Source organism: Mustela putorius, unplaced genomic scaffold (genome assembly GCF_011764305.1).
Source record: "Mustela putorius furo isolate JIRA1106 unplaced genomic scaffold, ASM1176430v1.1 tig00003901_pilon_pilon_pilon, whole genome shotgun sequence".
NCBI classification, from domain to species: Eukaryota; Metazoa; Chordata; class Mammalia; order Carnivora; family Mustelidae; genus Mustela; species Mustela putorius.
Window position 1 is genome coordinate 22,090,437 of NW_025422049.1, and position 60,948 is coordinate 22,151,384.

At 40.8% G+C, this 60,948-nt stretch overlaps 3 protein-coding genes across 6 annotated transcripts; all 3 read right to left on the reverse strand.

Annotated features, from left to right (window-relative positions):
- Positions 1–8,447: 8,447 nt before the first annotated feature.
- On the reverse strand, positions 8,448–10,571 carry TCEAL1 (transcription elongation factor A like 1). The gene is made up of 3 exons (XM_004778675.3): positions 10,389–10,571; positions 9,872–9,958; positions 8,448–9,523 (listed from the first exon to the last, which is right to left on the reverse strand). The coding sequence occupies exon 3, from the start codon at positions 9,509–9,511 to the stop codon at positions 8,972–8,974; it is 540 nt and encodes a 179-aa protein (XP_004778732.1). The 5' UTR covers positions 9,512–9,523; positions 9,872–9,958; positions 10,389–10,571; the 3' UTR covers positions 8,448–8,971.
- A 35,635-nt stretch (positions 10,572–46,206) lies between these two features.
- TCEAL3 (transcription elongation factor A like 3) lies at positions 46,207–48,279 on the reverse strand. Its single transcript, XM_004778674.3, has 3 exons — positions 48,091–48,279; positions 47,469–47,542; positions 46,207–47,094 (listed from the first exon to the last, which is right to left on the reverse strand). The coding sequence occupies exon 3, from the start codon at positions 47,065–47,067 to the stop codon at positions 46,465–46,467; it is 603 nt and encodes a 200-aa protein (XP_004778731.1). The 5' UTR covers positions 47,068–47,094; positions 47,469–47,542; positions 48,091–48,279; the 3' UTR covers positions 46,207–46,464.
- A 9,484-nt stretch (positions 48,280–57,763) lies between these two features.
- LOC101673484 (retinitis pigmentosa 1-like 1 protein) lies at positions 57,764–60,723 on the reverse strand. Of its 4 annotated transcripts, none has more exons than XM_045068276.1 (3): positions 60,602–60,723; positions 59,953–60,022; positions 57,764–59,608 (listed from the first exon to the last, which is right to left on the reverse strand). In XM_045068276.1, the coding sequence occupies exon 3, from the start codon at positions 59,583–59,585 to the stop codon at positions 57,945–57,947; it is 1,641 nt and encodes a 546-aa protein (XP_044924211.1). In that variant the 5' UTR covers positions 59,586–59,608; positions 59,953–60,022; positions 60,602–60,723; the 3' UTR covers positions 57,764–57,944. The 4 variants fall into 4 exon arrangements, with proteins under 4 accessions (XP_044924211.1, XP_044924210.1, XP_044924212.1 ...); XM_045068275.1 differs by having other exon boundaries at positions 57,764–59,613; XM_045068277.1 differs by lacking the exon at positions 60,602–60,723 and adding an exon at positions 60,525–60,587 and having other exon boundaries at positions 57,764–59,613.
- Positions 60,724–60,948: the final 225 nt, after the last annotated feature.

Below are 60,948 nucleotides of genomic sequence, written 5' to 3' on the forward strand. Positions count from 1 at the left end.
ATCCAAAGGCAGGCAGGGCAGTGCTGCAGGCAAGGGGGAGGGCAGTCAGCCCCTGGCAGCTGCTGCCATGGCAACAGTCTCCAGGGCCCTGGTCTTTCTCTGTGGGATCTGAGGAAGCCAAGGGTGAGCTCCTGGTTTAGGGATTCCTGATCTCTGGTGAGGCTGCACCTCGTGGCAGAAACAGAGCCCACTCCATCTGAGCCTCTCTAGAGCACAGATTCCATGGAGGTCTGGTTTCACTTTGCAGGGCCTGTCTGCCTGGAGTCCAGGAGGAATGCCCTCTCCAGCTCAGAGGTTCCCCCTGCTGCTGCAGCCTCTGCATTCTTTCCTAATGACACCCATGGCAGCATTTTGGTCTCAAGACTAGCTGCTGTGGATTGCAGCAGGCCCTGTCCAGCCTGTAGCTCTCAGGCTCTCTCCCACTTTCGCCCCAGGGGAAAAAAACCAAGTGGGAAATGCAGTGACAAGAGCCTTCTCTTTTCTGCTTCTGGCCTCATCCTCACTAGGGCTACACACACACACACACACACACACACACACACACACACACACACGCAGTGTCTCTCTCTCACACACACACACACACACTCTCTCTCTCTCTCTCTCACACACACACTTTCTCTCTCCCTCCCCCTTCCTTATTCCCAGAGAAACAAGGAAGGGGCTCTGAGGAAAGGTGGGGTAGCAACTCAGGCTGCTGGGGAACATTCAGGGACTGGGAAGGCAGGTCCAACCTGGGCCAGAAGAAGGCAGTACCAGGCTCTGGGCTGGGCAGGACCCAGGCTGTCACTTACTTGCTGGAGGGCTCTGGAGGCCCAGGAGGCTTCGATCCCTTTTCAGGCCTCTGTTCCTGTCCTCCTTCTTCTCCCTAAAAGGCAGGGCAGGGGGTTGTGGTAGAACAATGAACAAGGTCCCTTCCAGCTCCAGGCTGCCTACCATGGTGAGGAGGGCTTCTCTTAGGAACACCGTTTGGTCTGAGGGGGACCTCTCTAGACTGTGGCTGCTGCAGCTGCTTTTCCCAGAATCTAGACAAGGTCAGAGCATAGAACTTGTGCTATGCTGGCCTTCCCTGCTGGACTCCAACATACACACTCACAGCCTAACTCTTGGCCTCAGACACCCCCAGAAGGGTCCAGGGCAACCCCAGTCTGAGGTCTGGATGACAGAGGTTGGAATAGAGCAGACAAATTCACAATCTTGGACTATGCAGCCATCAAAAGAAATGAAATCTTGACATTTGCAAGGATGTGGATGGAACTAGAGGGTATTATGCTTAGGGAAATAAGTCAATCAGAGAAAGACAACTATCATATGATCTCCCTGATATGAGAAAGTGGAAATGCAATGTGGGGGGCTTGGGGGTAGGAAGGGAGGGAGACAAAAGAAACTGAGAGTTGCCCGGGGGAGGGGGGTAGGGAGAGGGTGGTGGGGTTATGGACATTGGGAAGGACACCTGTATCCCTGGGGCTTCTAATACATTATATGTTTATAGAAAAAATAAAAATAATAAAATATATATATATAAAATTTCACAATCTTGGATAATTGGTTTAAAAATCTTATATTTAAAGAGTGTTTTTCTGTCTTCTGTCCTGTATATGCTGATTAATGAGACACAAATATCTCTGAGGAGTTCATTGACTTATGAGAGAGATAGATGTCTAGATGTATTTTTTTTAAAGATTTTATTTACTTATTTGACAGATAGAGATCACAGGTAGGCAGAGAGGCAGGCAGAGAGAGGGGGGGAGGCAGGCTCCCTGCTGAGCAGAGATTCCCGATGCCTGGCTTGATCCCAGGGTACTGGGATCATGACTTGAGCTGAAGGCAGAGGCTTTAACCCACTGAGCCACCCAGGCGCCCCTAGACGGAGTTTTTTTTTGTTTTTTTTTTTTTAAGATTTTATTTACTTGTTAGACAAAGAGAGAGAACAAGCAGGGCGAGTGGCAGGCAGAGGGAGAAGCAGGCTCCACCCACACCCTCCACCCCCTAAACATAGTTTTAACACATGATAATAACAAAGTCCGAGTCACCTGGTGATTTAGGAGCACCAGGAAAGAACATCTAATTCAGCTTGTTCTGGTGACTGTCAGGGAAGTCCTCTGGGATGAAATGATATTTTAGTTGAGTTTTAATGACTGAATAGGATTTTGCTTAACAGAGAAAGGGAGGCCAGTCTAAACATAAGTGGCAGGAAAAAAGCTTGAGGCAACGGCGCAGAGGCTTGGCCCTCAAGGGTCTGACTGCACCAGACCAGTCAAAGTCCGACAAGAATTCAGATGATAAATGTCCATTACAGAGGACAGTTTGGCAGTGTACCCTAAATGTACCAAATAACCCCACAGTCCCCCTTCTAGTCACTAATTCCTGAGAAATACTTACACATATGCACAGTAAGGCATGCCAAAAACATGCCATTGCCCCATGTTTGTTATAGTAAGGCATTGGAAACCATCTTAGTGTCTATCATTAAGGAATAAACTTAACGATTTGTTCATTCACACTATGCAATGTATGCAGCTGTTACATATGACCTAAATCTATGGGTCTAATGTGGGATTTTTGGAGCACAGCAAGCAATCAACTCAATTCTGACACCGAGGGAGTGTCTGATCCCACAAATTAAGGGCTCAGTCCCACAAGACTGCACCCCAACCCCTTCAGATGCCAACCTTAAGTCCAGGTTGTCATTTATGCTTCTCACCTACTAGATCAGAGGTTCCCACAACTCCATCCAGGGATTCAATTAACTTGCTAGCTTGGTTCACATTTAGTTATGCTTTCTAGTTTATTACAATGAATGTTATAAAGGAGACAGATGAATAACTGGATCAAGAGGTACAAGGGATGAGGTCCAAAAGGGTCCCAAATGCAGGACCTTCTGTCCTCATAGAACTGGGGTGGGCCACCCTCCCATGATGTGGATGCATTCACCAACCTGGAAGCTCATCAAATCTTGCTGCTCAGGTGCCTGGATGGCTCAGTCGGTTAAGCGTCGGCTCAGGTCATGATCCCAGGGTCCTGAGATCGAATCCCTCATCGGGCTCACTGCTTAGCAAGGAGTCTGCTTCTCCCTCTGCCTGCCACTCCCCCTGCTTGGGCTCACGCACATGTTCTCATTCTGACAAATAAGTAAAATCTTTAAAAGAATCTTGCCATCCAAAAGCTTTCATGTAGCTTTGTCTGCAGCCTTCCCACCTTTCCCTTCCTAGAAGCTGGTGAGGAGGTCTGAAAGTTCAACTTGGTCTTTCTGGTAACCAGTGCCATCTTGAGGCTATCCAAGGGCCCAACCCTAAATCATCTTATTAGTATAAACTCAAAAGGGGCTCTTCATGAATGACAAAAGACATTCCTACCACTCAGGAAATTCTAAGGGATTGAGGAGCTTTATGCTAGGAACTGGGGGCAAAAACCAAATATATTTCTTGTTATAAATTACAACAGGTACCAACATGGACAGATAGATAGATTTCCAAAACACACAGTTGAGTAAAACAAAAAACCCCAAAACATTTGTCAAATGAAATGTAAGTTAAAAATGCCATTTATATAATGTCATTTAGATTCTATGAATATGTATGTATGTGTGTGCACATGTGTGCAAGCATGTGTGCATGTGATTTGTGTCTTTTCATGTGAATTACTTCTCCATGTACTTTGCTCATTTTCTATTATGTGAGTAGAGATTTATATTTTTCCAAGATATCTCTAAATCTGTGGTATGTTTTAAATATTTCATCCCTGGGGCACCTGGGTGGCTCAGAAGTTCAAATCTGAATTAGAACATAGATGTTAACTTTGGCTCAGGTCATGATCCCAGGGTCCTGGGATCAAGCCCCATGTCAGGCTCCCAGCTCAGTGGGGAGTCTGCCTCTCCCTCTCCCTCTGCCTCTCCCCCTGCTTGTGTTCTCTCTCTGTCTCTGTCTCTGTATCTCTCTCAAATGAATACGTTAAAAAATAAAATAAAGTAAAATAAAATTAAAATAAAAAATAAATACTTCACCCCAATTTCTGTGACATTTAATATTCTTTGAGATTTTTTTAATCTTCACTATAGACATCACCATCAAGGGGTGTGGTTGATGGAATATCCATATAGATGAATGTCGTGGCACATGTGCAAAGAAAAATAAAGGAATTAATAAAATATATGCTATAAGATATAACTACAAATATGTAAATAACACATAAAAGTATCAGAATAATATATTTTATTAACATAAAGGGAATATACACACAACGTAAGCACGTATCTGTCAATATTAACAATTTCTCTAGGTAGAGGAACTATAGGTAATTTATATTTTGTTTTATACTTTCCTACATAAAGTATATTTTCCAGATTTTTCTGGAAGAAACATATAACTTCCACAATCAGAAAAAATTCAAAATAGTATAAGACCTTTCAGTTTAAACTTACACACACATGCACACAAGTATCTTGACTTGAGACAGAGAAAAACCGTCTAAGTATACGTTGCTTCTTGAGCTACTTCACCCCCCAAGAAAAGGTTGATACTGGATCAGTCCAGTGTGAGTCAGGGTTGAGGTATTCCCCTCCCCAATATCAAGTCTTCTCCCACCCCCCAGTAGTTTCTCTCCTTCCCTCTTTTCCTTTGTTAACTGTTCATTCAACTCGTAGTTCTGCCTCCAGACACCAGATGGCGTGCTTACTTCTAGTTTTTAAATATTTAAAACCAGTATTGTCTGGTTTTAGAGAGCGCAAAGAGGTTTAAAGAATAAATTCATTTTTTTACACATAGGGTATGCATCAGTACATTCAGTATGGTCCCACTTTCGTTTTAAAAATACATATTTATAGAAAAACGTAGAAGGATATACCACTGGATTCTTCATTCTTTTAATTCAATAAATATTCAAAAGGCCCTTACTACATGTCAGGTACCACCAGCCACAATCCATATTTCCATGCCAATCTCTTTCAAACTCTAGACACTTACATCTAACTGCTTACTGGACAGTTCCATCTGGAGAAAAATAGTAATGCAAAAACTCACCCAAATGCACAAACCAACAAGGACACAGTACTTGGTAAGTCTAATTCAATTATACCTTAAGTCCTGAAAAACTACAATCTAAATTGGAGGCAGTCTGGGAAACCTGGCTGGCTCAGCTGGTGGCACATGTGACTCTTGACCTCAGGATTGTGAGTTTGAGCCCCAAGTGGGGTACAGACCTTACTTTTAAGTAATTAATTAAATAAGTAAATTGGAGTGTGTAGAGTGGGGAGAACACAATTTGATTCAGACAAATGTGAATTAGAACATAGGATCTGTCTCTTCTCTATCTCTATAATTTTATTCTTTATTCATAAAAATAATTGAGTTTGGGTTAGTATTTCTGAATGGGAGAGGAAGGAATCTCGGATATTTTACAGGGAACCTGAACCTGATCTCTCAGGTATGCTATCTCACACTGAGGGGCTCCCACTCTCCAGCACTGTTTCATAAAAGCCAGATCATTCTGATTAAAAGAGGGCTTTCTCTAGGGTCTGGGACCCTAAATGCTTTTTGCTCTGGGGTTGACCAGACAAGCTGCTTCTTGGATATGTGATTGAGATGCCAGCCTTCTGTCTGGGCAGGGAAGTGGTTAAGAGGACCAGAGAGCCAGGACCTGGATTCTGCTGACTGTCTACCAACAATGCCCCTGGCACTCAAGTCATGGGCAGGGCCTGCAATGCATAGGCATTGCAATGTGATGCTCACACAGGAGGTGAAACCCCTTTTCTCCTAAGTTGTTGTTGGACCACATGCTTTTGCAAGTTCCCTCTACTTGGAGTCTCTGACCCTGGGCCTAGGCTGACACAGACCTCAGAGGCACTTCAGGCACAGAGCAATGTTCAGGGCAGAGTCACCAACACAGGCTGGGGCACATCTGAGGCCCTCTGGGGAGTCTGTGCAAGGTGGGTCGAAGAGGGATGGGTGAGGTCTTGTCTGAGGTCTAACCCCATTTGTGGAAAAGCTAGTTCAGTAAACTCAAAAGGAGAGCCACGTGGCCTGGTCAGACCCAGGTCAGACATCTGCCCACTCAAAGACCATCCCAACCAATGTTTCCAGTTAGGAATCCTTGGAACTTTATCCCCTCCCCTACAAAAAGTTCCCCAAAAGAGAAGGGAGAAAGGAGGGAAAGGCAAAGTGCTCTGACCTGCAATGGGGATCGTTGTTGCCCTCCAGGTAAGTGTGTCCAGGACAATTTGGCCACCAGCCTCAGAGGGTCTGGTGCCTGCTGCAGGCTGGAGCAGAGAATCCAACATCAGACCCACCCTGGAGAGAAGTGTGACTTGGGTGAGCCTTTCCACATCCTACCTGAGCACCGCCCCTCTGAGCACCATGGGGTGGGGGTGGGGGGTGGATTCATTCTGTCTTGTCAAACTGGTATAGTGAGCCTCTGGAAACTTATCTCACTCCAACTGGAATCCAGCCCAACCAGCATCCATCAGGCTGCCATGACCTTGAAGAATGGTCTGGAGACATGAAGATCCCCCCAAATGGCATCATACAGTGGAAAATAAAAAGCAAAAAGGTCAAGGGCACAGGACTGGCTCACCATTTTGTGAACTGAACACCAAAGAGCTTTAAATTTATTTCAGATCCATTTTACTTCTTATAAGGAAGGAATGCAAGACATTACTTAATGCCAGTTGTGAAAAATATATCTTGCTATTTTATTGTCCTCAGGTTTTTATTCTGTATATGGTCTTGCTTTGTGGCAAGCAATTTAAATTTTATGGAGTAAAACTGATGAGGTGGTTTTTAGTTTCTTAAAAATATGCTTGGACAAAACTTTCGCTCTTTTTTACGTAAACCCAATACCAGTGTAGAGCTTGAACTCACAACCCCCACGATCAGGAGGCAGCCAGGTGCCCCGAACCTTGCACCCTTTTAAATTCTGATAAAATCATCTGCATTTTATTCTAGTTTTGTCATAATTTATTTTTACTAAAACCAGGAGTATATTGCATATGGAAGTGGATTTCTAAATTGTGTGCTAATTGACAGAAAATGAAATTTAGTGGGTCTGGGATAGAGCCCGGGTCCCTGCATTTTTTTAATAAGAGAAATGCTGATATTTAAGATATGTAAATAATTTCAATGTTGAATTTGGGGTAACAATTCTTCCCCTAAGTGATCCTTCTAGAATTGCAAATCATACTTTCTAGAGAAGTAAACACAATGAAACTACACAGTCAATTAAACAGAAATTCAGGGTTCATGACTGGGTCACAATTTTAAAAAATTATTAACCACTATCCATGTTTCTAGAATTAATAGCATCAATAAAACAAAATCTTAGGTGTTATAAGGGTAGTTTGAGAAATCATAATATCTGGTATATGCATATAGAGCTGTATGTATATACATATATAGTACTTTAATGACTTACAAAGTACAAAGTACTTTTGAATGCTTCTTTCTTGGTGATGTGCGGTGGGGAAGAAGGGAAATGCCCTAGCTTTAACCTAAGTCTTACTTTCCTCTTCAACTTATACAAGCTGAGCAAGTCAGCTGAATTGGTTAAGGCAAGTCTGCCAGAAAACCCTTGGGAAAGAATTCACCCTAGGGCAAATGTTAGGCACCTAAAACTATAGTCATTCTTGGAGAATATTTTGGGAGGGAGGTTTCAATTCAGAATACCCAGCATTATGGCTGGCACAAATTTGTCTCCTAGCCCGTATCTCAGTGAATTCATGTTTGAATCCAGGGAGGAAAAGATGAGACTTTCGGCGGGGGTGGGGGTGGGGGTGGGGGGACTATTTTGTTAAGAATTCTTTAAGACTTTGAGGTTTAAGCAGGACTGGGATGATATGCATCTGGATAAGTATAATATAAAAGCTGAAGGAGAAACATTTTCCATTTATCTGTAGGTTTTTATTTGGCCTAGAAAGGACTTCAGAGCAATCAGCAACCCAGGCACCTTAGCTGCGGGTAGGGGGGACAGGGCATGGAAGGAGAAGGACCCAGGAGAAGAGGCAGCCCTGAGTAGCAGATATGACAGTATCCAAGGGAAGAGAATAGCAGGGCAGGAGAATGTGGCACTCAACTGGAATCTCACAGGAATTATTTGTGAGTGTAAGTGAAACCTCCTTTTGGGTTCTATCCCCTATATTTGAAGGGTATCTATAGGGGTTGGGGGTCCTGCATGCACAGGTGAGGGAAAATCAGGCAGCTCTAGGATCTTCATTTCATTTGGCTCCACAGCTGCCTTATAAGTCAAGCATTATTCCTCTTTAAATGGGAAAAGAATGACTGTGAAACAGAGGTACCTGGTTTGTTCTTCTGCCTGAGATTTAAAAAAAAGTGGGATTGGGGCAACTGGGTGTCTCAGTCTGTTAAGCCTCTGGCTCTTGATCACAGTGTTGTGAGTTCAAGCCCTCATTGGGCTCCATGCTGGGCACAGAGCCTACTTAAGAACAAACAAACATGGGATTTACTTTTCTTTAAAGTTCTGACAAGAATTTATTAAGTGCCACATTGCCTTTATAAGCTGAATGACAATTTTAAAAGTTTTTCCCATTATATTTTTTTAACAAAAAAATGTTTGTCTTGAAAGACATTCCGAAGCAAAAATGAAAAACAAACCAAAACCCCTATTACCGCACAGATAGCCACTGTTAAGCCATTTAAGATATACTGTTTTTCTTTGCATATTAATATATAAATATACATTCTTTTTACAAAATGGGATACAACATATACTTTTCAAAAATTTCACTTCACAATATATTTATATAATGTACATCTTTTCATGCAAATGGATGAGACTCATGATTGAAAAAGTGAAAGTTGCAGCTTGCGGGTGGGGAAAACCCAATTTAATGCCAGTTACAAGTAAAACACCTAGAATAAAGCCACGCGAAAAGTTATAATTGAGATGGGGAAAGGTATATAAGAAAATGCAACGTTCAGGTGGCAATACTTATATCAGGCAAAACAATTAAAGGCCGAACACATTAAATAGGGTAAGGGCGGTTCCGTCTCGCCTTCCAATGCATAACCATCAATTTGTTGCGCACTCTTTTCATTTCTTCCATCTCCTCTGCTACCTTTATCATCTCCTCATTGCTTAAATTTCTGCCGTGTATGTCCCCTCTAAATTGCGGGCGAGAGCGAGCCAGCCTCTCTTTAAAGCTTCCTTCTTCTAGCTTATGTTTTCCCACTCCACAAGGAGGCTGCTCCATGGGAGGGCGCTCCTCAAAAAGGTCCCTTCTAGAAAGGCGCTCCTGAGGAGGGCGCTCCTCTGACACGAGCATCTCGGGAAGGAGCTCGGGAAGGAGCTCCTCGGGAAAGAACTCCTCCTCCGAGGACTGCTCCTCGGAAGATGGTTCCTCTGGAGACTGCTTTTCGGGAGAGTGCTCTACTGAAGGCTGCTCCTCGGAAGATGGTTCCTCTGGAGACTGCTTTTCGGGAGAGTGCTCTACTGGAGGCTGCTCCTCAACTGTCTTGGGTGCGCTCTGTGGCTGTTCTTCATTTTCTTTGCAGGATTTTTCCATGTTCAGGATGGTCTTTATAAATACAGTTATTCACAGGAGATAACCAAGGCAGAGTCGAGTCAACACACTTGAGAGCTGAATCAAAACCCCAGCCCCGCGTTCCCAAACCTGCCTTCTCCCGAGTCGGGGCACAGGTTCCTCAACCTACGCTTGTCGAGAGGCTCTGCGGCGCTAGGGACCCCCGCCGTGTCCCACCCCTCGCAGCGTCCCTTGCCCCTCCTTCCCGAAAGCCCACCATTTTCCCAGCAGGCCTTGCCACAGGCCTCTCCCGCAGTGGCAGGGGCGGGGCCGGACGGTGGTGCTACGGACTCTGTTCCCATCAGCGTCCTCCCACGCACCCCATCCCGCGCCACTGCCCACCTTGGCGCCGACCGGGACCTCTCCTGGAGGTTTGCTCTAAGCGTCCTCTCCTCGAGGCGCTCCGCTGTGACCTGCAGAATTGCAGACCTGCAGACAGACGCAGGACAGGGTAGGGGGCGGGGAGTGGGGAGGAGGGAAGGTCTGACTGACACACACGTTCCTTTCCTAGGCACTAGCCGCCGCCCCCACGCCAGCCCCTTCTGCTTCCCCTCCCCCACGCCCCACCTCAAGCTTAGTCCTCTGCGCCCCACCACCCTGCACCCTGCAGTGCTCGTCATTTCTTTTCGGGCGGCAAGTGGAAGAGAAGGATTACTTAGAATCTGTGTCTGTGTTCCCTAGGGGCCCCCACTCATTTCCCCACCTCACCCCAAGACCACCATTTTCTGCACCAAAATGTGGGCGCAGGGGGGCGGGGCTGGGTCTAGGGAAAGGCCTGGTACTCTCTGCCATCCCGATCCCAGAGGTTACTGGGCAGCACCGACACTCATACCGATTTAAGAAGACCAGGGGGACTTACTTCCTTCTGCTCTTTCCCTCGACCGAAGGGCAGGAGGCAGACGGTGTCTGGACAGGCAAAAAGGACCAGGAGAGCGGGACTAGGGCAGACATAGGCTCCTGGTCACGTGAGGGCCGCGCGTCACCGCCGAGCTCAGATCCCCAGTTACCACTTTGACCACGGGCGGCCGTGCTGCAGCCGGACAGTATTTCCTAACGCGCAACACATCAGCCATCGTCAGTCAACCCCTTTGTTTATATTTACCTTTTCCTGGTTACCAGAGACGGTCAGCATCCAGTCTTTGTGTTACTGCCTCTTCTCCGTTGCTTACCCTGATACCACCTCTCTCCCCATTCTCCCGTTTTCAGCCAACAAGGCCCATTATTTCCGCTAAAGTCCAGATCCTCCACTGAAATTTGACTGTTTTTCCTTAATGAATGAATACCATATGTCAACTTTACCAGCTTTAATCCACATCCCTAACTCCATCATGGCCGTTTAGGCTCTATCAACATGGTTTAGATCTCTTGTCACTTTTATGGAAGATAAGCTTTCAATTTTCCATGACTGAAGGATTTTTTTGAGCCCCCAAACCTGTATTACAAATAGAGGCTCCAGTCTAAATTAGTAATCATTCAGTTCTAGAACTCTAGAAAGAGTTGTTTGTAAAGTATGTACATTAAAAACATGAATACTTTGATTTTCACAAATCAAAATACAGATTTGTCTAAGTGCAAATAGTCTAAAAATGTATTTATTACCTGTAATGGGAGAATTCTTGGTGGAGAGAGTGGCATTATTATATATGTACATATATGTATATGATTTTTAAAAATTTTTAAGTAAACACACCACACATGGGGCTTGAACTTAATGACCCCAAGATCAAGAGTCACATGCTCCACTGACTGAGCCAGCAAGGCAACCCTATATATACTATTATGTGTGTGCGTGTGCATGTGTGTGTAAAGAGATTTTTCTGGGATTCTAAATCCTTAACCAGCCACCTCTTGGTGTTGCTGGTCAAGAAAGTGTATATTAATTCATTAAATCAGCGAATATCTGGGTCCTGGGACTGCAGTACCCAAAAGATTCAGCACAGAAGATATTCATATCCAACTATCCAATAATTCTGTTGACCGCACACTTGAGTAGTAGGATTAAAATCATATTAACATACTTGTCATTACAAGTATGTGTATTTGGATCTAATGGTGTTTTATGATCTTCAACCTCATGCCTGCATTTTATCTACTCAGATCAGCCTGGATGTTACTTTCTCATGCAGGTGCCCTTTCTTCCAGAGAGCAAACTATACCTATCCTCTCTGTATTTTATACTTTCAGGATTGGTGTCTATCAAATCTGTGAGGATCCTGGGATCATTTTCTTTTGCAAACCCAGGCTGTCTAGTACGTTTCCAAACAAGTTCATATGGAAATTTTCCTATTTTTGGAGCTTTTTGTCACTTTTCTCCAACAACTAATTTACTTTGTGTTAGATAGGAATATGAATATTCATTTTTGTATCTTTTCCATGCCTGTTTTACTTTTAAATTTTTCTGTGATGTGTATCTTTTAAAATCCAAGTTTCACAATGCCTTCTTTACTCTTTTCATGGAAGGTTGGCTTCATCATTTGTATGGTTTCTTTCCAAGAGAACCCCCATTTTATTCATTTCTTCACTTCTACCTTTTTCCCCCCTTACATCCTGTGGTGTGAAATTTCATACAGTTTTAATCATTCAGAGTTTTTTCTTTTATTGAGCTGATACCTGCCTCCCAGTAGTTTACATACATTGGTGCTGGTTTGGCCCTCTGGAGTGATAAAAAACAAGAATAAAGTAACAAGAGTGCCTTTTACCCTTGAGAGCCTGACACTGCCAGAGTTAATGTTCTTTCTCCTTCCCATCTGTGAGGCACACTGGGCAATCTACTTGAACTTTCTGTGACTCAACTTTCTCATCTGCAAAACTGGAGACACAATAGTACCTACCTCATGGGTTTGGGAAAATGAGTAAATAAGTCTGTATATGTAAAGGACTTGGAAAGGTATGTAGCACATAGAGAGCACTCTGTAAGCATTAATTGTACTAACAGAAATAGTAATAACAATAACAACAATAATAATAGTATGACCTCACACTAATACTGCTATGAATTATTATTTTTATTTTAAAAAATTTTTAAATTATTGTTTTTAAATTAACATTAATTGAGCACTTATGCCAGGTATTGTGCAGTATGCTATCTCATTTAAAAGCAATCATATTCTTTTTTATAAACTTTATTTTTTTTCAGTGTTCCAAGATTGATTGTTTATGCTTCATATCCAGTGCTCCATGCAATATGTGCCCTCCTTAATATCCACCACCAGGCTCACCCAAACCCCCACCTCCTGCCCCTCCAAAAAACCCTCAGTTTAAAAACAATTATATTCTCACCAAGACTTATTTATTTAGCCTTAACCTCCCCAGTTATTTCAGTTCTTTCTGATATGACATACTTTTTCAAAGACTCTCACCATCCTACATGCTCCTGAATTTATAAATGCCTCTGAAAGTACTGCATGTTTTGCCTAGTGTAGAATGGAGTGATCTTATCACACCTTCATTCTAGAATAGCCACAATACATCTGTAGATGCATAGTAGATTTTGTGGGTGCCTGATCACACAGTTAAACCCACTTTAATTGCGATCACCTGACACCCCAAATCTGTTTTCACACATCCCTGTTAATACACTTACATAAATCGTTTTAATTTTTAAAATTTATTTCCAGTATAGTTAACATACAGTGTTAAATTACTTTCAGGTGTATTACAGAGTGATTCAACAATTCTATGTATTACTTGGTGCTCATCAAGATAAATGTACTCTTAATCTCCTTCATCTATTTCACCCATCCCCCCAAACCCTACCCTCTCGTAACCATTCATTTGTTCTCTATAGTTAAGTGTGTGTTTTTTGGTTTATCTCTTTTTTTTTAACCTTTGTTCATTTGTTTCTTAAATTCTGCATGTGAATGAAATCATATGGTATTTGTCTTTCTTTGACTGGCTTATTTCACTTAGCATAGTACTCTCTAGCTCCATCCATGTCATTGCAAGATTTGGCAAGATTTCATTCTTTTTCGTGGCTGAGTAATATTCTATTGTGTATATATACCACATCCTCTTTATCCATTCTTCTATTGATGGACACTTGGGCTGCTTCCATAATTTGGCCATTGTGAATAATGGTGCAAGAAAACATAAGGGTGCAGGATGCCTGGGTGGCTCAGTCAGTTAAGTATCTGCCTTCAGCTCAGGGCATGATCCCAGAGTCCTGGGATCAAGTCCAACATCAGGCTCCTTGTATCAGGCTCCTTGGAGTTTGATCTCTCTCTGCTTGCCACTCCACCTGCTTTGTGCTGTCTCTTTCTCTCTAACAAATAAATAAATAAAACATCAAAAAAAAATAAGGGTGCACATATATAAATCATTGTAATTTTATTTTTTAAAAGATTTTATTTAAAAGAGAAAAGATTTTATTTATTTATTTGACAGATAGAGACACAGCAAGAGAGGGAACACAATCAGGGGGAGTGGGAGAGGGAGAAACAAGCTTCCTGCCGAGCAGAGAGCCCAATGCGGGGCTCGATTCCGGAACCCTCAGATCATGACGTGAGCCAAAGGCAGACGTTTAATGACTGAGCCCCAATCATTTTAATTTTAACCCAAGTACAGAAACTTCTGTTTTTCTGGGCTAAATGTTATATTGTTAGGTTCACTCCCTTAGTCTTTGAATCCAAATTCTATTATTCAGTACATTAGCTACAAAATATTAGTTTAAGTCATGCCATTAGTACTAAATAGGATGATAAATTCAGCAAGCTCAGGAAAGATCTAGGGGAGATCTCAGCAAAGAGCTCTAAATAAAAATGAAAAAATTCCTTTCCCCTGTGGGGTTTGGCACCCAGGGGTGTGCCCTGCCAGGCCAGTTCCCCTCCTTTCATCTCTCAGTGTGACCTTGTAGGATGGGATTACTTTCTAGTGCTGCTGAGAGTAAGAGACACAGTTGCCCATGAAAGCACCCAGACTAGTATAAATTAACCATTGTTGAGAACTTGGTAAACATAGGGTCAGACAAGGGAGGTATAAAGAACCAGAACCAGGAATGAAAGGAAGAATGAAGACATTTGTGTTGGCTCTAAGTCTCTGCCTGACAGTAACTGATTTGGGGTTCCCTTGAGAGAAAGGGCTCTCAAGAGAAAATAAGATGAAGGTGGTTCTGCCATGGTGACAACCATCTGTTACAAAGGAATGTGGTCTGCTACTTGTTTGTGGTTGCAGTGGGTGCTATGAAATAACCCTTCTTATGGATTTGATTCAATACTTACTGCTGACATAGGATCTTGTGAGGATGTGTTGCTTAGCTCACAATTGCTAGGGAGGCTTTAAGTCTAAGAAATGCCATTTTAAAGGTGAGATAATGAAAAAAAAAAGGTGAGATAATAAAGGCTCTGGGAGGTCACAAACTGCTCCGATGGAAACACAGATGATAGTAGCCAAGATGGGATTGAAATCCTGGCAGTATGATGTAAGATTTGGACCTTGTAACCCGCCTTGTAAAACTGCTCCTGGGAAGTGGGCTCCAGGCCCGTTTACATGCATCCAGGGTGGACAGTACAGGCCTTTTCAGAGAGCAGGAACTGAGGGATCCAAAGGCAGGCAGGGCAGTGCTGCAGGCAAGGGGGAGGGCAGTCAGCCCCTGGCAGCTGCTGCCATGGCAACAGTCTCCAGGGCCCTGGTCTTTCTCTGTGGGATCTGAGGAAGCCAAGGGTGAGCTCCTGGTTTAGGGATTCCTGATCTCTGGTGAGGCTGCACCTCGTGGCAGAAACAGAGCCCACTCCATCTGAGCCTCTCTAGAGCACAGATTCCATGGAGGTCTGGTTTCACTTTGCAGGGCCTGTCTGCCTGGAGTCCAGGAGGAATGCCCTCTCCAGCTCAGAGGTTCCCCCTGCTGCTGCAGCCTCTGCATTCTTTCCTAATGACACCCATGGCAGCATTTTGGTCTCAAGACTAGCTGCTGTGGATTGCAGCAGGCCCTGTCCAGCCTGTAGCTCTCAGGCTCTCTCCCACTTTCGCCCCAGGGGAAAAAAACCAAGTGGGAAATGCAGTGACAAGAGCCTTCTCTTTTCTGCTTCTGGCCTCATCCTCACTAGGGCTACACACACACACACACACACACACACACACACACACACGCAGTGTCTCTCTCTCACACACACACACACACACTCTCTCTCTCTCTCTCACACACACACTTTCTCTCTCCCTCCCCCTTCCTTATTCCCAGAGAAACAAGGAAGGGGCTCTGAGGAAAGGTGGGGTAGCAACTCAGGCTGCTGGGGAACATTCAGGGACTGGGAAGGCAGGTCCAACTTGGGCCAGAAGAAGGCAGTACCAGGCTCTGGGCTGGGCAGGACCCAGGCTGTCACTTACTTGCTGGAGGGCTCTGGAGGCCCAGGAGGCTTCGATCCCTTTTCAGGCCTCTGTTCCTGTCCTCCTTCTTCTCCCTAAAAGGCAGGGCAGGGGGTTGTGGTAGAACAATGAACAAGGTCCCTTCCAGCTCCAGGCTGCCTACCATGGTGAGGAGGGCTTCTCTTAGGAACACCGTTTGGTCTGAGGGGGACCTCTCTAGACTGTGGCTGCTGCAGCTGCTTTTCCCAGAATCTAGACAAGGTCAGAGCACAGAACTTGTGCTATGCTGGCCTTCCCTGCTGGACTCCAACATACACACTCACAGCCTAACTCTTGGCCTCAGACACCCCCAGAAGGGTCCAGGGCAACCCCAGTCTGAGGTCTGGATGACAGAGGTTGGGGCAGAGGCAGAGTGGGCTACATAATTTGTGAGGCCCTTTGTAAAATGATAATGCAAGGCCCCTTGTTCAAAGAGCAAGGGAGGAAGTACCTTTAAAGGGACTAAAATATAAAGGTTGTCTTTCTTCTGTGGTCTCCTTTTTGACTTTTCTTTCTTTCTTTTTTGATAGACTTCATTTTTTAGAACGGTTATAGATTCACAGAGAAATTGAGAAGATCTAGAGAATTCAAATATATTCCACACCCAGGAGAAGCTTACATTAATATGGTACATTTGTTATAAATAATGAACCAATATTGACATTTTGTCATTAGTTGAAATTTATACTTTATTAAAATTTTCTCTTTTTTTAACCTAATGCCCCTTTTCTACTCTTGGACCCCATCCAGAATGCTGTGTTTCTTTTAGTTGTATCTCCTTAGGCTCCCCTTCGCTATGACAGTTTCTCCACTCTTTCTCTGATTTTGATGATGTTTACAATATCTAATGGGATTTGGCTGGTGTTTTTCTCTTGATTAGACTGGGAATATGGGTTTTGGGGAGGAACATCACAGAGATAAAGTACCATTTCATCACAGCATAGCTGCATGCTATCAGTAGGATTTACGACATGGATGTTGACCTTGATATGGTGCTTTTTATTTATTATGTAAAATTTTATATTATTAGCAGGAACTCTATAGTTCATTGTTGTATTCTTTGATGCTGGTTTTAAATGCAAACACAAGAGCATGTGACTCATATGCAGAATCACCAGAATTGCACAATTCGTCTTTTGTAGCTTGTACATGCACTCGTACTTACTTCTTACCAGAATAATGGAAATACTGCACAGGCATAAACTTTTTTCTTTTCTTGATATTTGTACATATGTACATTCTACAAAAGGAATGAAAGGTGAAAAACTGTGTGGTGGTCTCTCTTTCCTTCTTTTAAAGTTTCTTTTTAATTTAAGTAATCTCTACGCCCAACATGGGGCTTGAACTCATGACCCCAAGATCAAGAGTCACAGGCTCTTCCGACTTAGCCAACCAGGTGCCACTCCCTTTCCTTCTTTGTAGTCAGTATAAGTGGTTGGCAAATACAGGGAAGTTACACATGTCAGAAAGGATGTGATTGGGTTTCTTGGTCATTTGTGTTTCTTAGAATGCATTCTGTGTTGGAAGTAAGTTCTGAATGGAACCAAAAGGGTAGCCTCTCCTGCAAGTTAACAGTCATAGAAGTCACATGCTTACCATTTCCTTGCTCAGATACATCATGTAGAGTCTTTGTATGGTTTTGGCAACAGGATAATAGTGGCCTCATAGAATGAGTGGGGAAGTATTCTATTTTTTGGAAAAGTTTGTGAAACATTAGCCCTCATTCATCTTTATATGTTTAGTAGAATTCACCAGTGAAGCCATCTGGAACTAGATTTTTCCATTTCAGTAACTTTTTGTTTACTAATTCATTATCTTATTATAGTTGTATTCATATTTGCTATTTCATCTGGAGTCAGTCTTGATAATTTGTGTCTTTCTTAGAATTTGTCCATGTCATCTAAATTATCTAATGTACTGGCATACAGTTATTCATAGTATTCCTTCCTAATCCTTTTATTTCTGTAAAGTCAGTAGTTATGTCCTCTCTTTCATTTCTGACTCTAGTAATTTGAGTTTTCTTTCTTTTTCTTTTCTTGGGTCATCAATCTATCTTTTTAGAAGATTTTATTTATTTATTTATTTGACACACCGAGAGAGCACAAGCAGTGAGAGCAGCAGGAGAGGAAGAAGCAGGCTCCCCAGCCCGATGTGGATCCCAGGACCATGGGATCATGACCTGAGCCAAAGGCAGAGGCTTTAACCCACTGAACCACCCAGGCGCCCCCTTAGTATTATTTCTAATCTTTCAAGTTTATTGTGGTTTGTTTTATTGCCTAACATATGGTATCTTCTGGAGTATGTTGTTCCACATGCACTTAAGAAGAATATATATCCTCTTGCTGGTGGGTGAAGTATTCTATAGATGTCAGTTAGGTCTAGTTGGTTTATAATGTTCAAGTCTTCTGTTTTCTTTCTTTCTTTCTTTCTTTCTTTCTTTTTTTTAAGTAATCTCTACAACCAATGTGGCTTAAACTCATGACCCTGAGATCAAGAGTCTTATGTTCTACCAACTGAGCTAACTAGGTGCCCCAAACCTTTTTTCTTGTTGATCTTCTGCCTTAATGTTCTATCCATTATTAAAAGTTGAAAGTCTCCAACTGTTATCATTGAATTGTCTGTTCTTCCTTCATTTTTGTCAAATTTTCTTCATGTATTTTGATAGTCTCTGTTAGGTGCATATATATTTATGGCTGTTATATCTTCCCAGTGGATTGACCCTTTTATTATTAAATGTCTCTCTATAAAAATTTTTTTATCTCTATTAAAAAAAAGGTCTAAAGTCTATTTTGTCTGATTACTATAGCCACTCCATTTTCTTGTGGTTACTGTGTGTGTAGCATTTTTATCCTTTTACTCTCAATCTATTTGTATTTTTTAATATAAAATGTGTCTCCTATAAAGAGCACATTATTAGGTTTTGTTTCTTTATATCCAGTCTGACAACCCTGCCTTTTTTTGAATAGCTTAACCCAGTCATACTTTATTATCACTTAAAGAGTTGAATTTAGATCTGCCATTTTACTTTTCGTTATCTATATGTCACATATCTTTTTTGTCCCTTTATTCCTCTTTTGCATTAAGTGAGTGCTTTCTAATATTGCATTTTAGTTTTATTAATGGTTTTTTCCTATATATTTTAGTTATGTCCTTAGTGTTTGATCTAGTTGCTTACCATATATGTATTAGCTTATCAGTTTCAGCTTCAGATTCATACTAATTTAATTCTAGTGATATCCAGAAATATTACTCCTATGTAACTCTATTCCACTGATTTTATTATTATATATTGTTATATATAATATACCTATACCTCTTGCAAACTCAACAATACACTGTTATAATTATTGCTTTGTGTAATTTTACATATTTTAAAGGCTCAGAGGGAAGAAAAAGCAAGTATATGTTTCTAATTTTTGCTATGTTAATCTTTTTTTGGGCAAAGATTTTATTTATTTATTTGACAGAGAGAGAGCAGAAGCAGGGGAAGCAGCAGAGGCAGTGGGGGAAGCAGGCCTCCTGCAGAGCAGGGAACCCAACACTAGGCTCCATCCCAGGACCCTGGGATCATGACCTAAGATGAAGGCAGAGTCTTAACCAACTGAGCCACCCAAGCACGCCTGTTATGCTGATCTTCTTACATATAATTTCTGGATCTCTTCACTTCGTTCCTTGTGATTCAAGTTACTATTGGGAGTAATTTTCTTAGTTAATATAGCACTTTGTTGTATGTAACATTTCTCTGAGGCTTTGTACATTTTTCTTTGGCCTTTTCCTTTCTGTTGTTCAGATGGCTTAATCTCTATCACACTGTCCTTGAGTTCACTAATTAGTCTTCCAGTTCAAACATACTGTTGAATTTTTCATGCCAGTTATTGTACTTTTCAACTCCTGAATTTCCATTCGTTCTTTTAAAATTTGTTATAATTTTAAAATTATTTTTAAGATTTTATTTATTTATTTATTTGAGAGAAAGAATGTGCATGAACAGGGGGAGGGACAAAGGGAGAGGGAAAAGCAGGCTCCCTACTGAGCAGGGAGCCTGACACCAGGGCTTGATCCCAAGACCCCAAGACCATGACCCAAGCTGAAAGCAGTTGCCCAACTGACTGAGCCTCCGAGTGCCCCATTTGTTCTTTTTTAAAAAATAATTTCTCTCTCTCTTTTTAAGATTTTATTTGTTTATTTGATAGGGAGAGAGAGAGAGAGGGCACAAGCAAGGGGAGCAGCAGGCAGAGGGAGAGGGAGATGTAGGGCCCCACCCCAGGACCCTAATAAGATCAGGGCCTGAGCCGAAGGCAGACACCCAACCATATGAGCTACCCTAAAAATAATTTCTCTTTATTGATATTCTATATTTGATTTCACATTGTCATCATATTTTCCTTTCTTCTTCAATCATGGTTTCCTTTAATTGTGGAATCACATTTATAGTGGCTACTTTAAAGTCTTTTTTAATCTGGTGTCTGTTCACTCTTATAGGCAGTTTGTGTTGCCTGCTTTTTTTCCTGATACATGGGGCATACTTTCCTGTTTCTTTGCACATCTTATAGTATTTTGTTGGAGACGGGACATTTTAGATAATGTATTTTAGTAACTCTGGGTATTAGTTCCTCCCCAAAAAGGGCTTGTTTTTGTTATTTTTCTGTTTGTTTAGTGACTAGCTGGATTATTTTAGATAACTTAGATTATTTTAGATACTTCAGCTGGTCTCTAAACAAATAATGTCTGTTCCACACACAGTGTGAAACCCCTAGCTTGTTCCTCAGTGGGCTCAGCTTTAGGTATGCCCACAGTGACCCTGGGATGACACAGTTTTGGCAGGGCTCTCTATGTCTGTTTCCCTGACCACACGTGCCTGTTAAACACCACTAATTGTGTGCTGATTGCTCTATTGTTTTCAACAATGCCCTGAGGCATAAATTGTTCTACAGACAGAAATTAGTTCTGCACCCAGGTCTTCTCTTAGTGCTCTCTGTCAGATTTTCTCTGGTGAATGAGCTGACCTCAGTTTAGTCTCTATCTCCAATGAATCTACCAATGTCCTCTCAATTGCTTTTCACCATGTGTGGTGTTATCTGGCACTACTTCTGACACCAAAGGCATTATGTTTTTCCACACCAACCAGTTCTCTGATTCTCCAACACCAGCTGGCTTTCCTACAATTCAATCCAATTCTGTCACTAACTCACTAGTTAGTGCAGACCTTATACTTTAAGGGCTCAGTTTTGCAAGACTGCCCCCACTTCAGACACTTGCCACAAATGGGGTGCCTAGGCTACCCATGATTCTGCCCAGCCAACTACAAATTTGTAAGTTCCCATGACCCCCTCTTCAGTTTTAGTACTTTACTAGAACAACTCACAGAACTCAAAAAAGTGCTTTTCATTTTTTTTTCCAAAAATAAAGTGCTTTAGTTACCGGTACTGGTTTATTTTAAAGGATGCAACTCTGAAACAGCTAAGTGGAAAAGAAACATAGAGCAAGGTATTGGGGGGTAGGGAGTGGTGCAGGATTTCCATGCTCTCTCCAGGCACACCACTTTCCCAGCACATTAATGTGTTTACCAACCTGGAAGCTCCCTAATCCCTATCATTTAGGGAGGTTTATGGATATTTCATTACATAGGTACAAGTGATTAAATCATCAGTTATTGGTAATTGAATTCAATCTCCAGCTCAATCTCATTCCTGAGAGGTTGGGAGAAGGGAAATGTGACTGAAAGTCCCAACCTTTTAATAATTTGTTTGGTTTTTCTGGTGACCAGCCCCCATTCTGAAGCTATGGTGACCCTGTGAATCACCTCATTAGTATAAACTCAGATGTGGTCAAATGGGGCTCATTATGAATAACAAAAGACAGTCCTATACTTTAGGAAACCCCAAGAGCTTTAGGAGTTCTGTGCCAGGAACTGGAGACCAAGACCAAATATATATTTTTTTATTATACCACACAGTACAACCTCTACTGTTTTCAAGAGCTCCTTGAGGCTCAATCTTCTCCGCACACTGTTGCAAATGAAATCATTTCCTTTGAGAAGAAATTTAAAGCTCTCTGTTTGACAACGTGCTTCTCCCCCCAGATAAAAAAACAGCCATTGCTCTGGAGTTTGCAGTTATTTATTTTATATTATCACAAAATATACCTTCAAATAATATTATATGACTTCATGATTAATGGAAGAAGTTTACAACCATCTATTTCCCTCATCATCCTTTTTCTGTTAATTTTATTTCTACAGATGGTATAAACACACAGTACATTAGTGTTATTTTTATTGTATAATCATTTCTCATTAACAGTGTTATTGAGATATAGTTTATATGCTATATAATTCACTCATGTAAAGTGTACAAATCAATGGTTTTTAGTATATCCATAGGGTTGGGTATCCATCACCTAATCTAATTTTAGAACATTTTTATTATCCCGGGGCTACTGGGAGGCTCAGTCAGTTAAGCATCTGTCTTCAACACAGGTCATGATCCCAGGGTCCTGGGACTGAGCCCCACATTGTTGTCGTCCTCCTCGTCTGTTGTCTTTATCATCAGGCAGAGAGCCTATTTCTCTCTCTCCTTCTGTGGCTCACCCTGCTTGTGCTTTCTCACTCTCTCTTAGTCAAATAAATGAATAAAATTCTTTTAAAAAAGAACATTTCTATTATCCCAAAAAGAAACCTGGTATTCGCTACCAATTATTTTCTTTCCCTACCCTACTGCCAGCCCCAAGAAACCACTAATCTATTTTCCATCTCTACAGGTTTGCAATTTCTTAGAAATTGAATAATACAATATAGGTTCTTCTGTGGCTGACTTCTTTCACTTAGCATACTGTTTTCAAGATTTATCCATGTCATAGCATGTATCAATACTTCTTCCTTTTTTTTTAGATTTTATTTATTTATTTGTCAGAGAGAGAACATGCACAGGCAGGGGGAGTGGCAGAGGCAGAGGGAGAAGCAGATTCCCCACCGAGCAAGGGGCCTGATGCAGGACTCGGTCCCAGGACCCTAGGCTCACCACCCAAGCCAAAGGCAGACATTCAACTGACTGAGCCACCCAGGTATCCCTATACTTCTTCCTTTTATTATTAAATATATTTTATTATATGATATACCACATTTTTTTCCTTTTTAAATTAACATATAGTGTGTTATTAGCCCCAGGGGTACCACATATTGTTTAATCTACTCATCAATTGATAGACATTTGGGGTTTTTCCAATTTTTCTATTGGCTATTATAAACAATGCCTCTATGAACATGTGTTTAAGTTTTAGGTAGCCATATCTTTTTATTTCTCTTGGGTATATACCAAGGAATAGAATGGGTGAGTCATATGATAAATCCGTGATTAACATTTGAAAGTACTGCCAATCTATTTTCCAAATTGGGAGTAGCATTTTACATTCCCATCAGCAATGTTTAAGGGATCCAGTTTCTCATTATTTTTTCTAAAGCTTATTTCCCATCCTTTTCATTTTGCTATCATATTGTCTATGAATTGTTATCTCCTTTTGGTTCTGATTCACATTTCCCTAATGATTAATGATATTGAGCTTTTTTTTAATGTGCCTATTGGTTATCTGTTTATCTCTGGAGAAATGTCTATTCAAATAACTTGCCCATTTTTAAATCAGGTCCTTTGTCTTTTTATGGCTGAATTTCCAGAGTTCTTTATATATTCTGGAAGTTAGTTCTTTATCAAATTGATTTGCAAGTATTTTTTCTCATTCTTTGGGTTTTCTCTTCACTTTCTTAATGGTGTAATTGGAAGCTCAAAATTTTTTCATTTTGATAATGTCTAATATATCCTATCTTTTGTCACACATAGTTTTGTCATATCTAAGGAAGCATTATTAAACCCAAGGTCATAAAGATTTCCTCTTATGTTTTAATTTATAATTTAAATTATACTTTAATTTAAATTATAAATTAAATTTATATAATATATAAATATTATAAATATTATACTTTAATTTAAATTATAATATTTATAATATTTAAATTATAATTTATAATTTTGGCTCTTATATTAATACTTATGACCCAGATTGAGATAATTTTGGTATACTTATGATGTAGTGGTCTAAATTCAATCTGTGGCTTGTGGATATCCAATTGTTCCACCACTTTAGTTTCAAAACTATTCTTTCCCCTTCAGTTATCTTGACACATTTGTCAAAAATCAATTGAGCTTAAATATGAGGGTTTACTCTTAGGCTCTCAGTTCTTTTCCATTGATCTATAATATCTGTCCTCATACCCATATCACACTGTCTTGATTATTGTTATTTTGTAGTAAGTTTTGAAATTGGGAAGTATGAGATAGTTCATATTATTCTTTCTAAGATTATTTTTTCTGTTCTAGGTCCCATGAATTTTGAATTATCTTGTCATTTTCTACATAGAAACCAGATAGAATTTTGATAGGGATTGCGCTGAATCTGTAGATCAATTAGAGAATATTGCCATCTGAACAGTACTTTCTTTCAATCCATGAACATGGGATTTCCCTTATTTAGGTCTTCTTTATTTATTTTTTAATTTTTTAAAGGTTTATTTATTTATTTGAGAGAGAGAGAGAGAGTGCGTATGCCCAGGGGAGGGGCAGAGGGAGAAAGAGAGAGAATCCTGAGCAGACTACTTGCTGAGCATGGAACCAACCCTGAGATCATGACCTGAGCCAAAATCAAGATTTGGACATTAACTTACTGAGTCACCCAGGTGCCCCTTCTTTATATTTTTTAAATAATATTTTGCGTTTGGGCACCTGGGTGGCTCAGTGGGTTAAGCCGCTGCCTTCGGCTCAGGTCATGATCTCAGGGTCCTGGGATCGAGTCCCGCATCGGGCTCTCTGCTCAGCAGGGAGCCTGCTTCCTCCTCTCTCTCTCTCTGCCTGCCTCTCTGCCTACTTGTAATCTCTCTCTGTCAAATAAATAAATAAATAAATATTTAAAAAAATAATAATATTTTGCATTTTCAGTTTATAAGTCTGGCATTTCTTTTGTTCGATATATTACTAACAATGTTTTTGTTTTTGATGCCACTGTAAATGGAATTATTTTCTCAAGTTCACTTTCAGATTGTTAATTTCCAAAGTAAAGGAATACAGGGACAACTGGGTGGCTCAGTTTGTTAAGCAGCTGCCTTCAGCTCAGGTCATGATCCCAGGGTCCTGCAATTGAGTTCCACGTCGGGACTTCTCCCTCTCACTGTGCCTGCTGCTCCCCCTGATTGTTCTCTCTCTTTCTCTTTCTCAAATGGATAAATAAAGTCTTTTTTAAAAAGAAGAAATACAATTAACTTTTATATATTGATATATCCTGCCACAGTATTATGCTAATATATTTAATATTTAATGCATTCCTTAGGATTTCCTCTATGTAAGATTATATTGCTTTCAAGTAGAGATCTTTTTGCTTATTTATTTCCTAACTGGATGCCTTTTTATTTCCTTTTCTTGACTATTTGCCCTGGCTGGAACTTGTAGTACAATTTGTAAAAATGGCCAAAGAGGACATCTTCGTATTGTTTCCGTTCTTAGAAGGAACACTTTCAGTCTTTCTTCGAAGAGTGATGTAAGTTGTGTGTTTTGGTAGATATCCTTATCAATTTGAAGAAGTTCTTTTGTATTCCTAGTTGGTTGGATATTTTTATCATGACAGGGTGCCGGATTTTGTCAAATGTTTTTTCTGTATCTATTATATTGAGATGATCTTGTGGTTTTTGGCTTTCATTCTGTTAATATGGTGGCTTATATTGACTGACTTTTGTGTATTATACTAAATTTACATTTCTGGGATAAATTCCACTTGGTCATTGGGTATAATAATTTTTATATATTGCTGGATTCAGTTTGGTAGTAATTTGTTGAGGGTTTTGCATCCAATTTATAAAAGGTATTGGTCTGTAGTTTTCTTACTGTACTTGATCTTGTTTTGATATCAGAGTGATACTAGTCTCATAGAATTAATTGGAAAGTGTTTCTCCCTCTTCTGTAATGTAATCATAATCATATTGAAAAATTTACTGTGAAGAAGAATACACTTCTAGAAATTATGAAATATATTTCTAAATTTGCGAACCCATACAATGTTAGTGTAATAGGCAGTCCACAATTGCTTACTTCTTAGATTTCATTAGAAATTACATCTTCTGGGGGCACTTGGGGGGCTCAATTGGTTAAGAGTCTGCCTTTGGCTTAGGTCATGATCTAGGGGTCCTGGGATCAAACCTGTATTAGGCTCCCTGCTCAACAAGGAGTCTGCTTTTCCCTCTGCACCATCCCTCTGCTTGTGTTCTCTCTCTCTGTCTCTGTCAGATAAATAAATAAATTCCTTAAAAAACAAGGAAGGGGGTGCCTGGGTGGCTCAGTTGGTTAAGCAACTGCCTTCAGCTCAGGTCATGATCCCAGAGTCCTGGGACTGAGTCCCACATCAGGCACCCAGCTCCATGGGTAGTCCGCTTCTCCCTCTGACCTCCCTTCTCTCTCTCTCTCTCAAATAAATAAATAAAATCTTTTAAAAAAAAAACCAACGGGGGGAGGAGTCAATATGGAGGAGAAGTAGCAGGCTGAGGCTACATCAGGTAGCAGAAGATCAGCTAGATAGCTTGTCTAAACATTGCAAACACCCACAAATCCAACGGGAGATCAAAGAGAAGAAGAACAGCAATTTCAGAAGCAGAAAACCAACCACTTTCTGAAAGGTAGGACTGGCGGAGAAATGAATCCAAAGTGATAGGAAGATAGACTGTGGGGGGAGGGGCCGGCTCCCAGCAAGCGGCGGAGCAACGGAGCACAAAATCAGACTTTTAAAAAAGTCTGTTCCGCTGAGGGACATCACTCCAGAAGCTAAACCCGGGTGAAGCCCACATGGGGTCAGAGTGGCCACAGGTCCCGCAGGGTCACAGAAGGATCAGGAGTGTCAGAGGGTCCAAGAGCTTGCAGGTATTAGAACGGGGAAGCCGGCTACAGAGAGCTGAGGAGTGAGCTCTGAGCTCAGGGTTACCTTGAACCAGTCGCAGCCTGGGTCAGCTCGGAGCGCAGCCAGAGGCCAGGGAGACGGGAGTTATTGGGCGCTGTTCTCTGAAGGCGCATTGAGGAGTGGGGCCCTGAGCTCTGGGCTCCTCTGGGCCAGAGACTAGGAGGCCGGCATTTTCATTCCTGTCCTCTACAGAAAGCATTCAGGGAAAAAAAGCTCCCGAAAGCCAACCTGAGGGGATTACTCAGCCCGGCCCTTGGTAAGGGTGATGCAATTCCGCCTGGGGCAAAGACACTTGAGAATCACTACAACAGCCCCTCCCCCAGAAGATCTACAAGAACTCCAGCAGGGACCAACTTCACCTACCAAGGAGTGCAGGTTCAATACCAAGGAGAGCAGCGGAATTCTGGAGGAGGAGAAAGCAAAGCACTGAACTCATGGCATTCTCCCCATGATTCATTAGTTTTGCAGTTAATTTAATTTGGTGGTTTTTTTTCCTTTTTTTTTCTTTTTCAAATTTTTTTTCTTCTGCTGCTAAATTATTTTTTAACTTTTACCCTTTTCTTTTTTAACATATTTTAACTAGTTTATCTAATATATAAGTATATATAGATATATTTTTATTTTTTTATATTTTTTCTTTATTCGTTTTCTTATTTTAATTGTTTCTTTTTTTTTCCTGAACCCTTTTTATACCCTTTCTCCCCCCCCACCACGATTTGGGGTCTCTTCTGATTTGGTTAAAGTGTATTTTCCTGGAGTCTTTGCCACCCTTTTAGTATTTTACTTTCTCCTTCATATACTCTTATCTGGACAAAATGACAAGGCGGAAAAATTCACCACAAAAAAACAAAACAAAACAAAAAAAAAAAAAAACAAAAAAACAAGAGGCAGTACTGAAGGCTAGGGACCTAATCAATACAGACATTGGTAATATGTCAGATCTAGTGTTCAGAATGACTATTCTCAAGGTTCTAGCCAGGCTCGAAAAGGCATGGAAGATATTAGAGAAACCCTCTCGGGAGATATAAAAGCCCTTTCTGGAGAAATAAAAGAACTAAAATCTAACCAAGTTGAAATCAAAAAAGCTATTAATGAGGTGCAATAAAAAATGGAGGCTCTCACTGCTAGGATAAATGAGGCAGAAGAAAGAATTAGTGATATAGAAGACCAAATGACAGAGAATAAAGAAGCTGAGCAAAAGAGGGACAAACAGCTACTGGACCACGAGGGGAGAATTCGAGAGATAAGTGACACCATAAGACGAAGCAACATTAGAATAATTGGGATTCCAGAAGAAGAAGAAAGAGAGAGGGGAGCAGAAGGTATATTGGAGAGAATTATTGGAGAGAATTTCCCTAATATGGCAAAGGGAACAAGCATCAAAATCCAGGAGGCGCAGAGAACCCCCCTGAAAATCAACAAGAATAGGTCCACACCCCGTCACCTAACAGAAAAATTTACAAGTCTTAGTGACAAAGAGAAAATCCTGAAAGCAGGACAGAAAAAGAAGTCTGTAACATACAATGGTAAAAATATTAGATTGGCAGCTGACTTATCCACAGAGACCTGGCAGGCCAGGAAGAACTGGTATGATATATTCAGAAGACTTAATGAGAAAAGCAAGCAGCCAAGAATACTATATCCAGCTAGGCTATCATTGAAAATAGAAGGAGAGAGAAAAAGCTTCCAGGACAAACAAAAACTGAAAGAATTTGTAAACAACAAACCAGCTCTACAGGAAATATTGAAAGGGGTCCTCTAAGCAAAGAGAGACCCTTAAAGTCATAGATCAGAAAGGAAAAGAGACAATATACAGTAACAGTCACCTTATAGGCAATACAATGGCACTAAATTCATATCTCTCAGTAGTTACCCTGAACGTTAATGGGCTAAATGCCCCAATCAAAAGACACAGGGTATCAGAAAGGATAAAAAAACAAAACCCATCTATATGTTGCCTACAAGATAATCATTTCAGACACGAAGACACCTCCAGATTTAAAGTGAGGGGGTGGAAAACAGTTTACCATGCTAATGGACACCAAAAGAAAGCTAGGGTGGCAATCCTTATATCAGATCAATTAGATTTTAAGCCAAAGACTATAATAAGAGATGAGGAAGGACACTATATCATACTCAAAGGATCTGTCCAACAAGAAGATCTAACAATTTTAAATATCTATGTCCCTAATGTGGGAGCAGCCAACTCTATAAACCAATTAATAACAAAATCAAGGAAACACATCAAAATAATACAATAATAGTAGGGGACTTTAACACTCCCCTCACTGAAATCGACAGATCATCCAAGCAAAAGATCAACAAGGAAATAAAGGCCTTAAATGACACACTGGACCAGATGGACATCACAGATATATTCAGAACATTTCATCCCAAAGCAACAGAATACACATTCTTCTCTGGTGCACATGGAACATTCTCCAGGATAGATCACATCTTGGGTCCTAAATCAGGTCTCAATTGGTATCAAAAGATTGGGATCATTCGCTCCATATTTTCAGACAACAATGCCCTGAAGCTAGAACTCAATCACAAGAGGAAATTTAGAAAGAACCCAAATACATGGAGACTAAACAGCATCCTTCTAAAGAAAAAATGGTCAACCAGGAAATTAAAGAAGAATTGAAAAAAATTCATGGAAACAAATGATAATGAAAATACTACAGTTCAAAATCTGTGGGACACAGCAAAGGCAGTCCTGAGAGGAAAATATATAGCCATACAAGCCTTTCTCAAGAAATGAGAAAGGTCTCAAGTACACAACCTAACCCTACTCCTAAAGGAGCTGGAGAAAGAACAAGAAAGAACCCCAAAACCCAGCAGGAGAAGAGAAATAATAAAGATCAGAGCAGAAATCAATGAAATAGAAATTAAAAAAACAATAGAACAAATCAATGAAACTAGGAGCTGGTTCTTTGAAAGAATTAATAAGATTGATAAACCCCTGGCCCGACTTATCAAAAAGAAAAGAGAAAGGACCCAAATAAATATAGTCATGAATGAAAGAGGAGAGATCACAACTAACACCAAAGAAATACAAACTATTATAAGAACATACTATGAGCAACTCTACACCAACAAATTTGACAATATGGAAGAAATGGATGCATTCCTAGAAACATATAAACTACCACAACTGAACCAGGAAGAAATAGAAAACCTGACCAGACCCATAACCAGTAAGGAGATTGAAACAGTCATCAAAAATCTCCAAACAAACAAAAGCCCAGGGCCAGACAGCTTCCCAAGGGAATTCTACCAAACATTTAAAGAAGAACTAATTCCTATTCTCCTGAAACTGTTCCAAAAAATTGAAATGGAAGGAAAACTTCCAAACTCATTTTATGAGGCCAGCATCACCTTGATCCCAAAACCAGACAAGGATCCCACCGAAAAAGAGAGCTATAGACCAACATCCTTGATGAACACAGATGTGAAAATTCTCACCAAAATACTAGCCAATAGGATTCAACAGTACGTTAAAAGGATTATTCACCACGACCAAGTGGGATTTATTCCAGGGCTGCAAGGTTGGTTCAACAGCCGCAAATCAATCAATGTCATACAATACATTAATAAAAGAAAGAATAAGAACCATATGATACTCTCAGTAGATGCTGGAAAAGCATTTGACAAAGTACAGCATCCCTTCCTGATCAAAGCTCTTGAAAGTGTAGGGATAGAGGGTACATATCTTAATATTATCAAAGCCATCTATGAAAAACCCACCACAAATATCATTCTCAATGGAGAAAAACTGAAAGCTTTTCCGCTAAAGTCAGGAACACAGCAGGCATGTCTATTATCACCACTGCTATTCAACATAATACTAGAAGTCCTAGTCTCAGCAATCAGACAACAAAAGGAAATTAAAGGCATCCAAATCAGCAAACAAGAAGTCAAACTATCACTCTTTGCAGATGATATGATGCTATATGTGCAAAACCCAAAAGACTCCACTCCAAAACTGCTAGAACTTATACAGGAATTCAGTAACGTGTCAGGATATAAAACCAATGCACAGAAATCAGTTGCATTTCTCTATACCAACAACAAGACAGAAGAAAGAGAAATTAAGGAGTCAATCCCATTTACAACTGCACCCAAAACTACAAGATACCTAGGAATAAACCTAACCAAAGAGGCTAAGAATCTATACTCAGAAAACTATAAAGTACTCATGAAAGAAATTGAGGAAGGCACAAAGAAATGGAAAAATGGTCCATGCTCATGGATTGGAAGAACAAATATTGTGAAAATTTCTATGCTACCTAAAGCAATCTACATATTTAATGCAATTCCTATCAAAATACCATCCATTTTTTTCAAAGAAATGGAACAAATAACCCTAAAATTTATATGGGACCAGAAAAGACCTCGAATAGCCAAAGGAATATTGAAAAAGATAGCCAAAGTCGGTGGCATCACAATTCCAGACTTCAAGCTCTATTACAAAGCTGTCATCATCAAGACAGCATGGTACTGGCACAAAACCAGACACATATATCAATGGAACAGAATAGAGAGCCCAGAAATAGACCCTCAATGCTGTGGTCAACTAATCTTTGACAAAGCAGGAAAAAAATGTCCAAAGGAAAAAAGGACGACTCTTCAATAAATGGTTTGGGAAAATTGGACAGCCACATGGAGAAAAATGAAATTGGACCATTTCCTTACACCACACACGAAAATAGACTCAAAATGGATAAAGGACCTCAATGTGCGAAAGGAATCCATCAAAATCCTTGAGGAGAACACAGGCAGCAACCTCTTCGACCTCAGCCACAGCAACATCTTCCTAGAAACTTCGCCAAAGGCAAGGGAAGCAAGGACAAAAATGAACTATTGGGATTTCATCAAGATCAAAAGCTTTTGCACAGCAAAGGAAACAGTTAACAAAACCAAAAGACAACTGACAGAATGGGAGAAGATATTTGCAAACGACATGTCAGATAAAGGGCTAGTGTCCAAAATCTATAAAGAACTTATCAAACTCAACACCCAAAGAACAAATAATCCAATTAAGAAATGGGCAGAGGACATGAACAGACATTTCTGCAAAGAAGACATCCAGATGGCCAACAGACACATGAAAAATGCTCCACATCACTCGGCATCAGGGAAATACAAATCAAAACCACAATGAGATATCACCTCACATCAGTCAGAATGACTAAAATTAACAAGTCAGGAAATGAAGGATGCTGGCGAGGATGTGGAAAAAGGAGAACCGTCCTACACTGTTGGTGGGAATGCAAGCTGGTGCATCCACTCTGGAAAACAACTTGGAGGTTCCTCAAAATGTTGAAAATAGAACTACCCTACGACCCAGCAATTGTACTACTGGATATTTACCCTAAAGATACAAACGTAGTGATCCGAAGGGACACATGCACCCAGATGTTTATAGCAGCAATGTCTACAATAGCTAAACTATGGAGAGAACCTAGATGTCCATCCACAGATGAATGGATAAAGAAGAAGTGGTATATATACATGATGGAATACTATGCAGCCATCAAAAGAAATGAGATCTTGCCATTTGCAACGACATGGATGGAACTAGAGGGTATCATGCTTAGTGAAATAAGTCAATCGGAGAGAGACAACTATCATATGATCTCCCTGATATGAGGAAGTGGCGATGCAACATGGGGGGGTTAAGGGGGTAAGAGAAGAATGAATGAAACAAGATGGGATTGGGAGGGGGACAAACCACAAGGGACTCTTAATCTCACAAAACAAACTGAGGGTTGCTGGGGGGAGGTGGTTTGGGAGAAGGGTGGGGTTATGGACATTGGGGGAGGGGTATGTGCTATGGTGAGTGCTTTGAAGTGTGTAAACCTGGCGATTCACAGACCTGTACCCCTGGGGATAAAAATACATTATATGTTTATGAAAAATAAAATTTAAAAAAACCCAACAACAAAACAAACAAACAAACAAACTCTGGTAAATATCACTGAATCTAACACTAAGGCCATAGGTACACAGCAAAAATCCCTAGGTTTTCTTGCTTTGGTGGCTTTAGATAATAGAATTGCTTTAGACTGCTTGTTGGCTGTACAAGGAGGAGTTTGTGCCATAGCAAATGCCTCCCACTGTATCTGGATCAGTACCTCTGTTATTGTAGCAATTACACGGAATTAACAAGCCACTTAGCTAAAACAGATTGATGTCTCTTCAGGTATATTTTTAAAATTTATTTGCTATCAATTGGTTTGGTTCGTGGGGCCCCTTATTAAGGAGCATACTTCAGTCTTTGGCATTATCTCCTGATAGTCATCACTGTAGTCTCCCTGGTATGCTGTGTTCTCTCAAGGGTCTGAAGTACATATTCACAGTCATCAGCATACAGCAGATGGTCTCACCATACTTGGAGAAACAAACAAGATGAACAACAAAGTGGAATAGCAAAAACAATTCTTCCACAAAACTGACATCATAACTTAATGAGTTTCATGAGACAAGACTAGTTTAAACCTGATGGTGATGGAGAGTGACACTAATACCAAAATTTTGGTTAATCTCTCATGAATGAGAGAATTACCAAAAGGAGGGAATTATTAAAGTAATTGAGCAAGGTCATCATTAGACTGAAGTGGCATTAATGACTTTAGACTAAAGCAAACCGAAACCTAAACCAGAATCAATTCCTATAACTATCTCAAGGTTAAGAAGAACAACCGATCACAAACAGCTAACTAGGCTTCCCGGGATAATGCAATCACTTAAGATATCCAATTAAATAATTTCCTCATTTTGCTTCTGTATCTTCTCTATAAAAATCCTGCCCCTATCCCTGCATGGCTGAGTGGGTTAAGCTTCTGCTTTCTGCTCAGGTCATGCTCCCAAGCTCCCAGGAAGCCTGCTTCTCCCTCTCCCTCTGCCTGCCACTCTCCATGCTTGTGCTCTCTCCACCCCAACCCGTTAAGTAAATAAATAAAATCTTAATAAAAAAATCCAGCCCCTAGCTCCTGACTGTGGAGCATTTCTAACCTCTTCCAGTTTGGCACTGTTGGATTTGAGCTGATGTTTGCTTAAACCCTTAATATTGTTAATATGCCTCAGTTTATCTTTTTTTAAGAAGATTTTATTTATTTATTTGACAGACTGAGCAGAGAGCTGAGCAGAGAGCCGGATGCGGGGCTCAATCCCAGGACCCCAGGACCATGACCTGAGCCAAAGACAGAGGCTTTAACCCACTGAGCCACCCAGGCGCCCCGTGCCTCAGTTTATTTTTAACAATTCTTCAGATTTGTAAAGTATTGTCATTTACTCTTCTTTAAACACTGGTAGATGTAAAGAAAAAACACACACTCATGTGTCTCCTCTACTCTCAATACTCTGCTACAACACTGTTTCACTTTGACAGCAGACTTTTGGGTTTTCCACACATCAAGCAGTTCTGCAACACCTGCTGTGTGTTCGCTACTCAGTTCTGACACTGTCTACTAAGAGACAGCATCATATACCATGGAGTAGTTCTACAACCCTGTACGCATTGCCACTTCAGATGCCAATTGCAAGTGAGGATACCTGTGCTTCTGACTGGCTGGAGATTGGAGGTTCCCATGACCCACACCTCAGGTTTAATTAATTTGCTAGAGCAGCTCTTAAAACTCAGGAAACCATTTTACTTACTAGATTACCAGTTTATTGTAAAAGGATATAACTCAGGAACAGCCAAATAGAAGAGATTCATAGGGCAAGATATGTGTGAAAGGATGTAGAGCTTCCATGCCTTCTCTGGGAGAGCTACTCTACCAGAACATCCATGTTCTTGCTAACTGGTAAGCTTCTTGAACCCCATATTCAGGGATTTTTATGGAGGTTTCATTACATAGGCATGAGTGATTAAATTATTGTTCATTGGCAATTAATCTCTAGCTCCCTTTCCCTCCCCTGAGGTGGGATGGGGGAGGGAAGGATGAGCTGAAAATTCCATCCCTCTAATTATGGTTGGTTCTCTTGGCAACTAGCCTCAGTCCTTAGGTTACCTAGGGACTTTTCAAAGGTCATCTCATTAATATAAAGTGGTATGGCTGAAAAGGGCTTGTTGTGAATAATAAGACACCTTTATTGCTCTCATCACTTAGGAAGTTCCAAGGGTTTTAGGAGCTCTGTGCCAGGAACAGGACAGAGAACAAATACATATTTCTTTTTAAAAATATTTTATTTATTTCTTTGGCAGAGTGAGAGAGATCACAAGCAGGCAGAGAGGCAGGCAGAAAGAGAGAGGGAAGCAGGCTCCCTGCTGAGCATAGAGCCCAATGCAGGGCTTGATCCCAGGACCCTGAGATCATGACCTGAGCCAAAGGCAGAGGCCTAACCCACTGAGCCGCCCAGCCCCCCCCAAATATATACTTCTTGTTATAAACCACAATATCACAGTAGAATTCATCAGTGCAACTATCTGAACCTGGGGTTTTCTTCACAGAAAGTTTTTGGTGTTTTATTTTTTAAGTAACAAATTTCATCTCTTTACTTGTTACAGGTCTATTCAGACTTTGTATTTCTTCTTGACTTGGTTTTGGTAGTTAAACTCCTTCTAGGAATGTCCATTTCATCTAGGTTATGTAATTCATTGTCATACAATTATTTATAGTATTGTCTTACAATCCTTTATTTGTGTAAGGTTGACACTGGTGTCCCCTCTTTCATTCCTGATTTTAGTAATATGAATCTTCTCACTTTTTTCTCTCTCTTGTTGTTCAGTGCAGTTAATGATTTGTTGCCTTTGTTGGTTCTTTTCAAAGATCCAAATTTTGGTTTCATTGATTTTCTTTACTTTTTTTGTGTTCCCTATCTCATTAATTTCTATTCTAATCTTTATTATTTCCTGCCTTTAACTTGCATTGTGTTCAGGTTGGTATTCTTTTCAGTTCTTGAGGTGGAAGACTACGTTATTGAGATCTTTCTTCCTTTTAAAATATAGATGTTTACAGCTACGATTTTTTTCTCTAGGCTCTGCTTTAACTGCATCCCATAAGTTTTGGTATGTAGTGTTTTCAATTTCTTTCATCTCAAATTATTGTGTAATCCCACCCCTCTTTGACCTATCAGCTTTTTAGGAGGTGTTTTTTTTTTTTTTTAAATTTCCTGAACATTTGTGAATTCCCCACATGTGCTCATTTCTAATTTCATGACATTTTGGCCATAGGATATATTTGTAGATTGTAGATTCCAATACTTTTAAATATTTTGAGACTTATTCTATGGTTTAACACAATTATTGGGGGAAAAAATAGAACAAACTAAACCAAAGCAAACAGAAGGAAGGAAAGAATAAATACAGATTAGTGTGAAAATAAATGTAATAGAGTACAGGAAAATAGAGACAATTAAATCAAAATTGGTTCTTTAAAAAGATCAACAAAATTAACAGACTGATAGCTACACTAAGAAAAAGCAAGTAGATTCTCATTACTAAAATCAGGAACAAAAGTGGGGACATCATTGCCGACCTTACAGAATGAAGTGAACTGTAACGAAAATCTCTGAATCTATGAATCTATTGCAAGTCAACAAACTAGACAATCTACAAGAAATGGACGTTTTTCTAAAAAGATATACTATACTGGAGCTGACTCAAAAAGAATTAGAAAATCTGAATAGACCTATATCAAGTAAAGAGATTGAATTAGTAATAAAAAACAGCCTCATAAAGAAAATCCCAGGCCCAGACAGCCTCATTGATTTATTCTACTATTTATTTATTTATTTATTTATTTGAGATTTTATTTATTTGACAAAGGGAGAGACAGCAAGAAAGGAACACAAGGAGTGGGAGAGGGGGAAAATCAGGCTTCCCTCTGAGCAGGGAGCCTGAGGCAGGGCTCTGTACAAGGACCCTGGAGTCATGACCTGAGCCGACGGCAGATACTTAATGCCTAAGCCACTCAGGCACCTCTCTACTAAACTTTTAAAGAAAAATTAATAATAAACCTTTAATATTCTTGTAAAAATAGGAGAGAAAACAATTTTCAACACATTCTATAATATGAGCATTACCCTGATACCAAACCAGATAAAAATATCAAAAAAAGACAACAATAAAACAATATGCCTTATGAATATAGACACTAAATGCTAACAAAATAATCCAACATCATATATAACAATACCATGACCAAGTGGAATTCATCCCAAGAATGCAAGCTTATTTTTTTAATGTTTTAATTATTTTATTTATTTACTTGTCAGAGAGAAGAGAGAGAGCACAAGCAGGGGGAGCAGTAGGCAGAGGGAGCAGGGGGCAGAAGGAGAACCAGGCTCCCCACTGAGCAGGGAGCCAAACAAGGGACTTGATCAACTTGATCGCAGGATCCTGGGATCATGATCTGAGCCAAAGGCAGACGCTTAACTGACTGAGCCACCCAGGCATCCCGACCGAATGCAAGCTTATTTGATGTATAAAAATCAACCAACATAAAATGCCATATTAATTCAATAAAGAAAAAAAATCTCATGATCTTCTCACTAGATGCAGAAAAAGCATTTGACAAAATGGGAACTTCCTCAATCTGATAAAGATACAATGTAACTATACCACCTTACCTTATACTTCATGGTGAAAGATTTAATGCTTTTTCCTAAGATCAGGTACAAGGCAAGAATTTTTTATGTTCATACTTTTATTCAGTATTATACTGGAGGTTCTAGCCAGGGCAATTAGGCAAGAAAAAGAAAAGGCATCCAGATTTGAAGCAAGAAGTAAATCTATATTCATAGCGTGATTTTGTAAATAATATTCCAAAGGTATGCACACACTAAAAAGCTTTTAAAACTAATAAGTGCATTCAGAAAGGCTGCAGAATGCCATAACAATATTCAAAATGAGTTATATTTCTATACACTGGCAATGAATATCTGAAGATGAAAATGAAAAAAATGGAGTACCTGGTGAAGGCCTGGGTGGCTCAATCAGTTGAGTGTCTGCCTTCCACTCATGTTTTGATCCCAGGGACCTGAGATAAAGTCCCATACTGGGCTCCTTGCTCAGTGGGGAGCCTGCTTCTCTCCCTCTACCTGCTCTGCATGCTGCTCCCCGACTTGTGCTCGCTCTCTCTCTGACAAATAAATAAAATCTTTTTTAAAAAAGAAAGAAAAGAAAGTGGAGCACCTGGGTAGCTCAGTCGGTTAAGTGTCTGCCTTAGGCTCAGGTCATGATCCCAGGGCTCTAGGATCCAGTCCCAAGTCGGGCTCCCTGCTCTGTGGGGAGTCTGCTTCTTCCTCTGCCCTTCCTCCCCAATCATGCTCTCTCGCTCTCTCTCTCTCTCTCTCAAGTAAATAAATAAAATCTTAAAAAAAATAAAACTAAGAAACTGATCCTATTTACAGTAAGGTAAAAAAGAATAAAATACTTGAGAACAAATTTAACCAAAGAAATGCAACCACTGTACACTGAAAAATTTTTTAAATGCTTCTTAAAGAAATTAAGAAAGACCTAAATAAATGTAAAGATATTCTGTGTTCATGGATTGGAAGACTTAATATTGTTAACTTAGCACTACTTCCCAAACTGACCTGCAGATTTACTGCAACCTCTATCAAAGTTCCTGCTTACATCTTTTCAGAACTTGACAAGCTAATCCCAAAATTCTTTTGGACATCCAAAATACCCAGAATAGTCAAAACAATATTGAAAAAGGAAAAAATTGGAGGCCTCATAGTTTTGTATTTCCTAGTTTATTACAAGCTACAATAATCAAGACAGTGTGGTACTTATATAAGGATAGGAATATAGAAAAATAAAATATAATTCAGAGTCTAGAACTAAACCTTCATGTTTGTGATCAATTGATTTTTGACAAATGTGCCAAGATAATTCAATGGGGGAAAGAATAGTTTTTTTAGGAAATGGTGCTAGGACAGCTGGATAGCTACATGCAAAAGAATTAATTTGAGCCCCTACATCACATCCTATGTGAACTCAAAATGAATCATAGTTCTAAGTGTAAAAGCTGAGACTATAAAACTCTTAGGAGAAAACATATGAGTAAACATTTATGATCATAAGTTAGGCAATATGTTCTTAGACATGACACCAAAAGCATAGGTAACAAAAGCTAAAATAGATGAATTGGCGGCTTAGTCAAAATAAAAAAAACTTTTATGCTTCAAAGGACACCATTCAGGAAATGAAAAATCAACCTACAGAATGAGAGAAAACACTTGCAAATCAAATATCTGATAAGGGACTGCTATCCAGAATATATAAATGTCTCTTACAAGTCAACAATTAAAGGACAAGTAATCAAATCTAATTTTTAAATGGGCAAATGTTTTGCATATACTTTTTTTCTAAAGAAGATATACAAATGGTGATCATGCCCATGAAAATATATTCAATAATATTACCTGTTATGGAAATATAAATCGCACTACAGTGAGATACTTCATATCAACAAGGATAGACAAAATAAAAAGACAGACTATAGCAAGTCCTGGTGAGAATGTGAAGAAACTGAAACCTCATGCATTGTTGGTGGGAATGTACAATGGTGTAGTCACTTTGAAAAACATTTGGTAGTTTGCAAAATGTTAAACATAGAATTACCATACAACCTAGCAATTCTAATCCTAGAATTAGTATACATCCTAGGTGTATACTCCAAAGAATTAAAACGTGTTCACACATCAGCTTTTACACAAATGTTCATAGCAGCATTATTCATTGTAGCCAAAAATGAGAACACCCCAAATGTTCATCATCTGATGAATGGATAAATAAATGTGCTATGCCATTGAATGGAATACTATTAGGCAGTAAAAATGAATGGAGTACTGATACATGCTACAACATAGAAGAACTTTCAAAACATCGTGTTGGGTGAAAGAAGCTAGTCACAAAGACTGCATGTTGTATGATTCCATTTATATGAAATGTCCACAATGCCAAATCCATAGAGACGGGGAAGGTAGATTAGTGGTTACCAGTTACTGGGTAAGGTGAGGATGGTGGTAGAGGAGAATATGTAATGTTTGCTCATGTATAGGGTTTCTTTTATGGATGATGAGAATACTCTAAAATTAGATAGTGGTCGTGGTTGCACAACTTTGTGAATATACTAATATAACTGAATTGTATACTTTAAAAAGGGATGAATTTTGTGGCATGTGAATTATATCTTAATAAAACTGGTATCTAATAAAGTGTAATTATTTCCATTTAAAGACAAACCACTTTTTTTCTGTGGTGGAAGAGGCCCACTGTAATCAACCTTCCCCATGTGAATGTCTGGCACCCCCTGGAAATGGTGCCCTTGGCAGGTTCTGTACTCAGCTGTGACAAGTAGTCACATCAGGTTGGTAAGGGGAGTCAATATTGTTGCACTCTTGCATAGCTCTATTCTTGCTCTCATGGCCACTTTACGGGGGCTCATTGAGCAAACACCAGGATTGCTGGGAGGAAAAACTGAATGATATCTACAGAGATGGTCATTTTTTCTCCTAATTATTGAGAGCTTTCTCTGCAGTGGCTGCCCCCAGTGGGTACACTCGCTATCTGAATATATAGATATCGACTATTTAGAAGGGAATGTGGTCTAGATGTCAAGATCCTCCCAATGGCTAAAAACATGCAGAAACTTGTTCAGGGCATCCACCATGAAGAATCCCTGTGCCCCTGTTTCTTCATAACCATCCAGATACCTTTTGTGAGCTGGTGCCTAAACATTGCCCGATATTTTCTTTCTTTCTTTTTTTTTTGTATTTATGTATTTATTTATTTCTTTGTTTAAGAGAGAGAGAGAGAGCATGCACACAGGGAGAGAGTGAGAGGAAAATGCAGATTCACCACTGAGCGGAGAACCTGACATGGGGCTTGATCCCAGGACTCTGGGATCATGACCTGAGCTGAAGGCAGAAGCTTAATCAACTGAGCCACCCAGACACCCCATCTTTTTTTTTAATTGAGATAACTTAGTAGATACCTTCAGACCAGCTGAGCCTGGTCTTTTCTCTTTTTTAAAAGATTTATTTATTTGTTTGAGAGAGTGGGGGAGTGAAGGGGCAAAAGGAGAGACTCTCAAGCAGACTCCGTGCTGAAGGGCATGGAACCTGTTGTGGGGCTTGATCTCAAGACCCCAAAATCATAATCTGAGCTGAATCCAAGAGTTGGATGCTTAACCAACTGAACCATTCAGGCACCCTGATCCTGATTTTTCTATGCTGCCTCTGACAATATTTTCCCAAGAGCCTGTGGAAACTGGCTAGCATAGGGCTCTCTCTCTCTTTGGTCCTGAACCCTAAATTTCTTTGGGGTTAGGTGGGAAAGTCCCTCCTTGAAAAAAGTAATTGAGAGATAACCAGACTTTGGCACAGACAGGGAGGGGCTTAGAGAGCCAAGCTTTGAACAATTTTGACCCTGTGCCATTGAATAACAATCAGGATGCTTTAACTTTGAAGAACAGTCAGTAGACATAAATGGTCCAGAAAATAAAAACCACAAACCAAAAAAAAAAAAATTTTTTTTAGAAATGAAGCTCTTAAGATTATTTATTTTGAGAGAGAGAGAGAGAGAAAGAGAAAGAGAGAGAGGGAGACTGGGGGAGGGGCAGAGGGAGAGCATCTTTCACACAGATTCCCTGCTGAGTGAGGATCCCAGCTCCTGGTTCCATCCCACAACCCATGAGATCATGACCTGAGCTAAAACCAAGAGTTGGATGCTTAACCAACTGAGCCACCCAGGCACCCCCCCCCACATTTTTTTTAAATGAGGTCACAGGCTGGCTTAATCATTTTGTGAGTTGATCACAGAAAAAGAACTTTGAATTTCTGGCAAATTTCAGAAAAACTGAATGGAGGGAATACAAGGCATTAGATGTTCAGTTGCTTAGTTACAAGCCACAGAAGCCAACTCTGGTTAATTTGAGCAGAAAGAGACTATTATTAAAGGGTATTGAGTGGCCTTGGGCTGGGGATGGTGCTAGAAGAGGCAGATGATAAGGGTTAAAGTTCCTACAGTTAGGAACAAATCCAGAATACACTTGAGAATCAATCTGATTTCTGTCCCTTTTAGTTTTTGCTTTTTCCAGAATGTCTTATAAATGGAAGCAAACTAGAGTATAGCCTTTTAAAAAAGATTTTATTTATTCATTTGACACACAGAGAGAGACAGTGACAGAGGGAACATAAGCAGGGGGAGGGAGAGAGGGAGAAGCAGGCTCCCCACTGAACAGGGAACCCAACGTGGGGCTCCATCCCAGGAGCCTGGGATCATGACCTGAGCCAAGGCAGAGGCAGACGCTTAATGACTGAGCCAACCAGGTGCCCCCAGAGCATAACCTTTTTTGGTCTGGCTTCTTTCACCTTAGCCTAATGAATTTGAGTCATTCATGTTTTTGCATGAGCCAGTAGTTTCTTCTTGTTTATCCATTCACCATTTGGGGGATAATTTGGATTGTTTCCAGTTTTGAGCTCTTATGAATAAAGCTACTAAAGTTTTCATTTCTCTTGGGTAAATACTTAGGAGTGGGATTACTGGGTCATATGGTAAATGTATGGCTGCCAAACTTTTCTAAAGAGGCCATGCCATTTTTTCCCATTTATTTTAAGTAAACTCTACATCCAGCATGGGGCTCAAACTCATGACCCCAAGATCAAGAGTGGCATGCTCTACTGACTTGAGCCAGCCAGAAATTCCCACCAACAGTGAGAATTCCAGTTGTTCCATATCATTGTTAGAACTTTTTAATAACAGCCTTTTGTTTTTGTTTTTTTAGTTTAGCCACTCTAGTAGGAGTGTAGTAGTATCTCATTTCCCTGAAAATTAATGGTGTTGAACATGTTTTCATCTGATCATTTGCCATATTCATCTTTTCTTTGGTGAAGTGTCTTTTCAAATCTTTGCCTATTTTTAAATTGTCTAATTTTCTTGTTATTTGTCTTATTATTACTGAGTTGTAAGAGTTCTTTGTATATTCTGGAGACAGATACTTTATCAATGATCTTCCAGGTGGAAGCTTGTCTTTTCATTTTCCTAACATGTTAATGGCTTTTGAGGAGCTTTTTAATGAGGAGCCTCCATTTAATGAGGAGCCATTAAAATATAAAAATATTTTAATATTGATGTCATCCAATTTATATATTTTTTACTAGCACTTAACATCCTTCTGTGAAAGGTTTGCCTAACCCAAGATTATCTCTTTATTCCTATTTTTTCTAACAATATTTAATTTTATATATTTTTAAGGTAATCTCTACACTCAATGTGGGGCTTGAACTCACAACCCCTTTGGGTTCTGGGCCCCAAAGTCCAGAGCATGCACCACTGACTGAGCCAGCCAGGCACCCTTCTAACAATACTTTAAATTCTATTGTCTGCATTTAAATGTTTTATCATTAGCATTTGTCCTTTTCTATTTTTTAGTAGGAAAAACTGGAACTTATTAAGTAGATAGTGGAAGAAAAATAATTTCAAAAGTCTTTAAACCACTATAACATTAAGTAAGCAATATTTTACTCTGCAGATTATTCCCTATTTTTCTATTTTTTAATGAAGTATTAATAATTTTAGTTTTTGCATTTTGACCTATGAGCCATTTTGAGTCCATATTTTGTATATGGTGTGAGGCAAGGGTACTTTTTTAAAAAAAGATTTTATTTATTTATTTAAAGATTTTATGTATTTGTTTGAGAGAGAGAGAGAAAGCATGAGAAGGGGAAGGGTCAAAGGGAGAATCAGACTGACTCCATGCTGAGCAGGGAGCCCAATGCAGGATTCAATCTCCAGACTCCAGGGTCATGACCTGAGCTGAAGGCACTTAACAAACTGAGCCACCCAGGCACCCCAAATATTTTATTTATTTGTTTATTTGACAGAGATAGAGAGAGAGGGAGATCACACGTAGGCAGAGAGGCAGGCAGAGAGAGAGGGGGCTTGATCCTGGGACCCTGAGAGGATGACCTGAGCCGAAGGCAGAGAGGCTTAACCACTGAGCCACCCAGGTTCCCCAAAGGTACTCTTTTTTTTGTATATGGATGTCTTCTACAGACTGAATGTGTAACCCTCAAATTCATATTTAAATCCTAACATCCAATGTGGTGGAATTTGGAGGTGGGATCTTTGGGAAGTGAATAGGCCATGTGGTAGAACTGTCATGAATGGGATTAGTTTCATTATAAAAGAGACCCCAGGGAGTTGCTTTGCCCCTTCTGTCATGTGAATACATCTCTTTATGAACCAGGAATCAGGCCTTACCAGATACCAAATTCATCAGTGCCTTGATCTTAGGCTTCCCAGATTCCAGAACTGTGAGAAATAAATGTTTGTTGTTTAAGCCACACAGTTCATGGTATTTTTGTTATAGCAGCTAGAACTAAGACAACATCTGATTGTTCCAGAATCACTTGTTGAACAGTTTATTTTTCTCCATTGAATTACTTTGAGATCTTTTTAAAAGATGAATTGTCTATATACATATGGACCTATTTCTGGAATGTCTGTTTTACTCTATTGACTATGTCTGTAGTCTATAGAATCCTGCATTGGGCTCTCTGCTCAGCATGGAGTCTGATTCTCCCTCTGACCCTCCCCCTTCTCATGTCTATTCTTATGCCAATATTACACAGTCTTGATTACTATAGCTTTATAGTTAGTCTTGAAGTCAGGCAGAGTCCTCCAACTTTGTTCTTTTTCAACATATTCTGGCTATCTTATGTTCTTTGCTTTTCCATATAACTTTTAGAATCCCAGTTTGCTGGGATTTCTATTGGTATGACATTGAATTTATAGATCAGTTTTAGAGAGAATTACCATATTAACACTACTGGGTCTTCTAATCCATGAATAGTTATCTCTCTAAATTCAGGGCCCCATATTCAATCATAATTTTTAAATATATGTGTCAAGGACAGTGTAGGGGATATCAGGATGAATAAGAAAGTGTTTTGATAAAGGAAAATACTGGTGGGTTAAACAAAATACCTAACATTGAAAGTTTTTAATATTTTTAAGAGCACTATTACCCTTTTCAGTTGGAATTGGGTTTGCAATGGAAAGGGATATTTTCAGCTTGAAACTCAGTTGCATAACCCTCTCTGATTATGTGTGGACAGGTCCCTTAATTTTGTATTGTGAGCCAGCCAGGATACTTTAGAAAACTCAGTCTAAGAAAGGTATGTAAATTTAGATATGGTTTTTTTTGGGGTACTGTGGTATAGTGTTCAATTAAAATCACCATCCATTGTCTGGTCCATAGATTAGTCTCAGGACACAGCCCCTAGTAGACCCCAAATATCCAAGTCCTCTGAAGAGAAAAGGAGCTATAAGCAAATATAAAATGAACTGAAAGTGGTAATGACTATGCTAAGAACTGTGGAATACACGGCAGCCCAAGGAGCTGTGGGGCAGTACCACTTGAGTGGGCATGACTCTGAAGCTGGGAGAGAGGCTTTATCCACATTCCTACAGCAGTCAAGTAGGGGCTTTGGCCCTTTGGGGATGATAGGGAATCAGAGAGGCTTTGTCACCACAACTCCATATCAATAGTTGTTAGCATAGGATACAGGGCAGGGCAGAACAGAAGTGCCTAGCACATACGGTAGTATCCAGAGAATGGTGGCCCCCTCTTCTCGGCTGCTTGGTCTTATTCCTAGGTACAGGTGAGACCTACCTTTGGCCTTCCTCTTAGTGTTTGACAGTCCAGGGTCCTACTACTACCAAGGTGCCAGCCCAGCATAGCTCACATACTCAGTATCTAATCTGACCCACTCAGCAGTATGTGAGTTTAAATTTTATTCCCATTTCACAGATGACAAGACTGACCCTTTACAGCACTGGTTCTGTTGCTATAACCACCAGTTGATTTCTCTAGCTGGGAGTCTCAGAGATAATGTGAGTTTTACTTATCATTTTACATTCTGTCAACAGGAATTTTAAGTGTCTTTATTGCCCTCATATACTCATTGAACGTTTCAGTTGTTTATCATGTATTGATTTCTAGGGTTTTTGAAATTATGACAAACGTAGTCCATCCTTTAGAAAAAAATGGTTAGTGAGAAAAGCGAATAAAAAGAATCACACATGGTGGCAGTCATAGGATGGTAGAGGACTCAGAAGAAGGAGCAGCAGTGCCCACTGACACAATTACAACTAGAGGAAGGCATGGGGATGAGTAATGCCCACCGAATGGCATAAAGATACTTAACCATAAGGTGACTGGACTCATGTTTGAATAAAAATGAGACCCTTTTTTTTTTTTTTTGCTACCATACAGGAAAAACCATCATCTTTTTTTTAGTATACACATTTTCAGAGCTTTATCTATGCACAAATGCATTATGCAAACATTTATATTTTTACAAAAATGGTCTGATACTGTATATGTGGTTCTGAAAACTGTATTTTCTTTATTGTTATTTTACAGTGTACCATGAACATTTCTTCCATGCACATGGGTGAAAATTCCCTACTGAAAGACAGAGAACATTGTAGTTGGATCAAAAGGCTGCTGGTAACAAGAGTGACACCTAAAGCAAAGTATCAGCTTAAGGTTAAAGCACATAGCCTGGCAAATGCCTGTCAGGGAAAGCATGGTCAGCAATATTCTCATTAGAGAAGTTAAAATTGAAGGCCAAAGGCATTAAAGATATGGGATATCATGTAAACCCTTTTGGCCCCTACCTCCGCCCCTCATGCCCCTGACACCCCGCTGCCCCCTTGGGGCAAATGGATCCTGTACATCTCTTTGCATCCAATGAAAACCACCCATTTTCTGTTTTTTTCTTAGCTCTTCCTGAGCCCTTGACATATCTCCACATTCTCTCATCATCTCCTCACTGCCCAAGTGCCTTTCCTGTAAGTCCTCCTGATAGTCCTTAGGGGAATCATCTGTCCCCCTGTCCGTTTTTCTTTTTGCTTTCCTGGGCACATAATCTTCAGCTGGGCGCTTTTCAGCAGCCCGTGGCTCACTCTCAGGCTTTGCCAGGGATTCTGGCTTGCCCTCACCATGTGGTTTTCCCTCATTTTCAGACTTGCCCTGCTTTTCTTGCTTTCCCTCATCTTCTGGTTGTCCCCCATTATCTGGCTGTCCCTTATTCTGGAGCTTTCCCTCATGCCCTGGCTTCCCCTCCACTTCCAGCTTCTCTTCCTCATCTGATTTTCCTTCATCTTCAGGCTCTACTTCATCTTCAGGCTTTCCCTCAACTTCCAGCTTTCCTTCATTTTCATTGTAGAGTTTTTCCATGTTGAATTTTCCCTTCTTTTCCTTGTCCTGGGTTGGGGGTAGAGTGGGAGAGCGGGGGTAAGAGAAGTCAAAGGAGACAAGGGAGACTGAGGACTTGGAGGTGGAATGCAGGTGCTGATAGTACTGGCATCTTTCCCCTTGGCTGGGTTCTCCTGACGTGCTTAAGCCCTCCAAGTTTGTCTTCTCCCCACCTTTGACCCCATAATTCACCCTACACCTGAGAGCCAACCATTTCCCTGGCAGGTCCTACCACCTTTTGTACCATCCCTCAGTATGGTGGGGTGGGTGCAACATACATGGTGGTGAGATGGACAGTGGGGACCTCAAATTCTGCCCCCACCGTGCCCTCTACACCCTCCCCCTACCATTCCTGTCCAGTGCCCCTCCACCCTTTCACTCACCTGAAGGGATTCTAAACAGGTTCTTCCTCCTTTTCTAGAAAGCCTTGCAGAGTGCAGGGGACAGGCAGACAGACCTGCAGACAGACAGGAGACACGGGCAGGGCCTGTGTGCTCAGCCAACTGAAGTTTCTTTCCTGAACCTGGGCTTTCCTCATGCAACATTTTCCTTTCCTACCTCCCCCGCATCCCAGCCGCCATTACTTTTCGGGCCTCAGGCACCAAACCAGGATGCTTTCCAAACTGTTTGGGTTTCTGTGTTCCGCCTTCCCTGCAAGCAAGCCGCCCACCCTACCGCGGAGGGCAGTATTTCCGCGGAGGGCAGTATTTCCTCTTTGGTGCAGAGTGTGAGGGGGGTTATTTCTAAAACGTCTACATTTCGCTGTCGCACTGCAGGGGCGCACCCCCCCCCATTTCAGGTCCAAAAATGGATGGAAGGCGCACAGGAGGGGCGTCGAGGAGGCGGTGGTGGGGTGCTCCATCCCCACCTGCCCACGTCCACGCTGCATCCCCCTCCTCACCGACCTCCCGGACCCCCATTCCACTCCGCGCTGCTCCAGGTTCCTACTCCCATCCACCTCCACCCCTGCCCACGGCTGCCAGCAGTGCCCACCTTTACACTGACCTGTGGGGCCCGGGCAGGCCTGCGCCTCCTCGGGCTCGCCGAAGCCCGCTCGCCCCTCGCCGGCCACCCAGGCAGCTCACGGAGCTGGTTCTGCGCAGGCGATGGGAGCGGACAGCGCAGGGACCGGACCGCAGGGCGGGCGAGCGGGCGGGCGCGGGGGCTGCTGCCCACGTCGGCGCCCAACCGGTCACGTGAGCGCCGCGTCACCCGAGCTCGGTCCCCCACCCCGCCCCCCTTACCCCTATCCCCAAGGGACCAAGCAACCACACGCGGTGGAGGGCCGAGTGGCAAATGGGGAATCAAGAGGGCAGAAGCCGGGAGGCTTCCGGACCGCAGGTGCTTTACCTGGCGCATCTCAGGCCCTCGCACTGCATCCCTCTGCGATGTACGCCATTGCCAGGTGTGACCGCTGTTCACAGGGACGGTACTCGACTTTGCCAGGAGCGCTCAACAACCGAGTCCCACAGGCTGCTTTCAAGACCGGCTCTGCCTGATTCCTGAGCCCAGGCAGTAGTACCGCCAGGAAGCGGCACTGCCACCTTGATTAGCTGTTTCTGGACCTCTTCTCTGTACCCATGTTCTCTCACCCTGAATGATTTCTGTTCATTAACCTCTAAGCACAGATGATTCTCAAATCTCCATCTCCAGGCTGTGCCCTCCCCCCGAGCCTTAGATCCACTTTTTGCTTTCTGATCCATCAGCAGCAGGGGAGAGTGCTTGATTCTTCACACGTTTTCCACCATGTGTTGGAATACTTTTTCATTTTCACTAACATAATAGGTGAGTAGTAGTATCTCAATGGCATTTTATTTTGCAATTTTTTGGACAATTTAAACACCACTGTAAATTGTCTGTTAACGTCTTTCCACATTTTTGTTGGGTTGTTGGTCCTTCTCCCCTCATTTTCAGTACCATGTATACATTAACAGTATTAGGCCTTTATGTTTTACGTTGCAAATATTTACTTCCAGTTTGTTGCTTTTCTACTTTGTATATGGTGTATTTCTGGCATGCATTAAAAAAAGTAGTCAAATTTATCAAATGTTTATTGCATCTGGATTTTGATTCATAGTTAAGAATTCTTTTCCTACATGAGGCCAGAGGAATTCACCCATGTCTTCTTTTAGTACTCGTATGGTTAACTGTATTTGTCCTGAGGGCATCTGTGGTTAGGAATAGAGGTTAAGTAATACACCAGTGCCAAACTGAGTTGAATCTGCTGCTGACTCAAGGCAGCAAATCAAAGCCCCAAGGCTCATTACAAGGAGAGGGGTTTCCTAACAAACCAGCACCCATATAATGCTGGGAACCTCAAATGTTTCAGTTTAGGGGTAATTAAAAACTGGAAATAAACTAGCTCTCACAAAGTCTATTAGTTTGTCCTTGCAACATCTAATTGGACTAGTATACTTTAAGCTTTGGACATAGATTATGGTGGTTCCAGACAGGAAGAACCCTTATAAGTCCTGACCAGTGCAAACAAAATCTTCTCTGGAGTAAGTGTCCATCATCCTAGGCCCCAAGTTATTTCAACAAACAATTGATCATGTACAATGTCCACACAGAAAGATAACCAGGAATACAAATTTTAAAAAAGGCATAAGTAAGAAGTAGTAGAGACAACAGCTAACACAAACAGATCCATTAGTTTTGAATTATCTGAATCATCAGATACAAACTACTAACCACAATGCTTAGTGTATTCAGATAAATAAAATCCAATCTTGAAAATTTCAACAGGGTGCTAGAAATCAGAAAAAGTGGGGAAAAAAAAAGAGGAATTCTAAAACTACAAAAAAAAAACCCAGCTGAAATTAGAAACTCAATGGATGGCTTTTACAGCAGATTAGATGCAGCTCAAAAGAGAATTAAAGAACTAGAAATTATGTTCAGAAGAAACTATCCATAAGGCTGCACAGGTAGTAAAAAAGATGGAAAATTCAGATGGGAGGGTATAAGATCTAACAAATGTTTACTAGGAATTCCAGAAGGAAAAGAGAAATGGATGTGTTCAGAGGCAACCTCTGAAGAGACAACTGAGGATTTTTCAGAACTGATGAAAGACATTGATCCATAGATCGAAGAAGTCCAAGATATCCCAAATAATATAAAAAGAAACTCATACAGAGATGCATAATAGTAACCTTGCAGAGAATCAAAGACAAAGAGAAAAATCATAAAAGTAGCCAGAAAAATAGAATACCCATTGAAGGAACAAAAGTTAGGGTGATTGATGGTTTCTCAATAGAAACAATGGATGTATGAAGATAGTAGAATGATATCTTTAGTAACTTTTAGGAAAATAAATGCCAGCCAAAAAAATTGAGAACCAGTAAAAATACCCTTCAAAATTAAAGGTGAAATAAAGACCTTTAAAAATAAAAAGAGTTTCCCATCGGCAGGCATAAACCAAACGAAATACTGAATGCTACAAGGCATTTTTCCTTTGACAGAAAAATGATCCCAGATGGAATAATGGAGATATGAAAGGGAAAAACAACAATTAAAAAGACAAATATGTATGTAAACTTAAATCAATACTACATAAAACTAGTAATACCTTGTTAATTCATATCAAAAAATAACATAGGAGTCAAGAGGGCTGAAGTAAAAGTACAAAATTAATATTAGCCTTTGATAAGTCATGATTGTACGCTCTAATTGCCAGAAAACATTAAGGTAAAACTTCTAAGCTAGTAGAGGAGCAAAAATAAGAAAATAATCCTAAAGAAGAGAAAACTAACATACATTAGATGGGACATAGAGAAGGAACTTGATAGAATGGTTAATTTATATCTATTAATACCAGTGAGTACATTAAATATGATTTACATGAAGCAAGTAAAGATTTTCAGACTGGAAAAAACACAATGTTATACTGCTTATGAAAGACATCTAAAATACAAAAATACATAGAGACTGAAAGTAAAAGTATAGAAGAAAATTATAACATGAAAACTAACCAATGGGAAGACATTATAAATAACAAAATAGACTTCAAAACAAAAAGCATTACAAAACATAACGAGTATCACTTTATGGTATTTTTAAAATTTGTATGCACTTATTGGATTGACCTCAAAATAAATAAATCAAAATTTGACAGAACTACAAGGAGAAATAAACAAAGCTTTTATTTAAGCATTATAACACTCCTATTTCTGTAACTGTGTAAATATTTAAAGTGTTGAAAAGAAACAAATCACCAAATTAAAATTTTATATCCAGCAAAATTGTTCTTCAAAAGTGAAGGAGAAATAAAGATTTTTCTCAAAAATCAAAACAAAAACTGATGACCAGCACACCTTCCATTTCTTCCATAAAAGAAATTTGATCAGAAACACAAATTAGTTCAGCAACTCGAATATTCATAAAGAGCAGTGGAAAGGAATATATGAAAGTATAATGAAACTGTTTCTTTTTCTTATTGATACAAAAGATAAATATCTGAAGTATTAATGTTAACAATATATTTAGTGATTATAGCATATGGATAAGTGAAATGAATGAATACTCTGTAGTAAGGTATCTACACTACATGTAAGTGAAGCAGAAGAATATTCTTTGAAAGTAAACCTAGTGAAAAATACATATTGTAATCTTGAGGGAAATTACTAAAACTTTTTCAAAAAGAAATATAATTGATACACTAAAAGAAGACAAAAGGAATCATGTAAAATACTCAAAACTGAAAAAGAACTCTTGGAAACAAATGGAAAACAGTTACACATGGTTGATACTAATCCGAATGTATCTCAAGAATCATTTTAAATATAAATGCTCCAAATACACCCATTTAAGACAAATTGTTAGAATGAACACATAAAAGCCAACTATACGTTTTGGACAAGAGGCCCATTTTTAAAAGAAAGACTCTGGGCACCTGGGTGGCTCAGTTGGTTAAGCATCTGCCTTTGGCTCAGGTCATGATCCCAGGATCCTGGGATCAAGTCTTGCAATGGGCTTCTTGCTCAGAGGGGAGCCTGTTTCTCCCTCTGCCTGCTTATCCCCTTGCTGTGCTTTCTGGCAAATAAATAAATAAAATCTTTAAAATAGACAAACCATAAGTGACTCTTAATCTCACAAAACAAACTGAGGGTTGCCGGGGGGAGGGGGTTTGGGAGAAGGGGGTGGGATTATGGACATTGGGGAGGGTATGTGATTTGGTGAGTGCTGTGAAGTGTGTAAACCTGGTGATTCACAGACCTGTACCCCTGGGGATAAAAATATATGTTTATAAAAAATAAAAAATTAAAAAATAAAATAAAATAAAATAAATAAAGACTCTGAAAGGTTATAATTAAAACAATGGAGGAAGATATATACAACCATATAAACTAAATCAAAGAAATATAGACAAAAGGATGATGGAGGGGTGCCTGGCTGGCTCAGTGGGTAGAGCATTTGACTCTTAATCTTGGGGGATGAGTTCAAGCCCCACAGTAGGCACAGAGCCTACAAAAAAAAAATGCTGGAATAGCTATACAATTTCAGATAAAGAAGACTTGAGAATAATTAAAGTATCAGATTAAAAAAAAAGAGGCACTACATAATGACAAAGGGATCAATTATGGAAAAAAACAAATACATAATAATCTTAAATATATATGTACCTAACAAAAATATCAAAATATATGAGGGAAAACTGATAAAACAGACAAATCTATTATCAGAGTTGCAGTCTTCAACCACCCCTAGTCAGTAATTGACAGATTAAGAAGGCAAAATATCTGTAAAGATATAGTTGACCTGAACGGCACTATTAATCAACTTGATCCAAATGGCATTTACAGAACATTACATCTAATATCAGAACACTTTTTATCAAGTTCATATAGAACATTCACTGCGAGCCCATATTCTAGGCCATTAAATACACCTTACCAAATTTAGAAGAACAGAAATCATAAAAAGTAAGCTCTCAGTGGAATTAAAGTAGAAATCAACAATGGAAAGAAGGACAAACACACGTATTTGGAAATTAACACAATTCTAAACACATGAGTCAGGGAAAAATATAAGAGAAATGCAAAAATATTTTGAACTAAATGAAAATAAAATTAACCTATCAAAATTTGGGGAATATAGAAAAAGCAGTGCTTAGAAGGAAATTTCTAGTTTAAATGAGTATGTGAGAAAAGATCTAACATCTATAACCTAAGTTTTCTCCTGAGGAAACTAAAGGAAGTAATTTTAAACCTAGTGTAACCAGAAGAGAAGAAATTAATAATTAGAAATCAATACAAGTAAAACAGAAAAAAAAATAGAAAAAAATCAACAAAATGAAAATCTGATTCTTTGAAAAGGTAAAAAAAAAATTGATACATCTCTTGCCAGGATAATCAAGAAAAAAGAAAGAAGATCCAAATTAACAAAATCAGAAATGAAAGTGAGGTTATCAGTAGTGATTCCATGGACATTAAGAAGATAATGAGGGAATTCTATTAACAACCCTGTGCCTACAAATTTGATAACTTAGATACAATGAACCAATCCCCTTCAATGATACAAACTACTAAAACTCATACAAGGAGAAAACAATAACCTAAACAGCTCTGTATCAAAGAAATTGAATGAATAATCCATAACCTTCCAGACAGAAATCACCAAGACCAAATTCTACCAAACATTTAAGCATCACCAGTGAACTTTTAGAAATCACCAGGGAATTCTACCACACATCTAAGTAAGAAATAATACCAATTCTCCACAATATCTTCCATAAAACAGAAGTAGAGAGAATATTCGATTTATTCTCTGAGGCCAATATTACCCTAATTCCAAAACCAGACAGAAGGCATTACAAGAAAAGAAAACTACAGACCAGTCTCTCTCATGAAGACAGACACAAAATCCTCAACAAAGTATCAGAAAATCAAATCCAACAATGTATAAAAATCATGCACCTAACAAGGGAATGAATTTATTGTACACGTGCAAAGCTGATTCAACATCTGAAAATCAGTTAGTATAATCCACACATAAACAGCCTAAATAAGATATATTATATGATCTTATCACTTGATACAGAAAAAGTACATGACAGAATCCAACGCCCATCTATGATAAAGGTTCTTAAAACAGAATTAGAGGGGAACACCTCAATTTGATAAAGAATATCTACAAGAAACCTGTAACAACATACGTAAGGGTAAGGAACAGGAACAACACAATATCAGGAACAAGGCAAGGTATTATTTTCTCATTGGTCTTAGTAAACATCATCCTGGAAGTCCTAGCTACTGCAGTAACACAAAAAAAGAAATAAAACATATACAGCTTGGAATGGAGGAAATAATACTGTCTCTTTAAAGATGACATGATTTTCTATGTAGAAATGCCACAGCATTGACAAACTCCTGGCTACAAGATCTGTAAAGCTGTAAAGCTAATATACAAAAGTCAGTTGCTTTCCTATATACCAGCAATGAAATGGAATTTGAAATTTAAAAATACCATAAATAATATTACTCCCCACATACAGAATGTGCCGAAAGAATCTAAGTTTATTACAAATATATGAAACAACCACACTGAAAAGGAAGGAGGAATAAGGTGTTGACATAAGGTAATTTTGGAAGGGAGTGGAGTCTATAACACTAAAGGCAGATATTTCTCTATAAATAAATATATAAAAATAGTTAAAGATAAAAACATACATAAACATGCATAGATACACACAGGTTATTATATATCAATAGATCTCCTTGCTCTATCAACTGCAAGGGCCTAGAAGCAATGATACCCCAATAGTAATGATTACTCTTAGCACCCAGATCTTGGCTTTTATACCATTCTCTAACCAAAGGTACCAGGGCCCCTTGGGTAAATGGGAAATTCTAGGACTTGGACAGGAAATATACAAGACTACCTCACCTTGTAGTGCCAGAAAGTGTTAAACACACACATATGCACACAGGGATGGGAGGAGGTATGTTAAATAAATACAAGTGCCATGTGAAAGAGCTTTCAATGGCCGAAGTTGGAACTAGAGCAATGAAAATATGTGAAGTAGTATTAGATTATAATCCAAAGTATATGCTAAACATTGACTGCTGGATTTTAAGGTAGTTATATTTTAACTCTTTGAGGAACAATGGAGTATTATTCAGCCATAAAAAGTAATGAAATCTTGCCATTTGCACCGACAGTATAATGCTAAGTCAGTCAGTCAGAGAAAGACAAATACCATATGCTTTCACTCAAATTTAGAACTTGAGAAACCAAACAAAGGGAAAAAATAAGAGAGACATAGCATGAAACAGACTCTTAATTATGGAGAACAATATGATGGTTACCAGAGGGGAAGGTGGTGTGGGGATGGGTAAATAGGTGATGGGGATCAAGGAATGCATTTGTCATGATGAGTACTGGGTGATGTATGGAACTGTTGAATTACTATGCTGTACACCTGAACTAATATAACACTGTATGGTAACTAACTGGAATTAAAATTAAAACTTAAAAAAAGGATCCATACCGATACCCTCAAGTAAGTGGAACCTAACATCCCACTCAGTCTTTCCTAAGACTGTACATATAGTGACTTTCTTCCAAAGAGGACAGTATGGAAAGGGAGAAATAAGAGTAGCTTTACCATAGAGAATCCTGACAAACCCTACCTCAGCCCAGGTCACAAGAGTTTACAACAGTGGTAATATTGATAGTATACATCCTCTTCTGAAAAAGTAAACTAGACGGGGTGTCTGGCTGGGTCAGTGTTAAGCAACTGCCTTCGGCTCAGGTCATGAACCCAGGGTCCTGGGATCCACCCCCATATCAGGCTCCCTGCGTGGGGGAGAGCCTGCTTTTTCCTCTCCCACTCCCCCTGCTTATGTTCCCTCTGTCTTTCTGTCAAAAAAATAAAATAAAATCTGGGGTGCCTGGGTGGCTCAGTTGTTAAGCAACTGCTTTTGGCTCAGGTCACAATCCCAGGATGCTGGGATAGAGCCCACATCAGACTCCCTGCTCAGTGGGAAGCCTGCTTCTCCCTCCCCAATTCACCCCCCTTGTGTTCCTTTCTGTCAAATAAAATTTTAGAAAGAAAAAAAGAAATAAACTAGACACTCAACATGGGGCTTGAACTCACGACCCCAAGATCAAGAATGGCATGTTCTATGGACCGAACCAGTCAGGCACCCTGATAACATGTACCCCTTATATAAATGTGGTGACATAGCACTTACCTCTCTGGTCCTCTTCCCGAAAGCACTTAACGACTGTGTAACCATGAGGAAAAAAGCAAACTGAAATTGTGGAACATTATACAAAATACCTGACCAGTACTTCTCAAAAGTGTCAAGAGCATCAAAAACAGGGAAAGTGAGAAACTGTCACAGCCAGAAAGAGCCTATGGAGACAAGTTGACTAAATATAAGGTGGTAACCTGGATAGGATCCTGGAACAGGAAAAGGGCACTAGGGAAAAACTGAGGGAATTTAATAGGTACTCTGGTAAATAATGTATTATTTGGTCAATATTGGTTCACTATGACAAATGCACCATACTAATGTAAGATGTTAATAGAGAATATTGTGTATGGGGTATACAGAAACTCTGTACTATCTTTGCAATAATTCTCTAAGTCATTAACTTCTAAAATAAAAGTTCATCCAAAAAACACTAGAAGCAAATTAAAGGATAATGAAGAGCTGGGGCAGGGGGGGCCGCAGGGAAAAGGGGGAATCACATAGGTAGATGGATCTGTTGAAATGGTAAGGCAGGGCTTAACAGGAACTTCCTGAGAGACAATTCCTCCTAAGAAAAAAGTGTCAGCAGACATGAGATTAACAGGTGAGAATAGCACAGCATCTGGTCACTCAGATTTTTCTGGCTCAACCTCCAGTATCTACATCCAGTGGAGATGGCACTGTATGCAAAAACACAGACTGACAAAAATTCTGGAAGTGTTTTTTAAAAACTTTATAAAATATCAACACCCAATGACAACTGGGTACTACCCACCTGAATTAGGGTAACTCTGCTGTAGGTAGAGAATTCTCCACCTTTCTGTTGAGACAGTGTTGCTTTAGTCCATCATGGTCTCCAGACCACCAGTAGCTGTGGGAGCTTCAGGCGATTACAGAGCCCCTGAGAAGGGGCACAGTGCCCAAGAGACATGGCATTACCCAGGGGACAATGGCACCCACATTTTATCTGACTGCTGAGACCTCTTATACCTCCCCTAAACATCTGAAAGAATTCTGGTTCTGCTACTGCAAGGCAAAGGGTAGGAACCAGCCCAACACAGGTCACACTCACTACCTCATCTATCTTCTCCATGACCCTGGAAGGCAAGTTTTACCCCATTCAACAGATGACAAGGCTGTTTGTTACAGCAATGGATTTGTACTATCAGCCAGGTTGTCTTCCAGCTTCCAGTCTCAAACATGAGTTTTAAGAAATATTTTATATCCTGACCAAGAATTTTTGGTGTCTCCACTACATTCATGAGCTAACTAACTAGTTGTTTGGATTGCTTGGCATATATTGTTTTCATGATGAAAGTAATCGGTGTTTTTTTTTTTTTTAGGAGCAAACATAAAATGAACAAAAAAGAACAAAAAAAAAATCACCTTCAGATAACCAGGATGTAGCTTTCAGAGTTTTCTCTGTACATAGATCACTAGGTAAATGCCTTTGTAGTTTTACAAAAATGGACTGATGCCATATATATGGTTCAACAAACTTTTTTCTTTTTAATTTTACAATATGCCATAAACATTTTTCCATGCAATGGACAAAAATCTGCTACTGAAACATTGAAGGCTGCAGTTAGGTACAAGAGTGATAGCTAAAGCAAGTATTAGTATAAGGTTAAAGCACAAGGCCTAGGCAAATGCCTGCCAGGGGCACTACACAAAAGGAATGTCTTCAAAGCCCCTCTGTGGGGCCCTGCATCCACCCCTGAGTTCCCTTGGGCCCCTCGGGTGAAAGGGGTCCTGTAAACTTTTTTGCATCCACATAAACCCCCCCAATTTCTGTCTGGTTTTCTTCACCTCATCCTCTACCCGGGCCATCTCGTCAAATTCTCTTATCATCTCCTCATTGCTCAAATGCATATCGTGTATGGCCTCCTTATATTCCTTGAGACACTGAGCCAGCCCCTTGTTGGTTTTTCTTTTAGCCTTCCTGGGTACATCATCCCCAGCTGGGCGCTTTCCTGCAACCCTTGGTTCCATGGCTGGCTTTTCTTCTTTTGGCTTCTCCTCATTCACTGGTTTTCCTTCTTCTTTGGGCTTTCCCTCACTCACTGATTTTCCTTCTTTTGGTTTTCCCTCATTCACCGGTTTTCCTTCTTCTTTTGGCTTTCCCTCACCCACTGGTTTTCCTTCTTCTTTTGGCTTTCCCTCACCCACTGGTTTTCCTTCTTCTTTTGGCTTTCCCTCACCCACTGGTTTTCCTTCTTCTTTTGGCTTTCCCTCGCTTACTGATTTTCCTCCTTCTTCTGGCTTTCCCTCGTTCACTTGCTTTCCCTCGCTTTCCGGCTTTCCCTTGCTCACGGGCATTGCCTCACTCTCTGGCTTTCTCTCCCTCTCCGGCATTGCCTCGCTCACCGGCATTGCCTCCATCATGGGCACTGCCTCCATCATGGGCATTGCCTCGCTCACCGGCATTGCCTCCATCATGGGCATTGCCTCGCTCTCTGGCTTTCCCTCCATCATGGGCATTGCCTCGCTCTCTGGCTTTCCCTCCATCATGGGCATTGCCTCGCTCTCTGGCTTTCCCTCCATCATGGGCATTGCCTCGCTCTCTGGCTTTCCCTCGCTCACCGGCATTGTCTCCATCACCCACATTGCCTCGCTCTCCGGCATTGCCTTGCTCCCCGGCTTTCCCTCGCTCTCCGGCTTTCTCTCCCTCTCCGGCTTTCCCTCGCTCACCGCCATTGCTTCCGTCACCGGCTCTGCCTTGCTCTCTGCCACTGCCTCCGTCACCGGCTCTGCCTCGCTCTCCGGCTTTCCCTCGCTCACCGGCATTGCCTCCATCACCGGCACTGCCTCCATCACGGGCACTGCCTCCCTCTCCGGCGTTCCCTCGCTCACCGGCATTGCCTTCATCACTGGCACTGCCTCGCTCACCGGCTCTGCCTCGCTCACCGGCTCTGCCTCGCTCACCGGCTCTGCCTCGCTCACCGGCTCTGCCTCGCTCACCGGCTCTGCCTCGCTCACCGGCTCTGCCTCGCTCACCGGCTCTGCCTCGCTCTCCGGCTCTGCCTCGCTCTCCGGCTCTGCCTCACTCTCGCTCTCCGGCTCTTCCTCACTCTCCCGCTCTCCCTCGCTCTCCGGGTTTCCATCTTTTGGCTGTGTCACACTCTCTGGCTTTTCTTTATCCTTTAGTATCTCCTCATCTTCTGTCATTGTCTCTTTTTCTAACTTTTCCTTGTTTTCCATAGTACAGGCTACTTCCGGCTTTCCTGCATCTTGTGACTGTTCTTTGTATTCCATCTTTTCTTCGTTCTCAGTCATTCCATCATTTTCACTGCAGAGTTTTTCCATGTTGAGATTTCCCTCTCCTTCTCCTGTCCTGGGTTGGGGAGAAGAGGAAACAAAGGGAAGACAAGGGAAACTGAGGGCTTAGGGTGGAATGCAGGTCCGAATAGTACAGGCATCTCTCCCCTTGTCAGGGTTCTCCTGACCTGAGCCGGCTTTTAAGTGTGCTTTCTGCCCACCCTCTCCCCTCACACATGTGAGCCAACCATTTCTCCCGCAAGCCCTGCCATTTTCTCTACGTTTGCCCGCACGACAGAGTGTGTATAAATGCGTTTGGAGCAGGAAACTGACGCCCCATATTCTGCTGGTACTGTACCCCCCACACTCCCCACCCCTTTGGGTCCCTGCCCAGAGACGCCCCTCCTTCACTGACCTGCAGGGATTCTGAACAGATTCCTCCTCCTTTTCTAGCCTTCCAGAGTGCTGAGAACCGACACGCAGACCTGCATACAGACAGGAGACAGGGGCTGCGCGTTTGGTGGATGCGCCGGGACTCAGCCCCTTTCCCGAACCCTGGCCCTCCTCATCCAACGTTTCCCTCCCCCACCTCCTCCGCCCCCCGCACCCTAGCCGCCATTTCTTTTCACGCCTCGGGAGCCAGACCAGGATGTTTTCCAAACTAATTTTGGATCTCTGCGTCCTTCTCCCCAGAGGCAAGTCGCCTCCCCACCCTTAAGGTCAACTTTTTTTCTCTACGCATAGAGTGATAGGGTTCATTTCCACTGTCTCGCTGGCGGGGCGCCCCCCAGCTCACCAGCTCCGGCTCCAAAATGGACGGAGGGCAGCGAGACGGAGGTGCGGGAGAAAAGGGTACACGAGTACTAGGGGGTGTCCGCTCTGCCCACCCTCCGCCGATTGGTCGCTAGCTCCCCCTTAGCCATTTTCCCACCCCCCATCTCTAGCTACACTCCGGCCAGCTTCCCTCAACCCGGACCTCATCCCCACCCTTTTGCCTCTCCGTGTTCGTGCTTCACCCCCCATTCCAGGGTTCCGCAGGAGGCGACGAAGGCCCTCACACTGACCTCAAAGAACCTGGAGCAACAATTAGGAGCTTGCAGACCGCTCCGGATCCGACCGCAGGGGAAGAGGGCGGGCTCCCAGACTGGTGCCCACATCTGCGCCCCGACGATCACGTGAGCGTCGCGTCACCCGAGCTCGCCCCCCCACTCTCTCCCCGCCCGCCCCGCCCACCAGCCGGCGTCTGCCAGTCAGTCACCCCACCGCTCTCTGGAGCGCTTCCCCTCTGACCTCTCTGGGCTCTTTTGTCCTTTTTCTCTTCTTGAGGTGGTCGAAGGAATAATTTTAATAAAAACCACAGAGGCTTTTTTTCATGGGTTGGGCGGTCGGGGGAGGAGTCTTGACCAGTTGC

Coding starts and splice junctions, on each gene's coding strand:
- TCEAL1 (XM_004778675.3), bottom strand. CDS start 9,511: ATGGAAAAATCCTGCAAAGAAAATGAAGAACAGCCACAGAGCGCACCC.
- TCEAL3 (XM_004778674.3), bottom strand. CDS start 47,067: ATGGAAAAACTCTACAATGAAAATGAAGGAAAGCTGGAAGTTGAGGGA.
- LOC101673484 (XM_045068276.1), bottom strand. CDS start 59,585: ATGGAAAAACTCTGCAGTGAAAATGATGGAATGACTGAGAACGAAGAA.